Source organism: Brachypodium distachyon, chromosome 1 (genome assembly GCF_000005505.3).
Source record: "Brachypodium distachyon strain Bd21 chromosome 1, Brachypodium_distachyon_v3.0, whole genome shotgun sequence".
NCBI classification, from domain to species: domain Eukaryota; kingdom Viridiplantae; phylum Streptophyta; class Magnoliopsida; order Poales; family Poaceae; genus Brachypodium; species Brachypodium distachyon.
This window is the reverse complement of record NC_016131.3, coordinates 42371585-42441162: the sequence shown is the minus strand read 5'-3', so window position 1 is coordinate 42441162 and position 69578 is coordinate 42371585. Positions and strand designations below refer to the sequence as shown.

General features: G+C 43.5%; 6 protein-coding genes and 1 long non-coding RNA gene across 10 annotated transcripts; 4 read left to right on the top strand and 3 right to left on the bottom strand.

The window, feature by feature from the left end:
• Nucleotides 1-3102: 3102 nt before the first annotated feature.
• On the bottom strand, nt 3103-9220 carry LOC100842426 (1-aminocyclopropane-1-carboxylate oxidase homolog 4). The gene is made up of 2 exons (XM_003563945.4): nt 7968-9220; nt 3103-3662 (listed from the first exon to the last, which is right to left on the bottom strand). The coding sequence occupies exons 1-2, from the start codon at nt 9036-9038 to the stop codon at nt 3408-3410; spliced, it is 1326 nt and encodes a 441-aa protein (XP_003563993.1). The 5' UTR covers nt 9039-9220; the 3' UTR covers nt 3103-3407.
• Nucleotides 9221-12236: 3016 nt separating this feature from the next.
• Nucleotides 12237-31815, top strand: LOC100845251 (chromatin structure-remodeling complex protein SYD). 3 transcript variants are annotated; one of them, XM_024462803.1, is made up of 35 exons: nt 12237-12621; nt 13556-13669; nt 13748-13809; nt 14720-14922; nt 15006-15725; nt 15822-16027; nt 16493-16632; nt 16714-16778; nt 16864-17687; nt 17880-17977; nt 18081-18266; nt 18834-19014; nt 19119-19286; nt 19368-19411; nt 19545-19601; nt 20229-20325; nt 20423-20595; nt 20672-20885; nt 21048-21173; nt 21262-21351; nt 21508-21624; nt 21734-21814; nt 21901-22008; nt 22552-22721; nt 22853-22931; nt 23017-23091; nt 23640-23737; nt 23822-23929; nt 24031-24088; nt 24168-24389; nt 24463-26608; nt 26711-27022; nt 27135-27209; nt 27293-27358; nt 27443-31815. In XM_024462803.1, exons 2-35 carry the CDS (start codon nt 13565-13567, stop codon nt 31585-31587), a joined length of 11619 nt encoding a protein of 3872 aa, XP_024318571.1. In that variant the 5' UTR covers nt 12237-12621; nt 13556-13564; the 3' UTR covers nt 31588-31815. The 3 variants fall into 3 exon arrangements, with proteins under 3 accessions (XP_024318571.1, XP_014751938.1, XP_024318569.1); XM_014896452.2 differs by having other exon boundaries at nt 13552-13669; nt 27494-31815; XM_024462801.1 differs by having other exon boundaries at nt 13552-13669.
• Nucleotides 31816-38580: 6765 nt separating this feature from the next.
• LOC100841819 (nudix hydrolase 18, mitochondrial) lies at nt 38581-39700 on the bottom strand. The gene has a single exon (XM_003563943.4). It carries the CDS (start codon nt 39449-39451, stop codon nt 38906-38908), a length of 546 nt encoding a protein of 181 aa, XP_003563991.1. The 5' UTR covers nt 39452-39700; the 3' UTR covers nt 38581-38905.
• A 2182-nt stretch (nt 39701-41882) lies between these two features.
• On the top strand, nt 41883-44858 carry LOC106865820. Its single transcript, XR_001405136.2, has 2 exons — nt 41883-43807; nt 44535-44858. It is a non-coding gene; the product is annotated as an uncharacterized LOC106865820 (long non-coding RNA).
• Nucleotides 44859-45833: 975 nt separating this feature from the next.
• Nucleotides 45834-52814, top strand: LOC100844635 (condensin complex subunit 3). The gene is made up of 12 exons (XM_003560798.4): nt 45834-46299; nt 46720-46923; nt 47009-47154; nt 47265-47530; nt 48095-48180; nt 49522-49669; nt 50169-50608; nt 50767-51281; nt 51359-51419; nt 51514-51786; nt 51943-52204; nt 52297-52814. Exons 1-12 carry the CDS (start codon nt 45919-45921, stop codon nt 52641-52643), a joined length of 3129 nt encoding a protein of 1042 aa, XP_003560846.2. The 5' UTR covers nt 45834-45918; the 3' UTR covers nt 52644-52814.
• A 3587-nt stretch (nt 52815-56401) lies between these two features.
• LOC100841511 (THO complex subunit 4D) lies at nt 56402-61255 on the bottom strand. Its single transcript, XM_003563942.3, has 7 exons — nt 60973-61255; nt 59980-60279; nt 59312-59455; nt 59145-59213; nt 57855-58051; nt 57694-57750; nt 56402-56907 (listed from the first exon to the last, which is right to left on the bottom strand). The coding sequence occupies exons 2-7, from the start codon at nt 60241-60243 to the stop codon at nt 56703-56705; spliced, it is 936 nt and encodes a 311-aa protein (XP_003563990.1). The 5' UTR covers nt 60244-60279; nt 60973-61255; the 3' UTR covers nt 56402-56702.
• Nucleotides 61256-64370: 3115 nt separating this feature from the next.
• On the top strand, nt 64371-69309 carry LOC100841206. Of its 2 annotated transcripts, none has more exons than XM_024457332.1 (6): nt 64371-64986; nt 65081-65416; nt 66034-66092; nt 66201-66329; nt 67314-67449; nt 68675-68852. In XM_024457332.1, the coding sequence occupies exons 1-6, from the start codon at nt 64618-64620 to the stop codon at nt 68705-68707; spliced, it is 1062 nt and encodes a 353-aa protein (XP_024313100.1). In that variant the 5' UTR covers nt 64371-64617; the 3' UTR covers nt 68708-68852. The 2 variants fall into 2 exon arrangements, with proteins under 2 accessions (XP_024313100.1, XP_003563989.1); XM_003563941.4 differs by having other exon boundaries at nt 64382-64986; nt 68691-69309.
• The last annotated feature ends 269 nt before the right edge of the window (nt 69310-69578 follow it).

The following is a 69578-nucleotide window of genomic DNA, read 5'->3' as shown; positions in this document are numbered from 1 at the left end:
AGAGGCCGGGTGGCGTTCGACGACTAGGTGGAGGCGTAGGACGACACGTTGCCAGTTGCGGAGCGCCCGGGTCTCGTTGACGGCCAGATCCCAGTGGCGAGGATCCGCGTGGGGAAGACAACAGTGCCGCTCCTTCGTCCGGCTTGCGTCGTCAAGATCCTCCGCGGCGCCCGCTCCTCGGCGGGTCGGTCGGGCGCCTCCTTAGCTGGTCGTCGGCGCGCCGCGGCTGTGGATCCGATGCGCGGTGGCGGAGATGGGCATGGCGGTAGCACGGGCGCCCTCCTCCAGCGACGCCGCAGCAGCAGCTGCCCCCGAGCAGGCGTTTTGGTGCTGCTACTACAGACGCTTTTCTCTATTTTTTCTTTATTTTTGCTGAAATCTTGGCCTAATTGAGGGTACATGCATGCTTTGTAAATTTAATTAGGACATGGATCTGCTCTGAAAATTCCATTGATTTAATTCCCCTCCGTGTATGATTTTAGTTTTACCATTTTCCTGGATCTATTTTTTGACCCGATTGGACTTGATCATATGACTAATCAATGATGTGCTGGATCCTTGATTTTTCTTAAAGATCATGGTTGAAACAGGCCCAATATATGTGGCATAGCATCGCAGAGATGCATGATGGAGCGAAGGGAGAGCAGCATCTCATCGGGCTAACATAATTTTCATATGGGCTAAAAATTATAAAATATGAAATTATATCGGAAAAGGCATTTTCGGTAAACTGAATTAACGTTTTTTCGATCAGAAATTTCGGTAACTGCTGGAGTTACTCTCAATACGTAGCTACGTGCAAAAGACACCACTTTTGAAAACTTAAGTTAGCATGTTTTTCAATTTTTTTTCTTCCGTAGCAGTGCACGGGGCTTTTTGCTAGTAGATGATAGTACAACATTCTCTTTAAACAGGTATATGTAGTCCGTACCAAACACGAGTATCGTGCTATATTTCCAGCACATTTGATATTAAAGTTACAACTTAAATACATTTTTTCCGAAATGGAGAAAAAGAAGCCGTGCCTCTCCATCAAAGTGATGCATACAACCATCATTATTAAGTTGATGCAAGGTCACGCAGCGAACATAACATAAACAACTGTGGCAAAACCATTACAAGATATGCGAATCGCCATCTTGATGACGGAACTTCCGATAGTAACGTCAGCTAGTACCCAAGTCAGGCCTAAGTGGCTCTATCGATCGGATGGGTGAGACGTATTCCCAATGGGGGTCCATGGCCAACCAACATGCAACATTCACCATGACCTCGAGGTCGTTGCGCCGACATCCCCGTGCGAACTAGCTTGACGGATAACAATCTCGTGGAATTTGCGCGCCTTGCGTCCTCTCTCGAAATCGCGCACCTCATCTGGTTGGCGGTGACGCACCGTCTGCCTCCTAGACGTCAGCCGCCGCCGTTGGCGCCGGGAAGCTTCCCATGAGCAGGACATACAATAGAACATAAGGGGAAGAAAACAAAGATTTCTCATAGATGCAGAAGGCGGGTGAAGGAGTGCACCAAAGTGGATGAGTGCCTATGATACTTCCAAAAACGAAGAGGTAAAATAAGACTAACACGTGATTTACCATCAGCTGAGTTTTATGATGGTCGATGCCAATTGTTCAACAACTCCGGACTCCCCCGGTTTGTTAATCAACCATTGCTGGTTGTGAAATCAGTAGTTGTTCAAAAGGTTACGCGCTTACTCCAATTATTGGGAACGTGCGGTGAAACTAGATAGACTTAGTATTGCGCCTTTTGCAAAGTAGATTCAGAACTAGAACTAAGGCACAAATGTAACCATCAGATCTTTGTGTCAAAACAAGATTATGTGAAAAATAGAGAATCTCAACCAGAGGTAAGATGGGTGGATGGGTCAAAGCCACGCGTATGAATTATGAAACCCAGTCATTCTTATAACCCAGGTACGGAGTATTACAATAGCATCCCGAAAGAAAAGGACTGCAGTAGCCGGCACAATGCTACTGCACAGGTTATATGGAAAAAGTGATCGTCTTATATTTTATTGGAAAAAGGGAGAATAGCAATGAGGAAATAGGTACCTCTTCAACAATAAAGAAGAAAATCATCCAAATGAGCTAATGAGAGGACTCAAGCCTAGGTGGTGAGCTGTACACACCACCTCCACCGACTAAGCTAATTAGTAGCTCATATCCTCAGAGACCCTAAAGAAAAGCTCATATCCTAACACATGCAATAAGAGATGGATACCATCGATCATCCCAACAATTTACTTATTTCTGCTACTGACCTGCAATTGTTGTACTTCCCTCCTGTTTACAAGATCAACCTGACTAGAGACAATAAGATCAGGAGATCAGCCAATGAGAGAGAATGACACTGTCGAAACCCTTGGGCTGTTGATCCACAAAACAGGCACATGAATATGTGGTTAGTGGGGTTTGCATTTCAGACGGCAAAGCTGTTTTTCTCCCGAAAAGACAGAGGCTAGTCCATGTTGATATCACTGGGAACAACACGAACTGATAACTAGGAAACTGTATCAAGTATAGGCATGAAGTTGTGAATAATTAAATATCCCATGAATTCTGAGATGCGGTATAATACATTGGGCTAATTATTATACCTTTTTACAACTGGTTGACATAGATACAATATTTCGAGATAAGGAACTGACATCAGGAGAAATAGAACTTACAACGGTTAAAGAGTTTCTGAACTTCTCCTAGAGAAGCCTCGCAGTCGAGGTGTGAAGTCTCTGTTAATGTGGCTTGAAGACGAGAACATTGGGAAATCGATTTGCATATCTGCAATATCTTTACTTGACGTAGTTTGCAAAAGATATTTCCATGTGAAGTTAGTTCCAGCCGGAGAAACAAGTATAATGAGTAGAAACATGTGAGTGAAGATGCATAGGTACCTTCTGCTCCTTTGGGGAAATGCATATTAAAAAAAAATGTACTTCCTCCATTCCATAATTCTTGTCTCAAATTTGCCCAAATATGGATGTATCTATTCATAAAATGTGTCTAGATACATTTAATATTTCAACAAGAATTATGGAACGGAGGGAGTACCAAAGTTGCTCACGCAACGATGATATACACATAGATGTACTGTACATATTATTTTAAAGGACATATAATGTACATTTTGGTCCACTTGAGATATACATGCCGTTAAATATGTCAAAATTTACAGGAAGAAACAGCATATCAGCAAGCATTGTGTGCAAGCTGACTAGGAAAGAAATTTTGCAGGCACACTAAGCCAGCACATTGAGACAGTAATAATATGATTAATGCACAGTAATAAAAACCAGAATTAGAAATAAACATGACTTTTGTAAGGTAGTATAATTGCCTCATATTATCACGGCACATCACTGACATGGAGATGGTTACAGCATTTGAATAATCTTACAATTTGAAGTGCTCAACTAGAGCTTTGGTAGCTAGGTCTCGCTTAAAGAAGGTCCCCAAAAATTCAGACATGGTGAAACTCCTGTACTTTGGTGGGTTTTCCGAAGAAAACAACTCTGGCAATGGCCCGTAAAAAATTGACTCCCCACGCTTCCCAGGATTGAAAAAGACAGCAACTGAAACTCTGGCTTCTTCACGTGAATTCATTACCACCCTGTGTTCTATACTCTTGTACTTATCATTGGACATTATCTGATGAAAGTATGGGCAAAAACAAATTAGATGTGTGATGACATTATGAAACTGCTCCACAAATCTCCTGAAAGTTGTGCGCTGTGAAGCAATACTTTTAAGTAGCAATTTATTTGATTAACAGAAAACAAGCTAATGTACAAATAATGAAGCTAAAGAAATATTATCATGGTAAATTTGGAAATCGTGATCGTATGCTCTGATTTAGTTTATGAGTTATTTTCCAGGCAATCCCATCTATCTATTTTATTTTTGTGAATTTGCCAGATAGCAGCATTCAGTTACCTTAACACAATTTTCATCTTCAGACTTAGTATATCTGGTTATTGCACAACAAAATCCAGTGTAATATACTCCCTCCGTCCCATATTAAGTGTCAAAATATTACATGTATCTAGACGCTTTCTAGACATAGATACATCCATACTTGGACAAATTTGAGACACTTAATATGGGAAGGAGGGAGTAGCAAGTATTATGCCCAAGACGAGCAACATTTGGATACAGTACAAATAAATAATTATAACCAAGAGACAAAGGATTCCAGCAAAGAAATAAAGACTGAGAGGAAAAATTAACCCACAAAACAAATAATCTTGAACAACAGCTTCTGTCCAGCATCACATGTTTCGGCCCACACCTATTTAAATTCCAGTTATTTCTAGATCTACTTTCAGTTTCAGGTCTTGCTAATGGAAAACAACTGCATGTCCAACTCAAGTGAAACATTGACTTGAATTTTCTTCATCTGTAGATTAAAAAAAATTAACCATCCGATTACAGTTTTGGAAAGAGACAGGCAGCATATCATGAAGTTTGACTTCGTCAGAAATATGGCACGCACTATTTTACTACAATATGCACTCGTATGTATCTCTGTACTGGGGCTCTGGTGTTTTCTTATTTATGTCATGGGACTTTACAGTTATGCAGCAACTTTGACTTTGCAAGTGCGCAGCTCTTCAAATATGTCTCATAAAGAAAAAGAAATTGTGCAGCAACTTTGACTGTGGCTTCATACTTCGTGCAGCTCTAGGCCTATCTGCTCAATCTCGCATGCTAAACTAAACTGCAACGGGAAGCATGCCTTTGCTAATCATAGTTCCTCAAATGTCTATCAAACCTTTGTTCACCAATCTCCAGCCACTGCCCGCTAGGATGGTAGTGAATCATCTCTTAATCACCAGATGTGACACATGCTCCCTCTCCCTCCATGATGCACCTAATTACCCCCAGATCTCAGTTCATCACCGCCAATTGCCCCTAAACAAATCATGATGCTGTGGTATCTCACAAGCTTCCTACGACATAGGTGGGGCATGAAGTTCTTTAGGGCAGTGCACTGAGCATAAGTAGTGACTCTGGCTCGGTAGCGTTCAAGAATCAAGATCCCAGTGTTAAAGCTCCAATCGTGGACATCATGGTCAGTTTTGGTTGGATATAAACCAAAACATTATATGTGTCGAACATTAATAGTACTAGACTATGGGAAAAATCAAGGGGGAATGAAATGTGAAGATAGTTAAAAAAAAAACAAGTTGACCAGAAGACAACAGGGAAATGTGTAATTTTCGAGAGATCAGAAGGATATTGAGGTTTCCCCAAGAGATCTCTATCTGCATTATATCTAGATGCTTAGGAATTTTTTGATTACTAATCTCCTTATGCTGTGGATATCTATCTAACTCTCAAGAACAAAGTTCACTGATTATCCAGTCATTAACTGCATTTGTGCCTTGAATATCTCTACAAAGATATTGCACTTGGTAGAATTGTTATTCAGTATATCTATTACTAGTTCTCAGTTTTTTGTGTGTGTTTTTGCCTTTTGACCAGCATATTAGCAAATTCATTGTTAGCATACTCCTCCCTCTCTTTGTACTGATTGGTGACTACTGGAGAGAGAAAAAAATTTACTCTGCATTCTTAAAATTTTCATCAGCTGTGCAAGCCCAGACGCTCACCACCGACACCAAAGACCAGTTCATCTGGAATATTTCCCCCTCTGGTCGCTACTCGGAGAAGTCAGTGTATGAGCCTTTCTTTGCTGGCAAGGTCGAGTCGCCGCATTGGCGTGCTATCTGGGACGGCTGGGCCCCAGCTAACTGCAAAATTTTTGCTTGGTTAGCCACGGCCAATCATTGCTCGACGGCTGACCGTCTCGAGAGGAGAGGGTTGGATCACTCTGATGTTTGCCCACTCTGCAACCAAGAGCCTGAGACCATCTCCCCTCCTCACCGAATTTGTCTTTGCTCAGGAGATTTGGCATAGAGTGCTTCTCCACTTCTCTCTTCAGTCACTTTGTCCTCAGCCACTGGATTCCTTCAAATCTTGACCGTGCAGGCAGCTCAAAGATCAAGGGCGCTTGGTCTATCATCATCCTTACCATGTGGCGCATATGGCGATTGCGCAATGACTGCGTCTTCAACGGTGCAGTTCCTGACGTCCCGACCTCCTGACTAGCCTCTTTCTCCTGTAGGCTAGTGTACAGTTTCTGTCTTTCTGGCCTATGCCTTTTCCTCTTTTGCTCTTCCCTTTTCATTTTTTTTTTAGTTTTGGTGTTGGTTTTGGGCCGTTGTAACTTTTGCCGTCTCGCGCCTCTTCTAATGGAAATGACACACACTTAGGTGAGGGCTCGAGAAAAAAAAAATCTTCATCAGCTGTGGATTTTACAAATAATGTCTAAAAAGGGGCAATAGGTTTAGTTGGAACATGTTGCTTAAGGGCATGTTTGATGGCATGCCATTAGCCATCTCTCGTTGTGGCACATAATGTTTTTGCTAACATCAAGGAAAGAGAACATTGCTAGCACTTAGTGAAGGAAGATTGCACTCAAAGTCACAGATACAAAAGACATCGGCATTAGATACAAGAGAACATGAGTTATCTATACTTGTCTTGGTATCTTTTGTGCTATCTCTTGATGAAATTGATGACTATAAGAGATAACAGATAACAAAGATAACCTTGTACATGCTCTAATAAGAGGGAATGGGTCACCTATAGCATAGTTGTTACTCCCTCCGAACCATAATAAGTGTCGGGGATTTAGTACAAAGTTAGTACGAATTTGTACAAAATCTCTGACACTCATTATGGATAGGGGGGAGTAGTATATATGGTGTGTTGGGCATAATGACTAATCCAGCTACAGATTGATTGATTCTGTGATTAAGTGGGATGCTGACATGATTAAGGATTGCTTGCAGTTACCCCTTAACAAAACACTTATGGGTACACGATTCACTAAGCCATCTATATATGTGTCTGACTTATTGCCAAACTTGTATAGGAATCAGATGGTAATATAAGTTGGATTTGAAGGAGATGTTGTTTCATAGACCATATAATTTGCCAAACTATAGTCTGGAAATAAAGTATCTCACTGATTTTACTTTTAGCACATGAAACTTCACTTGACTAATTTCATGAATCAACCAAACAGAAAACCGTACTCCCTCCGTTTTTTAATATAGGGCGTAAAAAGTTTAGCGTGAATATTAACGCAATGAACTGACACGCACCCCGCATAGCAGAGGTCGGGCGCACGCATGTTCTCCTCCCTGGCAACTGCCTTTGACCAGCAGAAGAGAGCCGCATGCAACTTTGAAAGAGAAAAATCGCACCGATTCAATACTAGGAGAAGTGAATTGAACGCATGCATGCAACCATTAGGAAACTGCCTTGTGCGATTTTTCAGCTCGCGCTGGGCGCGTGGAGGGGTAAGACGCTGCGCGCCTTATATTTCGCAAACTGGCTGAAATTTTTACACGCCCTACATAGAAAAACGGAGGGAGTACTACTCCGTCCGACCGGTATTACTTGTCTCAAATCTGCCCAACTACGGATGTATCTATGTGCAAAAAGCGTCTAGATACATGTAATATTTCGACAAGTAATTCCGACCGGAGTATTTCATTTTCCTACACTTCAGGTGGATGCACAGCATAGAAGCAAAATGAGACCAACTCTGTGGAAAACATTTATGGACCGTGCGCTAGGACAGCTCAAGTAGCATATTGTCGAATCAAAATTTCTAGCTTTCCTTTTTTTAGCATAAATTTCTGGCTTTCTTTCTTCCATCATGAGAGTAAACATGTTCTTGAGTTCTATGTTCTGCACACACAAAAGCTCACAGGGTAGAGCTAATCTGTGCAGAAATTAAAGCATTTAGAACACATCCATTATGCCTAATTCACGTGGGTTGAGCAAATTGGGTACCAAACCAGCTTTAGATAATTCAAACATAGCTTGAACCGGATTTTTACAGGCTGTATATATAACTGAATTCTTGGGAGGAGTTACCTGCAATAGGTCCCCGACATTGATCACAAGGGCGCCAGGTACAGGCTTTGCATCCACCCAGTAGCTCTCCCCGGCCTCGTTGGTGTGTTTCACCTGCAGGCCACCGACGCCATCCTGCGCAAGGACGGTGAGCACGCCGGGGTCGGTGTGTGGGACTATGCCCATGGTGCGTTCAGGCTCGGGGCACACCGGGTAGTAGTGGCAGACCATCACCTTCCCTTCTAGGCATGAGGCCTCCTCCAGGGCCGCGTCCCCGAGCCCGAGGCCCTCGGAGAGCAGCGCCATCACGACACGGGCCACCGCGGTGGTGTGCGCTTCCCACTCGACGATCTCCGAGCGGCACACTGGCGGGATGAGTTCCGTGTTGGGCCGCGTCGGGCCGAACCCCACCTGGATGGTGTCGCGCCAGCTCGCGGCCGGGGACCGGAACAGGTCTACATTGGAGGAGTAGGAAACCCCGCCGCCAATGGCGCGGCCATAGTGCGCGGCGCGCTCGGGGCCGGGGAGCTCGTTGAAGGCGCGCACCGCGGCGAGGACCCTCGCCGGGTAGTCGGAGGGGACGAAGGCCTGGTAGTTGACGAGGTGGAAGAAGCCCCAGTCACGGGCCGCCGCCGCCGCTGCGGAGGCAGCGAGGGGCGGGGGGAGGGAGAGGTCGACGATGGGGATGGAGACGCCGGGGGGAGCGAGAGGGACGGATGCGTAGGGATCGGGATGGAGGAAAAGGTCGGGGACGGTGGTGACGCCGGACTCGACGAGGCCGCGGACGCCGGTGCGGGACTCGTCGAAGGCCTTGAGCATGGCGGTGCGGTCGGACCCGGGGGCGGCCGGGGCGGAGGACGCCATGGTCGCCAGGTTGCTTGCGGCCCTTGAATTTGATGAGTAGAGCGGATGGAGTCGAGAAGGGTGGAGGCGGGTATCGTGAAGTCGGCGCAGTTTCTTACTCTTCTTCTTATCCTTTAAGCGTGGTTGGTAGAGTTCTCGCCGTGTATCCAATCTCGCGACCGGGCGGTGTTGCTCGGCAACCGTCGGGTGACGGCATGTGACCAGCGGAGGTGGCGAGAGGCGCATCATCCTGGACGCAGCGGCGACGGCGTTCGGACAAAGGAGCGCGGCTCTGGCGGTCGCGGCACCCGGTTAAGGTGGGTGGCGATGCTCCACCACGGCGGCGATGATGCTTGGCGGGTGCGTCCCGCGGCGGCGAGGAATTCCAATGTGGATCTGATTTTACATGGATCCTTGCGTCGGAAGGGAGGGAAATCAAAATTAAACGAAGAAAACCATTATTTTTCTAATTTTTTGAGGTAGTTGTTGTTCGATTTATATCAACAACACGTATGCCTGCAATATATTTGTGCATTCGCTATTAGGGTATCTCAACAGTAACTGTTACTTCGGCTTTCTATTTCTCTTATTCATTTTTCTCTCTTCTCAATCATCCAGTGATGTTGCACTCTCTGATTCTAAATTCTTGTCGTTATTTTAATCATATTTAAACTAAAACAACGACAAGAATTTATGATCGAATGAATAACTTTTGAAGTTTGGATCCACATGTTAATCTCCACACATCTTTGGTCCTCGTGTCAAAGCTGCCACTAACACAAAATACCATGTTTTCAACTTTTGCTTCCACATCATCTAAAAAGTAAGAGAGGGAATATAAGTACCTGCTAAGTACTTTTGTTAGAGATGTCCTTAATGAGACCGTTGTTTGTCTTCTTTAGTCAGAGACCATGTCCAAGCATTTAGAGTTGTTGGCAATGGAAAAGACAATTACATTGACGATGAAGTAGACCTCGCAAGGCCATATATTTATGATGAAAATTTGAAAAAGCGATGGTTAGACAAACCTATAACAATGAGGTGTATGAGAAGTACTTTCTTTCCTTCTTTTTCCTGAAGCAAGCATTTAACAAGGTAATTTTGACAACAATATGTGCTTTTTTCTCAGTGTGTTTTTTCACTGGATTTTTTCAGTGTTTTGAATCTATGAAATCCACATAATTGTCAGAGAGGGAGTGTTAAGGAATCGATCGAAGGGTTGTGAGGGGAGCACCTGTTCCGGGTAGGATCTTCCTCCTACCCCCGACGAATCGTTCCTCACCCCTTGGCATATATACGGTCCTCGTCCAACCCCCCCCCCCCCCCCAAGGAATCGTTCCTCACGTGAATGTAGTAGACATTTATCTAATTACCCTTTCACCCATTGGTGTATATAAAGAGAGAAGATCTTCGACATGGGTGTGGTGTACCATGTGGTACGAGCTCCCGAGGTAGGGAGCAAGAAACATAAGCAGGTAGCAGAAAAGCAGATCGACACAAGGCATTAGATTGCTTGTGGTACTGCCAGTTATATTCTCGCAAATGGAGAAGACGCATCATATATTCTATGAATCCGGCAACCTTGTGCATCTATAGCTTTTATGGAAGGAGTGCTCGAGATATTTCAACAATGTACGAGAGGTGGCGTGCTGCGTGCATATTTTGTGAAGGCAAATTAATGAGCACGTAGTCTTGTAAACTATGCACCAATCACATCGACATCATAGTGCTAATATAAATTAAATAAGCTGGTAAGTAAGAATTGAACTATCTGGTAATCGATTATATTTGGATAGTGCAAGAGTTCAGCCTATAAGACTTTTCTAGAGTGAGTTTTGAAATGTACAAAATAGGAGGATGAGGGGGGGTGGGTGGGGGTACATATCTTGGAGCGACTAGTAAACAACCTAAGATCACATCAACATCAAGTCCTAATATTCTATTAAATAACTAGGTAAATAGGCATGGATAAATTGACAATACAAGTAGAAAATGGGCTATCTAGTAATTGTATTTGGACAGACGTGAGTTGAGCCTGGAAACATGTTTATCGTTTATCAATTTCACACATTTTTGTAGTCACATCAAACACGACAGTTGGCATCTAATTTAACTAAGAACTGATGTTTTATTGAAAGGTGTGGATTGTTTACTATATATCGTGTGTCTGTGGAAAGAATCATGACATCCTCTAGAGGGAGCTTGAAGATCTGTCAACGTGGCGATGATATATAAGAGGTGTAGTGCATTTTTTAGAGAAGGTGGGGCATATTCCTGAACGCTAGATTGATGGTAGTCTAGTATTGAGCTTTCGTTCTAGATTTTGTAAACCATATGAAATTATTTGTGTTTGTAAGGTTCATGACATATACCTAAATAACATTTTCGTGTATTAGTTTGCTTGCCCAAAAATCTACCACCTTTTTATACTCCCGTGTGTTTCTTAGTTTTGTCAAGTGTTATTCAAATTTGCGAAAGAACCCTTCCGCAGGCATCCACGCCACACGATCTAAAAGTAGCTCGCTGCAATCATATCGTGGTCGAGCTCGCTTTTTGCATGGTCCCACTTCCATCTGTATCTCCCATCTTTATTTCTTTCACGCCTTATCTTCTTTGCATACACAACACGTTTTGAGAGAGAAAGGGACTTCACCGTCCCTTATTTCTTCCATGTCTTATCTTCTTGCCATATACTCCGCGCTTTGTGAAATAAAGGGCGAGAGAGAAAGAGCCCCGACTTCCGCACAAGCCTGCCTCAGCACAGCAGCCAACTCCTTCCCCCTCTCCACATACGCCGTCGCATGGCACCCCCTACATTTTGACAGGATTACTAGTCACGCTGTTGCCGGTGGGGGCGGCCGCATGTCTTATCGTTGCGGTCCATTGCCGGCAAGTGTGCTGTGGGAACAATGGAAAAAGGTAGAATTGGTTTTTTCTCCTACCTCTCTCTCTCTTTGTGCGCTTTCATCTAAATGGAAATCTTGTGAAAGATCTAGATGCGTGTGTGTTTTCGTTTGCTGATTAGGGCTCCAGATCCGTGTTGGAAATTGTTTGCAAAATATGAAAATTCTTCAAACCTACCCAAAAGCTACAGATCCGCCTCCAGTCCCCTCCCCGATTGGGTTCTATCGGTTAGTTTCTCTATCACGACCGCCCACCGCCCACCCGATTGGGATCTGCCGCCGCTGGCTGCTACCTCCAGTGTCCTCTCCATGATCGAGATCTGCTGCCGACGTCTTCTCCGTCACCGCCGATGCGGTGACACCTTCTCTGCCTTTCCTGATCAAGTAATTAATACTCGTTCCGTTCCGTAATATATATCAGTTTGTTCAAGATTGGTGTGTTCTACGATTTCCTAACCAGAGGTGCCATCCGGACCGTCGGATCGCAGGTATCGCTCTTCCCGTCTTCCGTCTTCCGAAGCCCCTCCTCTCTATTCCCCGGCCCCCCCTCACTCGTCTTCTCTCTCGTCTCTCCCCATTTCCTTCCTGCACCGCAGCCTTCCCCATTTCCCACTCCTCTCCCAATCGCCTCCTAGCTACAAATTCCCACCAGTGTCCGGCGGATCTCCGGAGTGCGCACCCGAAGGACGGCTGAGGCCACGGACGGCGTCGCGGGGTAGCAGCGGGGCGGTGCCGGGCTGGGCCATGGATAGCCGCGGGGTGGCGCGGAGGCAGGCGACGGCGGGGTAGTGGGCCATCAGCGTCATCGCTCCCGCGGAGCTCCCCGGAGATCCCAAGCCGCCGCCGGCAACCAGCAGCTCTCGCGCGAGGCGGCTCTGTCTCCACCCCTCTCGTCTTTCCGCTAGGGTTTTACCCCGATCCCTATCACTGTAAGCAGCAAAGACATCTTTCGATAGTTTCCTTCTGCTTTGAGCTTACTGGAGCGTAGGCTTGGTCTTCTACTGACTGGATTTGGGAATCGTGGTCTCGGATTTTGAACGATCAGTGTAGTTCTGTTCTCAACTAGGGGTGTTAGTTCTTTGAAGCATAAGTTGGGAATTGAAGTTCTTAGGTCCATCGAGCTGCTGCTATGGTTAGAACTTAGAAGCTCTGGGTGCGCTATGTCGTGGAAGTGGGAAATGTTCTAAGAAAATAAAATTGTGGTCTTCGATTTGGTTGCAGTGTGCGTTGCGTTGCCGTTATCTTATTGGTTGGCTTCTGGTTGCACTTAAGGCCGGTGAGTTGTGTGCTAGGTCGTACGTCTTGACAGTCTTGTTAGTGATGCTTTAGTTTCTGGTATCATGCAGCTCACTGCTGTTTTCACTGAGTGGTGCAATTCCATTGCATGCATGGAATTTGTATGTTGTAGACAGGTCCCAAGCTATCATGAAGCAAGAAATACCAAATTTCTTAGTGATAACTACAGTTTTATCCATAAATGCTTGAACACATACGATGTGTTACTGCCACTATTATTACCAGCACTAGTAATTTACATAGCATCAGATGTGTGGTGAACATGCTAGTCCTAAAGCAGCTTCTTTTTTGGAAGTTCTGTTGTTTGTATCTATGTAACATTATGTAGCTATGCTTTTCTATGATTTACCAAACCCACTACTCCCAATTAACAGTTTGCATATACTAAAAATAGTCCTGAGAATCATGCTGCTGCATTGTATTTAATATACTGTATTTTCTTCTTGAAGTCTATCTTATTTGTTCACTTAAATGAATGACTGGAATACTTGTTGTCTCTTACAAGTGCTATTTGGACTATGTGTTACCTATTTAGTTTTTGACTAACGTTATTCTGATGACAGATAGAGGTCACAGATGGCTTCATCACAGCATGTTGAAGTGGAGGCTGCGAAGTTACTTCATAAACTTATTCAGGAGTCAAAGGACGAACCTGCTAAATTAGCAACAAAACTTTATGTGGTATGCATTGCGACCAATATGCAGAACATGAAAAACTTCGAACTCAACCATAACCTTGATTTTTTATTTGACCTTCAGATATGTCAGCATATGAAATTAAGTGGAAAGGAGCAGTCTCTGCCATATCAGGTCATATCTAGGTAATTCTTTTTCTTGACTAACTTTTCTTAACAAAATGTTGTCACCAATTTAAATTCAGATACAAGTTAAAGTTCAACTCTATACAGTACAGTTGCTTCAAGTAGTTTAGGAGAGGAAAGTAGGTAAAGGTGGGTCCCTGTGTCAAAACAAGCGTAGTGAGGAAGGCAGGGAGGGAGAGGTGAAGATTGGTGATGCGCGCCTTCCAGGTCTATGTGGCAAACTGTGAATATGCAGTATAAAGTGCACGATCCCCAAATATATGAGCAACTTGGAGTTCAGCATCCTCCCTCTCAGCTGCTTTGTCATGGAGATGGTGGAGGGAGGGAAATAGTAGGAGGATGGCAAGAAGGGAGTGGCAGATAAAGCAAACAAGAATAAGATGGCAGGAGTGATCTGTCATTTGGAGGCTTAACATTGATAATATTTTTCTTTAAGTTGTCATGTTAGCATGTAATGATAGATTCGTACGATCTTCTATGGCTATACCAAGTTTGTGCCCTATTTATCTCGAGTACACCCCCTTGTTTTTGGCACCATGCACCTTAGGCAATTCAAGAACGTAGCAACTTCAGTACACCTTTTGTTGGGATCAATCAACAATGTCGTCTACTGAACTCATTTTGTTTTGCCCAATTTTTGGCGTTGTTTTGCACCAAAAGAACCAAGGATGTAACTGAAATGAAATGCTCAATTGCTCATACTCCCTAATGAATCTATCATTTGCACCATGTAGTACACACACAAATATACAGTTTGGTCTGTCTTGACATGAATAGAACATACAAATAAAATGATTCTTTGTACTTCAGAATGCTCTATCAAAATTTCAGTTTTCACAACCTAGAACTTGGGTTTTCTCTTTTTCCTAATTCGCAAGATGTCTGTACCACATGTAATTTCTGTTTGCAGGGCCATGGAGACTGTTGTAAGCCAACATGGTATTGATATGGATGCGTTGCGATCATCACGGATTCCATTTGCTGGCGGTTCACAAGCAGTAGATTCTGGTAGTGTTATGTCAAAGGACAAGGAGATCATTGGTAGTCAGGCTCTCATGGTTGGAAGTGATGCATCCCAGAATAGCGGGCAAGCTGCATTGAGGCATCCATCAGGTAACTAATTTGGAAGGAAAATTTCAGCCACTGTGTTGGAGATATGAGTATAATTTGCTGGTGATTTTTTTTTGTATTGTTAGGTTCAGCAGACATGGCAAGACATGGGGTACATATTCCTGGAAGGAATCCAGTAGGACAAAACAGGGGTGATGTCGCAGGAGCTGATATTCATCAAGGCTCCATGTCGCAGAAGAGTGGTAGGTCCTCTGGAATCGAAAGCCCTGCAAGTCTGCAAATGGAAGACACTAGATCTATGAATTCACATGATTCTTTGAAGTCCGATGAAAAAACAAGCAAGAAATCATCTTCCAAGAGGAAAAAGATGGATCCAAAGGCACCAGGAGATTTGCAAGCTGAAGACAACTCAAAGTCAGATGCTATCTCTACTGGACAAAATGCTAGAAAAAAGAGACAGGTTGGCAAAGCTGGTTCACAAGGTCAGCCTTCCAGAGGAGTTGAGCCTGAGCAATCACATACACTCCAAGGTGCAAGTGGTCAGGTGCCGCCCTTACCGGGTGGCACATCTTTTTTCAGGGCCCAGCAGGAAGGTCCACCAGCTTCGGCTGGTAGGACTGTCGACGGTACTAAACAATCAAACCCATTCACAATGTCACAAGTTTCAAATTTTGCTGAAGGGGTGGCTTCTGGTAGTATCCCAGTTGAGTTGCAGAAAAGTATACTGGGAGGAGCGAATTTGTTTAATACTGGTTATGGCTGGAATCAAAATCCACAAGGTCCAGTTATGAAAAATACTCAAGGGTCTGTTCCCAGTTTAATGCGGTCAGGAGTTAATGTCGAAGGTACTTTCATGAGAAACGAGACGTAATAGAATTCTCAAAGACATTGAAATGCATAGTTTTACCTAATTACCTTACTGAGCTTTGCTTATACTGCAGGGAAAATGAATGTAGGGTCACAAGGAGCAGCTCTTAAGCCTACTCCGGCATCACAAATGGATTTCCCCACAATCCCTGCCTACATGTCTTCTTCCTTTGGAGGTGGCTCACAATTTCTGGACAAGGGCAAGGACTTGGCTTCTGGCAATGCTGGCACTGAACTTCATTCTGCTGCTAAAGTTGGAGCGCACTTGGGGGTTACGCATGTAAGACATGTGGTTTTGTCCTTAAAGATCATGTGTGACAAAAATGCTACGTATTTTGGATACATTTTGGCCTTTTCAAAAAACCCTTTATTGAAATGCCTAAGTTTTGTCGGTGTATCCCCTAATGTTAGGTAACTTTTCATGTAGTCCTGGTAGCTTCAACGTATATGTTGGAAAGTGCCTGGAAAGAATGCAGGGTATTCATTTCCATAATGTTGTAATCAAACTTTTCACACAATTTATTTTGTGCACCGTTTTCATGAATGTCTATATGCATGCCTTGGTACTTTTTAGCCAGGTTGATCATCTAATGAGCATAACCTGCTTCTGCCAGTCGGCCCATGAATTTTGTTATTTGGTCATCTAGTCGTATGTTCACTGACATCTGTATCTCCAGCAGCTAATATGCTGTTTTCTGGAGGTACTTTATTTGATGAACCCATGTAATGTAATGTAACTCCACAGGGCATTCCAATGCAAGAAAGGCAAAGTATTAGCAGAGCACCACAGAGGACCGAGTCATCTTTCCAAGCTCCAAACACGCCATTCAAAGAACAACAGTTAAAGCAGCTCAGAGCACAGTGCTTAGTATTTCTTGCATTCAGGTACATTCATGCTGAGACGATGTAGGATTATTAGTATCCAAACTTCACCTTGAGCACTCATGTAGCTACTCTTTCTTGTAGAAACAATATGCAGCCCAGAAAGGTGCATCTCGAAATTGCCTTAGGAGGAGGACCCCCTACTGAAGGTAAGAACTAAAACAGTACACATTGGCTGAGTAGACACTAGACAGGGTTTCTGTACTCCTGATGAGCTTATACTTGAAAAAGCAGGTGGTGGTACAGGTCAGAGAGGTAATGAGAGCAGAGTGCCTGATGGTTCTACAAGGGAAAACTGTAGCAGCCAGGAAAACTCTGCAATCTTTGGTAGGCAAAGTGATATGTCTAGACTTCCATCCACATCTACAGGCAGTGTTGCAGATGTTGATTCCTCGTTGAAAGATCCAGAAATTGTTAAAAAGAAGACCATGATAGCTGAGCATGAGAAATTGTCGATGGAAGTAGAAAATATCCAGCAAGCTGTTGTTTTACAGGGAACTGGTTCTGGTTCCCAAGAAATAGTAGCTCCCGTGCCATCTGGTCCACAGCAGTCATACTTTCTGGGAGATACAAGAAGGATTGTCCCTGAGACCTACAGGACTGATGCTGAAAATTTGGATAGAAATTTAAGTTGGGGAGGCCAGGGACCATCTTCTTTGGGTGGTAATAGACAGCATCCAAACTTGGAAGCTGGCCTTTTGGCCAAAGATCGATCACAGGATGAAGCGTCTAAAGAATCACTTCCACCTCCGAGGCTTCATCGTATCCCTGTTGATGGTCAGAACTATAATTTACCAGGAAAGGAACAAACTCCAGAGACAGCTGGAACTGAGGTTGAAAATTGCAGCTACATGGGAGAGATGTCAGATCGATCTGCCGATGAAGGAGATGGTGATCTCTCCGAGCATGATGATTTCACATCATCTCCTCCAAAATACACAATGACTGAAAAATGGATCTTGGATTATCAAAAGAGAAAACATGAAGAAAATGGAAAGAAGGTGTTAGAGCAGCAGAAGGCACATAAAAGGATGTCAGAATCCTATCAGAAGCTAAAGGTCTTTCCTTATCTTCCTGACGTTGATAACCTGGAAATTGGGAAATATTATATACATATTTATGAGTTCTTCACAAGATTCTTTATCATAGATACATGATTTCCATTGTTTAAAAGATTCTGTTTTTCCTCGTTGTAGTTGTAGAGCTGTAAATGTTGGTTGCAAAATTCTAAGTTCTTGTCCATCCTTCAGGAAAATGTTAGTTCATCTGAAGATCTTTCTGCAAAGACGAAGACTGTAATTGAATTGAAAAAGCTTCAGCTTCTCCCACTTCAACGCCGTGTGCGCAGGTTTGCTCTTCATTGGATATCCCCAGCCTTTACTCCTTGTGCTTACTTTATGTATCTATGGTTATTTCCGTCCTTTTTCTGATTTCTTCCTTACATTGGGCAGTGACTTCATGTCAGAATTTTTTAAGCCTAGTACAGCTGATTTGGAGCGTGTAAAAGCAGTAAAGAAACATCGGCATGGACGCCGTGTGAAACAGCTAGAAAAGATTGAACAGAAAATGAAGGAGGAAAGGCAAAAGAGAATTCGCGAGAGACAAAAAGAGTTCTTTGCTGATATAGAGGCCCACAGGTTGATTAACTATCTTGGGTTCTTCATTCTGAATCCTTTTCTGTGCAGTTGTTATTCGTAGCTTTTTCATCCAGTGTTCCTCAACTCTTTGTGGCATATGTGTTATGTTTTATTTGGTCATCGGGTAAGTCATTATTGAATGATTTATAGTCGTACAATATTAATGATTTAGGGGTCTATTTAGCAATTAAGCGGCTTTGTAACATTTCTATTTTGTGTAGAGGCTAGCTAAAATAGTATCATCTGTGCTGGAGACATAGCAAAATCAATGTATACTACTTTTGTAGTTTGCAGCTAAATAAATTCTATTTCTGAGCATAGTAATGCCTAGCTGGTCCTTGGACAATCAAACTTAAGTAAGCTAAGTTGAAAGAAGTAGTTGGTGGTTTCCTCAAATGAACATGTTGCAAGTTTGAAATGGATCAGAATAATTGATCCATCCCAGTTACCTTTTTTTTTACAATAGTTATCCTACGTACTATTTCGTAAACACTGTATTTTTGTGGTTACACTCATTAAATATTTTGCCAATGTCATATGATAATGTCTTGCCTTTGGAACTTGCAGAGAGAAATTAGAAGATATCTTCAAGGCTAAAAGAGAACGCCTGAAGGGATTTAATAGATATATAAAAGAATTCCACAAGAGGAAAGAGCGAATTCATAGGGAGAAACTGGATAGAATCCAACGGGAGAAGATCAACCTCCTTAAGAACAATGACGTTGAAGGGTATCTTAGGATGGTCCAGGTGAGTCTTGTTTGCTTTTTTAATTTTTTTGTATGTTCTCAGCATAGCTCTATTCTCAATATTTGTTGGACTTGGTCACAACTGATAAGTATTGCTATTTGTAGGATGCAAAATCTGACCGTGTTAAGCAACTGCTGCGAGAAACTGAGAAATATCTTCAGAAACTTGGGGCCAAATTACGAGGTGACAGTTCCATGGATGGCCGTGCATCTTATCTTTCTGATAAGAGCGTCAGTGCAAATGATGTTGAAGATGAGAGCTACCAGCCTCAGGTTTTTCATCGCTTGTTGCTTTTAGTCTTGATTAGATGCATTTATGTTGAAATTTACTTAATTGTGTCTTCTTCTTTCCAGAATTATCTAGAGAGCAACGAAAAGTACTATCAATTGGCCCACAGGTACTACATGGATTGAATGTACCTACATGCTTCACTTATTAAAAATCCTTATCAGTATTTGCCTAATTTAACCTATTTGCTACTTAACTTTCTAATATTTTTTCTAATTCATGCATTATTGCTTCTTTTCTAGTGTAAAGGAGGTTGTTAACGACCAGCCTTCTTATCTTCAGGGCGGGACATTGAGGGAGTAAGTCGCGTGGCTCATTTTCCTGCTTTTATTTATCTCATCATCTGAAGTACATTTAAGATATCATTGTCATTGATTTTTTTTCCGGTTAACACATGTTTAATCATCCGGTAAGCATTTTCTTGAGCATTGTTACAGTTGTATATCTTTTCCATATATTTGTTGTGTATTTTCCTTTTGTATAAGGGGTTTCCTGCATACTAACTACGCCTGTAGAACCCCATGGCCTGCAGGAAATATAAGTTGCATATTTCCTCGTATGGTATCAGAGCCTAGTGTTTCCTTTTCTTTCACACGCGCAACTCGTGCCCCGCCACTCCTGATCGATTCGATCGGTCTGGTCCTTGTCGATCAATACCCAGTTTCCACCCACCTGCTTGCGCACTTCCTGTTGCTGGCAGCCACAGCTGATTCTGGAATCTGCAGCCAAACAAACACAACCTTAACTTGTTAGGGTTGTTTATGTTTTCCATATATTTGTTGTGTACCCGCGCCCCCCCCCCTAATGTATAAGGGGTTTTCTGCATATTTACCACACCTGTACCTATATATCTATAATACTAACCCTTGACCTCTAGGAAATAGATGTTGCATATTTCCTCACAAGGATCACTTGCTATGTTACAGGTACCAGATGAATGGTTTACGATGGCTGGTTTCACTGTACAATAATAATTTGAATGGAATATTAGCTGATGAGATGGGTCTCGGTAAAACAGTACAAGTAAGATTGAGTACAGTGCCACTCAGTATTTCTTGCCAGATCGTATGCTTATTTAAACAAGTGTCAGAGTGCTTATGTTGCTCTGCTACTTTGGCAGGTAATATCTTTGTTATGCTACCTTATGGAAACAAAAAATGACCGGGGACCATTTCTTGTGGTTGTACCATCGTCTGTTCTTTCTGGATGGGTATCTGAACTCAACTTCTGGGCACCTAGTATAAATAAAATTGCTTATTTTGGTCCTCCAGAAGAAAGGCGCAGACTGTTCAAGTAAGTTTTAGAATTTCCAGTTCTATCCTTGCCCTAGTTCATGTGGACATCTTATTAATTAGAGCTACTTTTTCAGAGAGATGATTGTTCAACAGAAGTTCAATGTTCTTTTGACAACATATGAGTACTTGATGAACAAACATGATAGGCCAAAACTAAGCAAAATACAGTGGCACTATATAATAATTGATGAAGGACACCGTATAAAGAATGCGTCTTGTAAGCTCAATGCTGATCTGAAGCTTTATCGGAGTTCTCATCGGATATTGTTGACAGGAACACCTCTGCAGGTTCTAAAGCTTGCACTTTTACTTTAACATTTGGTTATGTCTTTGCATGGACTGCATCAAGTGCCTTTTTCTCTATATATACAATGGTCTGAGGTCTCTGTACATGCTACTGAACTATGCATATATGACATGTTGCTAATATGTTGTGCTTTTTTGGTGAAGAATAACCTTGAGGAACTTTGGGCACTTTTGAACTTTCTGTTGCCCAATATATTTAACTCATCAGAAGACTTCTCTCAGTGGTTTAACAAACCATTTGAAAGTAATGGTGATAACTCAGCCGATGAGGTAAGGCTTCAATATATGTTTTCCGAGGTGCAGCATTGTTTTATTGGAAGGAAGCTGTGTTTGACTCCACTTATCTCTTTCTTAAAAGGCCTTGCTCTCAGAGGAGGAAAACTTACTGATCATAAATCGCCTTCACCAAGTTCTTCGGCCCTTTGTACTCCGAAGACTTAAGCATAAGGTCTTTGATTTCATTCGCTTTGTTTATGTTCATTTTGAGATTTGGGGTTGGGTGGGGGGAGAGATGCTCCCTCCCTCCCGCCTGTTTACTTCTGTGTTTTGTGTATCCAGGCCATCTATTTGCTGCAATAATTTAGTTGTGTTTTAATTTCTTCAGGTTGAAAGTGAATTACCTGGGAAGATCGAAAGACTTGTAAGATGTGAGGCATCAGCTTATCAGAAACTTCTCATGACAAGGGTGGAGAAAAACCTTGGTGGAATTGGAGCAGTTAAGGTGCGCACTGTGTGACTGTTCAATGTTGTTTCTGTTGTTTACTTCAGTGTTTCACTTGTTAGATATTTTGGAGCTCTTGATCTGTAATATGTTGTCTTGCATTCTTTAGGTCCGCTCAGTGCACAACACTGTCATGGAATTGAGAAATATATGCAACCATCCATACCTTAGCCAGCTTCATGTTGAGGAGGTAGGAAGCGGTTCTGCCATGTGCTGCTCTCTGGTTATTTTTTATATCCTTGTGAGCATCATCAGCCATCTGGATTCTCTATGCAGATTGAGGGTCATCTACCTAGGCACTATCTGCCATCTATTGTGAGGCTCTGTGGAAAACTAGAGATGTTGGACAGATTGCTACCCAAACTTAAAGCCACTGGCCATAGGGTAAGTCAACTTTAATGGTATTTTGGTAGATTTGTACAAATCTCATAATTTCTGTGTACTAGCTAAATACCTGTGCGTTGCTTCGGATTAAACAAATTAAATTACTGGTTATGAAAAAATTAGACTAAAGAACTACTCCCTCCGTCCCATATTAAGTGACTTTGTATTACATGTATCTAGACGCTTTTTAGGCATAGATACATCCATATTTGAGTTAATTTGAGTCACTTAATATGGGACGGAGGGAGTATTATTATATATTAGTGGCATATGCTAATAATTTTATCCTAACTTTGATAACAAATATCATTACCATCTCAGTCTTTTGCAATACAAGCATTATTTGCATTAGAAGGGGGTGAAAAGTTTATTTTATGGTAGAAGAAGATGAGAAGGTGATGGACCACTGCCATCAATTGGCTCTTCTATAAGAGTAAAGATGACCTATATTAGTCACACTTGAATTGGTTCTTTTTAGTTTGAAGTCGTTGTCCCCTTCTGGCAAGAACTTTTGCTTGACCGACTTTAGTTACAATCATGCAGGTTCTGCTCTTTTCTACAATGACTAGATTGCTTGATGTAATGGAGGATTATCTAGTATGGAAAAAGTATAAGTACCTTCGATTGGATGGGCACACTTCTGGGCATGAGAGAGGGGCCCTTATTGATAACTTTAATGATCCTGATTCTCCCGCTTTCATTTTCCTGCTCAGGTAAATTACTAGATTCCGTAGACTAGCATATGTAAACAAAACATCGTGAGTCCAGGAATTTTTCGTGGCTAATCTGATCGATTACTTAATATTTTATATCTACGGTCTACCCCACCCCTTTCTTTATGTAGTATCCGAGCAGGGGGTGTTGGTGTCAATCTCCAAGCAGCTGATACCGTCATTATTTTTGATACTGATTGGAATCCTCAGGTAGCTAAAGTTCCTTTGATTGTGTCACTAGGGGATATATTGTAAGATGTTTCCTACATATCTGTCTTTTCCTTGATTATTTCAGGTTGACCTCCAAGCACAGGCTAGAGCCCACAGAATTGGTCAAAAGAAGGAGGTTCTTGTTTTACGTTTAGAAACGGTATGTATTATTACTGTACGTGCCGTGTTGATAGTCTTGTTTTACGTGTCGAAACAGTTACGTACTTATTACTGTAACTGCCGTGTTGATAGTCTGCTCTTCTGGATGTATAGAGTTGTAAACAAACGATGTTGCTGGTTGAGTTGTTCGTAGTTGCATAGTATGGCACTCATAAATTGGGAAGCCAGTCATTGTTTTGTTTGTGCGCGTCATTCGTTACTGTTAGGAATGAGTTTATGATGTGTTATCAGTACATATTTTAATTACAAGGAATGGAGTAATAAGTGTGTGCATGCTTCATTTCTGTTTCAGCACTACTGTGTTATAGGATTCTTTACCATTTTCAGTAAGATTTTGGTGATATGACTCCACAAGAAGTTGGTTTCAACTTATGTGGAAGCAACTGCTTTTGAAAACCACAACAATACCCATCGGAATGTTTGCTTAGCGGTTATTTTCTAGAGCTTGGAAAGAATCAAGGCATTCATTTACTTCAGCTGAAAATCTTAATACTATTCCTGACTTGGATGTACTTTGTCGATTATAAGGTCCGTACTGTGGAAGAGCAAGTCAGGGCTGCAGCAGAACATAAATTAGGTGTTGCTAATCAGAGCATAACTGCTGGATTTTTTGACAACAACACAAGGTCATTTCTACTACTCACTTAAACTCTTAGCTGTCCTAGATATCTTTTTTTCCTTTCCTTCATACCAGTTAATAACAATTGCAGTGCTGAAGATCGGAGGGAGTATCTTGAATCGCTCCTACGTGAGTGTAAGAAGGAAGAATCAGCTCCGGTGTTAGATGATGATGCTCTAAATAATATTCTTGCCCGGAGGTACGACTGGGTTGGTCATTAGTATTATATAAGCATTGGCTAACAGTCTTTGTGACTTACAACATTTTATGTAAATTTGCATAACATATCACTTCTTGCAGCGAAAATGAGATTGACATATTTGAATCTATTGATAAGCAAAGAAGAGAAGAAGAAACGGTATGCTCAATTTTTACTGTTATTGTTTATTTCTTGCTAACGTTTTGTACATGTCAATTTGATTCTTGTGTCCTCTCAGGCGGTATGGCTAAAGGTTGTTCAGGATGGTTCAGTTAGTGGGCTAGATCCCTCAATAATGCCCTCCCGTCTTGTGTCCGATGATGATCTGAAACCCTTTTGCCATGTTATGAAGATTTATGAATCACCGAACATAAAAAGTGTAAAGGTAAATGTGAGGAGGAAGGGTGAACTTGGGGGCCTCGATACAAAGCATTATGGAAGGGGAAAACGTGCTCGTGAGGTCAGTTGCATGATTATCCATCCCTCTATTATTGGTTGATATATTTGTTTGCTAATTCAAATTTCCTTCATAGGTCCGATCTTATGAGGACCAATGGACGGAAGAAGAATTTGAGAAACTTTGTCAGGCTGAATCTCCTGACTCACCTCAACCTGGTGGTGTATTAAAGGATTTAGAGGTCTCTAAAGTAAGTATGTTGGAAGTACCTGCAGAAAGTTCAAAAGACCCAGTCCAAGCCAAAATGGAGCCAGTCCCGGCTGTTGCAGATTCAGTTGCAGACTCTTCACCAGCTAAGCGACGGAGAGGTAGACCTAGAAGGTCAGATGTTTCAATATCTCCTGTTACGTCCCCTACAAAGGCTGGCAGACAAGAGACGGGAACTATGCCTCATGGCAGTTCTGCACCAGCAAGTATCATCCACTCTGCAGCACCAGCTACTACCATCCATTCTACTGGTCCAGATGTTATCATCAATTCTGCTTCACCAGTTGCTGCCTTCAAACCAGAGATTGGCACTGAAATGAAGGGTACTGCTTTTGCTGCTGCTCTACCAGCAGCTACCATCAAACCAGATATTGGTACTGAACTTAAGGATGTTTCTGTTGTTTTGGAACAGTCTTTAGCAAAGGAAGTTGGTGCACCAGTGCAGAGTGGTCACGATCTAGTAGCTGCTAGCGCAGCACCTTATCCACCAGCTCCTGCTACATCTAGAGGCAGAAAAACCCAGGCAGGTGAAATCCCTCGCAGAAGAGGCCGAAAACCGAAATCTCTTATGTCATCTAATGCAGGTGATGTTAGTTTAATCCCCGTGGTTTCAGTTGGTAGTGGAGAAACATGTTCTAGTTCTGTGGTTTCTCCACACTCTCAAGTGGATATGCCCTTATCATGTGCAAGTGATGTGTCAGGATTGCAGAAGGATTTGGTCACAGACAGACCTGTTCCATCGTTGCCAGAGGGAGTTAAGGGTATCTCCCCCCCTGCACGGGAAGTTACGACACCTGTGACAGAAGATAGATATGCTGGAGCTTCAGTGAGCTCAGACAATGCCAGCTCACTGCTGCCGAAGATTGCCTGCAACGAAATTGTTGGATTTGTTCAAGCGAGCTCTGAGCAAGTTTCTTCAGCATCTGTACCTACTATACCTGTGGTTTCAGACGGGTTATTGAAAACACCTCATGTTCCGGTGGCTGAGAAGCAAGGTGCTTCACGTCGTCGCAGAAAGAAAGTAGCGGATAGCGATGATACTGGAGTAAGCACTAGGCAAAGATCAGCTATGAAGAAATCTTATGGTACTCCTGTGACCATGGACAATGTTGTTACTGCCATGAGCACAGGTGAGGAGCTAAGAATAGTGAAAGGAGGAGATGACAATGCACTTCAAGATACTTCCAAGGAATTACCAAATATTAACTCTCCACCGCGTGACAAGTCTGGATATGACTCTCAGCCAAGCACACCTATAGCAGTTCCGATTAATGAGGCTACACTTCCTAGTGGTTTCAATGATGTCCATGTTACTTATTCTGAAACAACTCCTAGGATATCCACTGATCATGATGTCCAAGATAAACCAGTAAAATCACACCTGGGAGCACAAGCTCAATTGCCATGTAAGACAGGGAAGGACCATGTTGCAGTATATTCTGACGTCACCACTACTCATTCTGAAACGATTACTGGCAAATCATTGCTAAATCCTGTTAGTGATGATAAACCCGCAAATGTCCAGTTTGAACCACCTGCTTCTTCACTTCATAATTCAGGTAAGGACATTAATACATTGCCTTCTGAGGTCGTCAGTGTCACTCCAGTTGGTAGAAGGAGGAAAGGCTCAGCCCGCGAACCTCGCACCAAAAGTAAATCTGCAACAGCTGCATGTGAACGTCGTGCTCGCCTAGCTGGATCGAAGCAGACAGATGATGTGAAAAAGGTAGAAGTATCAGCAAGCCCGAGCACGACAGTTTGTGTTTCTTCAATGGAACAACAAGAAGCTGGCACATCAGAGCTTATTACCGCTTCTGTTCGTGGAGAGCAGAAGAATGCTGATACTCGTGTAAGTGGGGAAGTGTCTATTCCAGTGGGGATATCAGAGGCAAAGTTAGAATCTCCAAAGAAAACTGCTTCCCATTCAAGTACAACTTGTACTGAAGAAACAGATAGCACTGTGAAAAGGCAGACTCCTGCATTAGCTCTATCCAGAGAAAGTAGTGACAAGCAAGGTACTCTTTCAGACTCCTGCTGTCCTGCATTAGCCTGTTGTTTTTCGTTGTTTGATAGTAACAATGGCTCATATTGCTCATGCACGTCAATGCCTTTTTCAGGTCTTGAAGGTCATCATATAGATCAGCAAACACTGGTTTTGGCTGCAGAACCAGCCTCTGCAAATGATGATTGCACTACGGTTGTCCTACCAGACAGCCAAACCCCTTTTGTTGCCTCAGATAAGGATATTCTTGCCCCGACAAAAGCTGATGATGATGGTCTGCAAAGTGAGGGAGCTGCCATTGATGTGACTTGTCCTAAACAAAATAATCGGGTAGTTGAAACCTTGCAAACTGATGCCAGTTTCAGCATTCAGACTACTTCATTAGTAGAATCAGCAGAAAACAAATCACCTGGAGGTGATTCTCATGGTAATGCCCATCTCCTTCCCTCCCTCCCTCACCAACCCTGAGTCCTGGCCCCACAAAATATGCAGATTGTTATGTTCGATCCACCTAAAGTGTACCTTTTATGTTTTGCTAGAGTTGAAAGAAGGGATAGAGTTGGCTGGGTCCATGATGCAGTGCAAAATACCAGTGTCAAGTCCTGATGAGAAGAGTATGTCCTGTTATTACTTATTGTTATTATTATAGTAGTGATACTGGGGTCAGTTTACTCAATGCACATCTGTGTGTTTTCAGGTACTGGAATTCATATTGCACAACTAGTGGAGATGGTTTCAGCTGCTGGACAAGCATCTACAAAAGGTGTGTGCTGGATTAAAAATTCTGAACTAATTAATATACATGGTCAACAGTTATTCATTAGTAGCTCATCTAATATATGTACAGATGATAAGGAACACAAGATGGTTGATATTACTAAATTTTTGTCTGGTGCAGAACGGGAAACACCGCGAGATAACTCAGATACTAGCACTGTTGTAGACTCACACACTTCTCCAAGATATGCAGGTTGTGAGGGTCAAAAGGACCATTCCGCTGAGACTAATTTGCCAGGCAATCAGAATATTTGTAAAGCCTCAGATAAGGAACGTGCCACAACTGAAGATGATATGGAAGGCGCTAACCAAGACTCAGCCGAAACAAAAGCTGTACAGATTGATGACATCTCTAAAGGTTCTTCTAGGGACTTGCCTGCTGCTTTACAATCAACTGACTCAAACCAGCCAGCAGAACAAGAGGTATTAGAGGGTAGTGCCCCTATCTGTAAAGAAGATTGTACTGATCTGCAAAGTGAAGTTGATGTTGTTGGTATGAAAGGTGCTAGCCAAGACTCAGCCGAAACCGAAGGTATGCAGATTGATGATATCTCGAAAGGCTCTTCTAGTGACTTGCCTTCTGCTTTACAATCAACTGACTCAAACCAGCCAGCAGAACAAGAGGTATTAGAGGCTAGTGCCTCTATCTTAACAGATGATCATACTGATGTGCAAAGGGAAGTTATTGTTGTTGGTATGAAAGGTGCTAGCCAAGACACTGCCGAAACCGAAGCTATGCAGATTGATGATATCTCTAAAGGCTCTTCTAGTGACTTCCCCCCTGCTTTACAATCAACTGGCTCAAATCAGCCAGCAAAACAAGATGGATTAGAGAATAGTTCCTCTATATTTGCTTCTCCAAAAGAACAGGAGAAAGTGGAAGAAACTTTCAATGAAACTGATGGTGGCAATCCAAACCGTAGTCATACTGACGATGCTTCTCATATTATGAATTTAGTTGGCTATTCTCCTTCAGAAGACTCAGATGAGGATGATTCTGTCCAGGTAGCTGATGTTGGTGATTTAGTGGGAAGCAAAGAAACTCCTCTTGATGTCCTGTCCGCTACAATTACTGATGCGAATAAGGAATCAGTGCAGACTGATGGTTCTGGGGAACGTCAGCACGTCTTCCCAGCTCACCGAGAGCAGCCATCATTTGCACTGGAGCCCCAAACCACTACCATAGCCAGTGTTGTTGAAGTTAGTGCTGCTGGCATGGCCATCATTGTTCGTCCTGTTGACACTGAACAGCAGCCAATTAAAGAAATCACTTCTGCTCCTTCAGAGGATGCTGATTTGGATCAAGGAAGCTGTGCCTTGCAACATGCAAATCCTCCTCCTGCAACCACCCCGCTCGTGACAGTTGAATGTGATAAAGATACTGATGATGGTGCTGGCAGGTTAGAAGCTTCTGGTAGTGTTGATAGTGAAGCAGTGGGTGTTCAAGAAACAGCCATTACTGATCAGGAAGGAACAAGAGAAGAAAGCAATCTGAAATATAGAAGTGGCAGTCAGCAACTTGATGACGATCTTGATGACGCTCTTGGTTCATCATGTCATACATTGAGTACTGTGTGTGATAAGATACCAAGTGATGAGAAGGTTACTGCTACCAGTCATTCTGAAGCTCCCAAGTCAGTTGAGCTTGTTGTAGAACCAATGCCAACTCGAGAAATTGCTGCTCCTATCCAACAGGAAAGATATCATGAACCGGTTCCTATGCATGAACCTTGCACAAAACCTAGTGGTGATTCTGGTATTGCTAGAGGAGCAGAACCAATTGAAGAAAGGGTCCATCCTGCTGAACAGCAACCTGCTACATCTGAACTTGTTGAGACACGACCAAAGCCAACTGAGGTTGGTGGTACCATCCAAGATGAATCTGTTAATGCAGCAGGTTTGGCTAATGACTACTGCAGGTCAGAACAGCTTGCAAGACCTGAGCCAATTCATGAAACTCATGTTTTGCAAGGCAAACTGGAGGCAGCAAGTTCAGGAGATGGACACTGCACGGTAGAGCATGGCGGTGCTTCCTCGCAAACTGTAATTGTTGTCGAGCCTATGTTTGGAGCTTCTGTTCATGTGCAAGAGGATCGTGCAGAAGCTAATAGTCCTGTGGAGGTTGGTGACACGATGGACCTTGACAGCAAAGATGCTACATTTAAGGTTACCGCCACTGAAGTGCAAGAAGTTTCAGTAATTCCTGACCCTGTGGAGCATGATGGCACAGAAACCCTTGCGGCTCCTCAGGAGGAAATTACTGTCGCTACAGAACCAGAAGAACCTGCTCAAAAGGAAAATGCTGAATCTGTTGTCATAGCGCCAGAGTCTATGCAGCATGCTGGTACAGAAGTTGACCTAAGTAAAGAAACATCTATACCTCCCCAAGAGGAAACTACTGTAGTCTTGGTTACTGAAGTAGATGCACCTACACAAGACGAAAATAGTGGCACAGCTCCATCCAACTTTGTCACCATGGAAATGACGGAAGCCACTGCTGTTGTTGCGTCTGTTCTTGTTCCTGCCGAACCATATCCTGTCCAAGCATGTACTGTGGAGCAAACGGGTTTGGAGGGTGCAAGTAGTCCAGAACTTGGAATGGGTACTTTATCTGCTTCCATAGTTCATCATCAAAGTCCTGTTGCTATTTCAGCAATTCCTGACCCTGTGGAGCATGATGGCACAGAAACACTTGCGGCTCCTCAGGAGGAAATTACTGTCGCTACAGAACCAGAACCTGCTCAAAAGGAAAATGCTGAATCTGTTGTCATAGCGCCAGAGTCTATGCAGCATGCTGGCACAGAAGTTGATCTAAGTAAAGAAACATCTATACCTCCCCAAGAGGAAACTACTGTAGTCTTGGTTACTGAAGTAGATGCACCTACTCAAGACGAAAATAGTGGCACAGCTCCATCCAACTTTGTCACCATGGAAATGACGGAAGCCACTGCTGTTGTTGCGTCTGTTCTTGTTCCTGCCGAACCATATCCTGTCCAAGCATGTACTGTGGAGCAAACGGGTTTGGAGGGTGCAAGTAGTCCAGAACTTGGAATGGGTACTTTATGTGCTTCCATAGTTCATCATCAAAGTCCTGTTGCTATTTCAGTAATTCCTGATCCTCTGGAGCATGATGGCACAGAAACACTTGCGGCTCCCCAGGAGGAAACTACTGTCGCTACAGAACCAGAAGCAGAGAAAGTGGTAGATGCGCCTGCTCAAAAGGAAAATGCTGAATCTGTTGTCATAGCGCCAGAGTCTATGCAGCATGCTGGTACAGAAGTCGATCCAAGTAAAGAAACATCTCTACCTCCCCAAGAGGAAACTACTGTAGCCTTGGTTACTGAAGTAGAAGCACCTACTCAAGACGAAAATATTATTGAACCAGTTGCCATAGAGCCAGATTCTGTGGAGCATGCCAGTGAAGTTGATCAAAGCATTGAAACATCTGTGCCTCAGAAGGAAATTTTGCTAGTGTGTGATACAGAACCAGCAGACAAAAGGATAGAGGCATCTGCTCCAGAGGATAATGTTCAAGCAGTTGCCGAAGAGCCAGTACCTGCAGGAACAGATGACTCCATACCTACTACAGCGGAAATGCAGCCAGCTGAGGAAAATACAGAATCTACTGATTCTACTCAACCTAGTTCTATGGAGATGGAAATTGTAGAAGCATCATGCTCTGTTGATCAAGAATTGGTAAATTCTGAGTCTGATCAGCCTAATCAGGTGGAGATGGAGCCATTTAAGGAGATTTCGGTGCCTACTTTTGTGGAATCTCCCAAGAAACAACCTTCACCCGATGAAGTTGTGCTAGTCACAGCTGGTGAGCTCCGCAACCAGGAGGTAGTGGAAGCTCCACGATCTGAGCCTGTATCTAATGATGAATGTGTGGAGCCAAAGGAAGCTGAGGCTGCAGCTTCTGAGCTTCCTGTTATGGGGGTAGTAGAGGTGCTAAACACTGAGCTTTCACCTGATTGTGAAAATGCAAAGCTGAAAGAACCTGAAACTGAACAACAATTGTCTGGTGACAATGCGGTAGTCACAACTAGTGAGCTTCCTAGCAAGGATGGAATGGAAGCTGGTGAAACTGTACAACCAGAAGAAGCTGATGCCACAGCTGATGTGCCTCCGGTTGTGGAGGAAGCAGAGGTGCTAAATGAGCCTTCACCTGCTTCAAATCAGCCATTGCCATCTCCCAGAGGAGAAGATGACTAGATGAGGCTAATGGGGTTGATGAATGTGAGAAGTAGATTATGCAAATGTTGTATCTAGAATATAGTAAGATCCTGTTGTATTCCAGAACCGCTATGTATGCTTAAGTTAATTTGTGACTTGGGAACTTTTGTACCTTACAAATGATTTAGGGTCTGTTTGGCACTGCATCAGCTTTTGTGCATGAGGTAATAAAATAATGTCATCTGCATCAGGCCCATAACAAAGCAATTGATGTGCTTTTCATTTCTCCAATAATCATTTGTACAGAAGGCCAATGTTTTTCTCTTACTGTTTCTGTAAATTTAACCCTGGCTGTAGTGTGCCCCTGGGGAAGCTCCAGCAACCATGGTTCTGAAGCAGTCTAGAACCTTGCCTCATTGCTGTGTGTAACCTGAATCTGAGACCTAAGTGCTGTAATCTTTCCTCTGCTAGTGAAATTGTGCTGAGATCTGAGATGAATGCTCCTCAAATTTAAGTTCTTGTTGTTAAATTCCAGTCAAGTGTCCGGTTTCTGTTAATTGTGATGTCTAGTTTAAGAATTCAGTTTGTTTCCCCCCTGATCTTTGCTCTTCCCTGTCTAAACATCTTGCTTCTTGCCCATCCTTGTTAACTTGCTTGTTGTAGTCCATCTTGTTGCCTTTAGTTAGAGTTGCTACTGCGGTTTATAAACCCAAAAATAACCAAAAACTTATTTTCTAGTGGTTGTTCCCTTTGTTTCGGTTCTGAATTTGCAATACAAATCAAGGCTGTGACTCTCTGAGCTTTTTAGATCTTTGCAAATACTGATTAGTTCATAAATATGATAAATCTCTAGGAAAAATATGTCATATTCTCTTCATATTGTTGTCGTACTAATATGGTACTCTAATTTTACAACCCAAAGGACACTCTTAATCCTTCAAAGTTATGTTTGATTATTTGAGTTTTGGTAAATGGTATACTGTACATAGACAGATATTTTGTCTCACCTTTGCTGGATCCAATGCAGCCCTTTCGTCACATTTTTTTAGGGGCATTATTTTTTCTAAATTTATTGGCTTCTTGCAAACTTTTGTGTTTATTTAGCATAGTTCAGCTCTACTGTAGCAAAATTTTCATTGTTTCTTGGCATTCTATCACAAGATGAAACTGAATATTATTAGGCGGTTTCGTGGCTTCTGTTTCAGAATTCCATACGTGTCTTGAATGACAGACATTGCAGCAATTAGTGTCACAATAGTGCAAGCAAAGTCAGTTCTGCCTTGCAGTCCTTATAACACACACGTTCTGTTTTGTTTGACTGCACACGAGTGGAATATGAAATAATGGAGTTCACCTAACTTCCGTTGGGATGAGAAAGATCATAAGTTGTCATAACCTATGTGACTACGTGCAAATGTTTTGTAATTGTCATGTATTGAGTTAGTGAGAAAAAGTGAAAAATTAACCTGCGTGGCAGCGTGCAAGTGTTTTCAGACTGTCATATACTGAGTTAATAGAAAAAGTAAAAAAATGTTATATATACCCAAGACAAGCTGAAGGACCAACAAGGAGGCAAACACTTTTTTGCTCTAGACCTTTGCTGGGAAATGTATGTAAACTACATCTCTAAATAAGAATCATTATGTCTTGAGCCGTGCCATGCAGTTCCGTTTTCAGATTGTGTGGTTGCTTGTGAGCTTCTATTTGATGAATAAGAGGTATTGCTATTTCATTTCCTGCTCTTTGATGCTTTACTCGTACTTCTTAGATTGGAAAGTGCTTTAGTTTTTGGCCATCCTGCTCAATACAAAATACAAGTTTTGTAATGGTTGGCAATTTTAAAAACCGTCCAACCTACTTGATCCAACGGTGAAGAAATAAGAAGTACAGAAAAATACTAAAACAAAAATACTAGAAAATACTCCCTCCGTCTTGGTATCTCCTTTAATGAAGGCAATAATTCCCTTTAATTTCTCCGGTAAATCTCTCCTCTGTAACTTGTCCCTTCCACCTTGCCATCTCTGTTGTGGGGCCAAATTAGAATTGGGATCTTAAACAACGCATGTTCTGTTGGCTTTGAGAGATCGGAGAGCACTCAAGGAAGAGAGATCCCAAAATTGATAGCGCACGATGTTTGGCGAGATAATTAAGACGAGTTTGTCGGTTCCCATCGTTACATCTCTCGTTGTCTGAGTGTTTGGCATGGGAGTCACCCCTTGCTGCCTGGGTCTGGCCAGCTCCGCCATGCGCAAGTTTTGCCATCGATGGCGGGGGCTGATGGCAAGCTCAGCCGGCTGGCCGGCTTCCTAGATATCGGAGGCAAAACTCGCCACTTATAACGGCCGTCGTAATTAACTATGTTACATCAGCCGATCGAGCCTTTTGTTACCACTTTACACAAGTAGCCCATAATTACATATCAACGGACATACGACGGGAGTACTGAAAAGTATCAGAAAACGACGGGAGTACTGAAAAGTATCAGAAAAGTTCTGGCCGCAAGTTCTGACGTGGCCACTACTGCCGCTGAGTCTGAAGATGCTTATTTTATGTACGATGTTGGGAAGCTGGTATCAAAGTGATTATCTTCATTCGCGTGCACATACAAGAGATCAATGTTCAGTTATTAATTGATGTTCCCACTTGGCAATTACATGACAGAGGAGGGGTCTTCTTTGGATTATTTCTTTGTTTTGGAGGTTGTGAATTGAAGTTTTGTGGACTCTGCTAGCCGTGTTCCATTTGTTATATTGGATCATTTAATATATCATACATAGATCTACACAAACTTCATTGGTGGATGGCGTGGATTATCGCAACAATTGTCCGGCGCAGTGAAGCACGCTAATTCATCTAGTTCTGTCAAATAGTACGAAAGTATGGTTTGAGAGAAAGCAGGCCAGGGCGAAGCTGGTGTTGATAGCAGCAGCTCCAAGATCAGATAGTAAGACTATGGCCTGCAAGTCCGCAACAAGCGGCGCTAGCGACCCCTATCTGATCAAACAAGCCACACCGGTTTCAGCCTTCTCCGCCCAAGCTAAGCCCCAGATGTGAGTTTGTTTATCTAGAAAATGCATGCGCTTCCCACGTGGTAGTAGCCTCATACATGAAAGACTGATTTTTTTATAACAACGATTTCGCTTTATTTATTCAACAAAACGTATTACAGCCGATGAAAAAACTAAAACGACAACAAAGATTTCGGATAAACTGAAGGTTACATCAAAAAAATTTGAAGTCAACTTCTCTAACTGTGCAAATCGCATCTTGATATTTTTCTAAATCTCTGATGACAAAACAGTAGAAGACCAAACTTGCATAAGCTGGACTAACCTTGTAGGTTTTACTGAGCCGCATGAGCCGCGCACCACAGCGGGTGAGAACTTAATATCGTTGAACGCGTGGTGGCCGGGGACACACCTCTCGCAAGACAGGTTGTCGAACCATTGAATCATCGCCGAACCGATGAGGAAAATGATCAAAATCACGAAATTACGAGCCGTGAGATCCCAAAACTCTATGGAGTTGACCACGATAGCCACGCCAGAACGGGAATGGAGCTGGGAGACCATTAATCCGCACGTCGTCGCCTCCGCCGTTAGGACGTCGCCGCCAAGGACACAGAAAACCTTACAAAGAAGGTACTAAGACGATGCCAGATGTTGATCTGTGGTTCCCCTCACCTCCTAATGGCCAATAGGCTATCGAAGGCGAGGGGAACCGAAGAAGATGGAAACGGGATTTTCTCGGGCGGCTAGGGTTTCTTCGTCTCGTTCCTGCTCACGAGAGTACATGAAATACTGATGATATATACTCATAGGGAGTGTTTGTTTCCTCGCATGGGCCTTGGCCCGCAGCCGAGCTGCAAAAGCAGTCAGTTTGGTTCCCTGCATGGGCCTCAGCCTACACCCGCGCGTGCGACTGCAAAAAATGGACTCTAGCCTGCACGCCAGAAACGCCCGGTTGGGGCATTTTTCTGCTGAAGCATCTCTTTCTCGCCTCTCTCTCTCTCTCTCTCTCTCTCTCTCTCTCTCTCTCTCTCTCTCTCTCTCTTCTCCTTCTCTCGCGAGCTCTGCGGCCAGTGTTGCCGTCCACGAGCCATTCCTCCACGCTCGAGATCCTGCTGCAGTTCAGGCGCCGTTTCTCCTCCGCCGAGATACCGCCGCCTCCGTCAAGATCTTGCCGCCGTCCCTATGAAGATCTCGCCGGAGTTCAGCCGGCGTTCCTGCCCCGTCGCCGCTGACCCTCCTTCACCGCTCCCGTTTCTCCTCCTCCGTTCCCTTTTCTCCTCCCGACGTCTTTCCTCCTCCACTGCTCCCCTTTCTTCTTTGCCGCTGGTGTTCCTGAAGGGGCGCGTAGAGATAAACAAAAAAATTCCTATGCGAACTCCCAAGATCTAGCCGAGGTAGAAGCCCACGAGGATTACCACTAGACGCGCAGTTGCGGATTATCGATGCAGCGCCTTGATGCAGTGCAGTCCCTCGATCCGATCCAGCCGATCCAATCCCGCGATCGTCGAAGTGCTGAACGTACAGCACCTCTGCCGGTATCCACACGTGCGAGGAGGAGCTCCGGCGGCGGACTGCTAGGTCCGGTGCGACGGTTGGACTGAATGGGGCTAGGGTTCTCAACGCATGAGAGTGGCGAACCGTGCCCCTTAGGCATCCCACGCCCCTGCTTATATACCGAGTGGAAGTGGGCTCCAGCACTTGTGGCCCATCCACTCTGCGAGTCCAACTCGCATTGTCAGTCCATTTCCGGTTCGGGTCCAACCTGACCAAATACTTGCTCTCGCTCTTAAGTGTGTGACCCCGCAGGCTCATGGCGACTTGGACACGATTGGAGTCCGACTTTCAATCGATCAATCGGTAGCGGCTCCTAGCAGAACGTGCCGACTCCCAAGTACCATCGAGTCATGACGACGTACCTTCCAATGTGACAGACGTCTTAGTCCCTTTTGCCTCACGATATACCTTGTCGAACTATAGGCGATTAATAGTCATCCCTTTAATAGTTCAACTCTCTTCTCGATCTGTGATATACGATTCATCCGACTAACTCTTAGTCGATCGACCCGGTTAACAGTTAACCGAGTCGCGCATGGCCATGCTTCCCGAATCATATCACTCGAGAGGGCCCAGAGAATATCTCTCCAGTCGGAGGGGCAAAATCCCATCTTGGTTATCCACATCACACAGCTTGATTCTCAGTCAATCCGAACTCTGCCTTTATAACTGCCCTGTTACGGAACAACGTTTGACAGAACCTAAGTTGGTGATCCACAACTCGGATTGTGCGATAACCTCAGGTCTAAGGATTACATTGATTGAGACATGCAAATGACGGCCTACTCATTACATCTCAATATGGGTCAGTCCGACTCGCTAAACTCTTTACCAAGTCCGTGTAAGCTGGAATGACATCACAATGCCCATGACAAGTGGAACCGAGTCATCAGCCAACTTTCACATTAGTCTAGGTTATGTGTCCAGCACAACCTCAATGACTAAGGACAATTTAGTATGAACAACATGAATACATAGTTCCACAATCAAATCACATATTCAATGATACATATCAGATGTTCAAACAAGGACAACTTAATAATCTTTATGAATACATTGGGAATTACATCATACATGATTGCCTCTAGGGCATATTCCCAACAGTTCCTCCTCCAGATGCAATCCCCAACCAAACAGCCAGGTACGGGGACAAGATTGCATCCCAGCTGCTGCAGCGGGGCTGCTACATCGCCAGAGCATTGCATGCCGTCGCCATCAGCCCAACCAAACACACCCATAGGTCAGCCTGGGCATTCGGTCTAACCGAACCGAACGTTCGGTTCTTCGGGTTTTTAGAAAGTTCGGTTCCTCAAAAATCTGGACCGATCGGTTCCTAGTAATATTGAGGACCGAAATATTTTGGAACCGAAAATTCGGTTCGGTTCTCGGTTATACCCGAACAGAACTGAATTAATGACTGACAACGCAAGAGAAACATAATTGTGAAGAAAAATCACCATATCTCTTGCGTCCTGATCCTGGCGAGGCTGGCGCCCTGGATCGATAGCTGTATAGGTAGATCGATCACGATTTGGTAGGAGGCGTTTCCTTTATGGGCTTATGGCCTATTGGGCTTTGGCTAGTGGGCTGGATGGCTGGTACTGGGAAGGAGGAAGAGGACGTATTTTTTCCGGGAGTCATGAATCGGGAGTCTCACCGTTGAGGTGTAGGTAGGGATAATCGGTTCTTCGGTTTTTATCGGTTAACCGAGGGTTGTGACCGAATTAACCGAACAAAGTTCGGTTCTTTAAATTTGCTGACCGAAATTTTAAATGGTTCTTCGGTTTCGGTCCAATCGGCTCCGGTTTTTGGTTTTTCGGTCATCAGCTTCGGTTCCTCGGTTTTTATGCCCACCCTGACCCATAGGTACTCTTGTACCTCCTAGATTGTCATTTTTCGATATGTTTATGCCCAAGCGTGGACAATGTCCTTTCAGCCTTGTTTCACCCGTGATGATCGAATTGTGCCTTGGAAGTGATTTGCTTGTGTTTTTTTTCTTGCCACCTAACCACGATTGTAGATAAACATGACTTTTGAATTCAAATTCAACCAAATGAAATCCCATCAAACATTTGATTTCAACTCTATCAGATGAAATGAAATGAAAATGAGGGTTACCAAACGAATTGTTAATGTTACTTTTCAAGCTTGGTCAGCTGCTTGATAAGGGTGCAGTTTTGTTATTCATTTTTTCTCATCTCAAATAAATAAATAAATAGGCATGACAGTTGACAGAAAAAACCAGCTGGCAAGATAAAACAAGCGGGAAAGTGTGTTCGTTCGCCTGGGTTTAATCATAATTATCTGGATAATTCTAGAGCATGATGTCTCTTGTAACAAAGGAAAAAGAATCCATGGAACACGTTACATTTGCAGGCATTTAAGCAAGATCATCCGCATTTTCCAACAGTGTCACTCCAACCTACTACACTTGCAAGCATCTAAGCAAGTTAAGCGGCAGACTTGATTAAAAGACGTAGCGAATCAAGTTAAAATCATCAATCATTGGCTCCTCCAATTAATTCGGAATCATGACTACAATTTCTTGTATCCCGTACAAATGGATCTCAAAAAATTGGTGAACTATGTGAGATTTACATGCCCGGCGGGAAATCCTCAAACGAGCAGTGCACAAGCTGCGTCACGCTACAATGCACCGCCGATTCGTGTCTTTTACTCGTCCTGCCGCCGCCGCCGCGTGCCGATCCCGACCGGCACGCCCGGGCGGGGCTAAACACGGCGAGAAAACCGGAGACGGAGAGAGAGAAGCAAGGCACGGCAGCGCCGGCGCCCTACAAGGCGGCGTCGAGGAGCCTCATCGGATTGGCCGCGCCGCCGTCGCTGGCGCCGTTGTCGAGGCGGTCGGCGAACCGCTGGAGCGCCTCACGCATCCACCAGTGCGGGCACCGGTCCATGGCCTCGGCCACGGTGACCCAGGCCCTGCCGCGGCCGGACATCTCGGGCCAGCGCTCCAGCTCGTCCGTGACCCGCAGCGGGAACATGAACCCTTCGTAGGTGGCGTCGTACCGGCGGCTGCGGTAGCACCAGCGTCCCAGCGGGGCGCCCGTGATCTCGCCGCGCACGCCGGCCTCCTCCAGGGCCTCGCGCCGGGCCGCCTCGTCCATGGACTCGTCCAGCTCCCACCCGCCCTTGGGGAACATCACCCCCGCCCCGGCCCCCTTCTTCCGCGAGCAGATCACCAGCACCTCCACCTCGCCGTCGCCGTCGCCGTCGCCGCGCACGCGGTACGGCACGCAGCCCACCACGATGCGCCCGCCCGTGCTCGCGCTGTACCTCTGCAGATCGCGCCCCTGCCTCGCCACCATCGCCACCGCCATGGATCAATCAATCAATAAGCTGTCACGCCAGAGATTGGATTGCTCAACAGCGATCGGTCGAGCTCCTCGAGGAATTAACTGAAAGGGATTCTTCTTTAAATAGTGAGATCGGTCGCGCTATGTTTGGATTTGAGAAGGAGGAGGAGCTGGATGGATTTGAATTAACTGAAAGGGATTCTTCTTTAACTGCCAGTAGAAGGAGGAGGAGCTGGATGGATTTGAGGCAGACGAGCAGGGGATTGTTGGGTATTAATAGGATGTGGGTGCAGTTTGGTTGTTGTTGTGGTTGGCAGCGACGTCGTTGCCGAGTGAGGGAACGTGACAAAAGGTGGGCAGGACCGCAGCAGCTGGAGCACGCCTGGACAGGGTGCATAAGCCATGTTGCGTATCGATCTGCTTAATTCGATGCCTGTTTTGGGCAGTGTGGCTTGGAGATTCTGGCGCGTGTGTACATGTGCATGCTGTTTTTGATGCTCGGAGGATCTAGAGCTATTTGACTTTCGCAGGTCGGCTAAAGTGGTTTCCATGTTCTAGTTACCGGGACTGACAGATCCTCTTTCTAGAAGCATGGAAATGTTTGGTTGCCGGATTTTCTGCTCTGTTTTAAATAAACCTTTTGTGTTGCTGATTCAACGATGAACAGAAACTGCTTATAAGAAGAGAAAGACCTTGAATAGGTGCACATACTGTACTACTTTCCATTCTTTTGTTTCTTGTTCTTCTTTCAACGAAAAGGTTTCTAGAATATGATTGATATTCAATTATTTTAAATCAAGTCTAATAGAATATGATTGATATTCACAATTACTATTGTTACATTTTGCTCTCCCTACTTGAAATTCTTGGAAATTTTAACACTAGTAAGTCTAAACTTGCAATCTTTAAGGGTCCATAAGTTTTGGCGTAGTTTTAGGTCAGCAATCTATGCATAATGATGGACAAAAAGATTCTGTTGTTTTCTGTCCATACGATTGATCCGATCCCCTCATCGTGGTCCATGGACCGCGCGCACGCAAGCTGGCGAAAAGTCAGGACAAGGCGGGGATCAAGCGCGTAGGCGAGAGCATATCCGGCTTCGCAGCTGCTTCTCCACCCATCTCCCCTATCTCTTTTCTCTCTCTGCAGTCAGTCTCCCGGACGGCGCTCGCGTCGGACTCCTCCTCTTCACGCGCCAAGCCTCCGCGCACGCGCTCCCCACTCTTTTCGTCCACTCCTCCCCGCCTCTCGCTCGTGCACCACCTAAAACACACTTTGTTAATTCATATATCCGGCCCCTAAAAAACTTCCAAAAGTCCATCCTTTTTCCACTGCCCTCCCTTCCATTTCATGTGTGCATCGCTTAGCTTAGTTAGCTCGTAGTAGTTGGCTCTCGCTGGGTGCCACCAACACCAAGGTCGTATTCTATCGTCCGAAATTCCGAATCTATTTTTATCATCTCCATCGTGGTACACCATGCATCATGCATGCGCCAATAGCTGCACAGATTCTTTTTTCTGAGAAAAGCTTGTGAACGGCTAAAAGATTTATAGGGGAGTGACAACTGACACGTCACCTCTATTTCAGTCAACACAGTGGAGGACTGGAGGTTGCGGTCAGCCCGTGGGTGTGTACACGTGAAAAGTAACTTTGCCCCTATGGCGCTGGTGATTGGGGGCTGGCTCTTGTTTGGACTTTGACGTGGCAGAGGGCACTCCACTACCACGCTTGGCGGCGCCGCTGGTTTGCTAAGGTCGGCGGTGGATTATTGGGAAAATTTGTGATCGAGTCTGCTGACTGGCGTCGGTGCTGAATCTGTCGCAGGCGCTGACCTCGAGTTACGAATGCCTCGTGACACACAGGTGGATGGTCGATCCGGAGAGTCCAGTCAATGCATGTGCTTGCGTGGCCGAGTAAAGTCTCCGCCTTGGCTTCTTCTTCTGACGCAAACGCATGGAATGGCATGGCACGGCAGCATGGGGCGGCCGGCCGACCTCTGACATGGCCGGCGGCAGCCATTATTATCGTCATGCATGGCATGGATCCCAATGGATCGATGTCACCAACCACGAGAAGGTTTGACATTAGCGGCAGTTGATTAGAGTATTTGTTCATTTACCAGCAGAGAACTAGACCCGGGAGTAGCTGCAGCGCACCGAAGTGTAGTTGCTGACGCGCGGGTTAATTTAGTCGCGTGTGTCATTCATGTTTGATGATAAGAAAAAGAGGTGGTGTCGTGCACGGACGTAGCCCGTTTTATTCATTTTCACGGCTAAATCAAAGTAAGCCGACACGCTAAGTACACGTTTGTTTGCATGCAGATTCACAGCTCATCCTACGCGCTGTACAACGCAACGTGCTCAGGTACGTACGTACTTGACCACGGGAAGAGCCGTAGGCAAACAGCTAGCTGCTAATTAATATTTATGGCCCCAGCACTTCCAGAAGATCAGGAAGTCGCGGATCAAAACGCCACGCCCACTCGCTCTCGCTCTGGGACCAGGATTTCCGCCACTGAGACTTACGAGTCACTGTACCGCGAGAGGCAGCCAGCGCCGACGTCTCGTTGGCCCCCGCCGCCAAACCAGGAATTGGTCTTCTGAGAGCATTTCTACTGGTAGAAATCAGGAATTGGAATTCAAATATCTCTCACCGTGGACCGATCCGCCCGCGTCCGCCTGGTTGCGGAGCCTGGGCTTGGCCGCCGGTCACGGGGGCTATCTCCCCGGATCCGCCGCCCCATCCTCCCGGCGTCCCTGCCGCCCTCGACTCCCTCCCCCGCGCGCAGCCCATGACTCCCTCCATCACCGCCGCCCGCAACTCCCTGCACCGTCGCCCCGATTGCCTCCCCCGATCTCGGAGTCCGGCCCATAAGGTGATTTTTTTTTTCAAATGATGTTGCTTGTGATGTCAATTTTGCAAATGGTAGTTATTGATGTTGTTGAATTTTGGAAGTGGAATGCAAATGGTAGATGAATGGGAGATGAATATATGCTCATTGTTGCTATTGTATTATGGATTTGGTATGTTTGATTTGTAATATGTTGACATGTGGAGTTTAATTGAGGTGATTTGGGCAATAGGATGCGAGTTAGAAAATTTTAGGGGGCAGTTTTTCTCATGTTGGTGGAGAGAAAAACTGTGAAGGACAAAAAACTAGGTTTTCTCACTCCTAAAAACCCGTTTTCCTCCTCCAGTTTTTTTTTATGCTGGTAGAGATGCTGTAAGCCTGTCGCCAAGCGCTGGTTCACGTCGCGCAATCTGAAAACAGTTCAACTTGGAATTTGAGATACGTTCGGGCGCCGGCAGATCAAATTTGAGGTTCAACTATGAATCCAGACTTCTGGTGAGACCAATAGTTAACTCAAAGAGTTCAGGCTAAACTCTGAGTTCTAGCGAGCAAAACTAAATACTACTACATCTATCACCAGCGGTGGTGTAACCAGGATTTTAAGTCAGGATGATCCAATCGGTAGAAATTTATAAATATAACATGCTAAAATATTTTTCCGGCCACACAATATCAGGTACCCCCAGTGCATGTCGCATGCCCTGGTCGCCTACGTGCCATGTCGCTGAGCTCTCCGCTCGCTAGAGTTCTGAAATTGGAAATGATGATACACTATGTTTAAGTATTTGAGTTGAAAATGGTGCAATCAGGATCAGTGAGAACATATGGCTCGTATAAGAAAAAAAACGCAGCATTAGATAAAAAAGGTTGTAGGCTCAAAAGTTAGCAACCTAGACACTGGACGGCTGTTTTTTTTAGAATGACAGTCTGTCTAGCTTTAGAGTTTACGGAATAGTAGTTTGTCTAAAGCAACATATAAGTTCCTAAACTTCTTTTTTTCCTTGTTCTATTTAGAAATATGTGCGAAACAATTGCCATGTCATACGTGGCTGCAGTGAGTTTCGTGAGCAACCCAACCTCTATGGTTGAAAGTTGAGTATCAAGTTTGTTGGTTTAGAGTTATGGACCAAAAGTGTAGTTGGCTTAAATAGCTTCTTCTTTTCTCCTTTTTAACACTTAGTTTTAATTTATTTTTGCTGAAGTCACCACGTGCATAGTTGCAAAGTTTGCCTATGTGTGCTAATAACAGATATTTGAATGGGCGAAAGTTCTCGGGGAAGCCTTGTTTTTTTCAATATGGGCCGCGGAATCTATGCAATAAACCAGAAAAAAGATACTCCCTCCATACCGAATTAACTAACGTGGATTTGTATAAAAGTCCATGTCAGTTAATTCAGGACGGAAGGAGTATTTTCCTTCTTCTTGGGAGCAGGGCCTTGCAAGGACAACGACCTAGGTGGAAATTTGAGGAAGATCGGACGACCAAGAATGTCTAGAACGACGATCGAGAGCGCAGATGGCATGAGAAGGTTGGAAATGGTGCTCTTTTGTTGTCCTTAATACTCCCCCCGTCTCAAATTAAGTGTTGCACCTTTAATGTACTTACGCATTAAAACGTATCTAAATACATGCATATCTAGACAAAATTGTGACATTAAGGGCACTCCCAATTCATCGTATCTTAAAACTGTATCATATGCATTAACACATGTTTAGATACAACTCCTCCAATGGTTTGTATATTCTTAGTGGTGTATCTAAATAAGCTCTTATTTATTATGTTTTGTGAGAGAGAAGTTATGATTTTTCTTGGGTTTAGCGCTAAGAGTAGTATCAAGATTAAGATATCATGACTCTCTCTTTCTTTATTAAATAGAATGCCACATCAGATTTTGACCTAGATGGCATATTAAGATACGGTACATGGTGGAGCATTGGGACTGACCTAATATGAGACAGAGAAAGCATATCTTATGTTAATTCTACCTTCAAATGCACACGAAAAGATTGTGCGATTGAGATTGGTAGCCTAGAAAACATGTGTGATATCATGACCATAGATGCATCCAAGATACTATTACTTTTAAACAAGATGCATCCAGGATATGTGCTGCTAGTATATATTAATCTGATGCGTCATTTGGCATCTAGTTACCTAACGATTTGTTGTTTTTCATGTTAATCGTGGTTTTACCCACACACAAAATGTTAATTGTGCTTGCTAGCTTGAAAATGACTCATTTCTCACTTTTTTAGGACCTAATCCACTAAATAATAATATCTCTTGAGTGGACACGTGTGACTGTTCGTGATGAAGTCCCTCGCGAGAATACTTTTGCAAAGATCTGGATCAAATACTACAAAAATGAAAAAAAAAGGCATAGCAGTCCAGTGAATGTGATGCAAGGCCTGCAGCGGTGATTTTAGAGCAATCAAAGCGCTGCGAGTCAGCATGTAAGCTCTTTTATGATTAGGTGAAAATTATTTGTAGCTGTAAACGTACTATTGCTTCTCTATCATTGTAACGTGTTTCTGGAAGAAATGATAAGAAGTATGCGCTCTAGATTGTTTGATGCACTACCAGACTGATCTGGTGAAATGTTTGTTGATACCACGAAATTGGTGATGCCTTCACTCATTCGCTGTTAAACACGCAATTATTATCATCTCCCTTTGTGGCCCTGTCTCTGTCAAGAGTTCATCATCAGATGTTTATTAAGCACACGCCCTTATCCAGCTGACGATGAAAACCCCAGAATCCAAAGAGTACTTCACGACTAACGCGACACGGTTCTAGTAGTAATGAAGTAATGATGAAGGAGTAGCTATCAGGAATCAACACGCTGGATGGAATGGATGATCGACGAGATCGATGGTGATGTTTACCAGCGTTACATCTTGTTACTGTTTGTTACTGTGATCCTAAATTCTTAATTCAAATTTGCCTAAATATTGATGTATCTATTCTTAAAAATCGTTTAGATAATGTAATATTTCGACAACAATTTAAAATCTCATGGAGTACGTACTCACTGGCACTGGCACTGCCGTCCAGGCCGGTCAACGGTCAGCCCTCGAGGATTGACCGGTTCAACTGCGAGGTACAGCTTCTTTTGGAGCTGGAATTAACTGTAACCAACCAGTTGTTCCTGTGGTCGAAATGCGTGTCAACTACTGGAGTTGATATCGACGCCACTGCGTAGATTCAACAGTCAGCACAGCGAGCAAGGACATACATGACCTGGCGTTGCAATTCTTTTGACACTTGCTGACTCACACAAGGCCCGGTGAGAGCGACGGGATCCTTGGATCAAAGCAAGGTCGATGTCCGCCTGCTGGCCCGGTAGCCCATAGAGCAATGCAGGTTGGAACAGCTCATAATTAGGCCGTTTCTGGGCCTACTGGTGACCCCATACTTGTACATTCTAGCCCACAACGATCTTCCACAAGAAAAAACCCAAAACCCAAAAGGAACTTCTAGTTCTCTCTCTCGGTCTCTCCACGCCCACGGGCCACGGCCACGGCGTCTCGCTCTCGCGTCGGGCGGATCCGCTCCAAAATCCATTCCCCTCTCCGCAATTCAAATTACCCCTACCAAACCCCAGAATCCCCATCTCCAATCCCAGCTTCTCCCAGCACCATGTCGCCCGCCGCGGCCGTCGCCGGCGGCGCCGACGAGACCAGGCGCCTCGCAGGCGAGGTGGCGCGCGTGCTCAACGATTGCCGCCCCTCCCTCGCCGCGCACCCGCGCAAGCTCCGGGAGCTCTCGGCACTCCGCTCCTCCTCCTCCTCCGGCGGCCTCTTCCTCCCCGCCTTCTGCACTGCCCTCACCCCGCTCTTCGATATCCTCCGCCGCTCCCCAGCCTCCGACCGCGTTGCTCGCTTCGCGGCGGCGTTCGCCTCCACCACCGCCGCCGGGGCCGGTGACGGATTCCTCGAGGGGTTCCTCCGCTTCCTCCTCGCCGGCTCCGCCGCTGCTCACCGGCCCGCTCGCTTCCGCTCCTGCCAAATCATCTCCGAGGTGCGTGGGGAAAAGTTGTGAGGAGTTTTCTCTTCATTTAAGAGCTACTCCGTACTTCAATTCCTATGGATGCGTGCAATTTTCGGCGAACTTCGGTTTACATTACTATTCGAGGAACTTATATAATCGCTGTTGCAGGCAAAGATTAATGTCGTGTTTGATTCTGCACTTCTTAGCTCGAATCTAAGTTTGAACTGATTGTAGGCATTCAATCAATAAAATGTTACTTAGTGAGCTAAAACCCTTTGGTACCTGCAGACTCCATGCAGTTTTCTTGCAGTGAATTGGTCGTTTATTTTAGTGTTTTCATTTGGTTGCAAAGAAGATTCTAATTTGATCAGTTCTTAACTCAAGTAGTCTGTGAAGAGTACCATGCCACCTAAAATACTTAATCCCTGACATTTGCAATTCTTCTCGTAGATTATAATGCAGTTGCCGGATGATGCTGAGGTGAGCGATGAGATTTGGGATGAAGTGATTGATGGCATGAAGATTAGGGTTCGAGATAAAATCCCTGCAATTCGTTCTTTTGCTGTTCGCGCATTGTCTCGTTTCGCGGTTGACGAAGAGGATGGTGGTATTATTGATACCTTTCTTGACACCCTCAAAAAAGAACAAAACGCGGTATGTCAGATCAATTCGGTATCCCTAATATGAATTTTGGACTCTTTGTTCTTGCATCTGATGGAGGCCTTATTCATATGTGAAGGAGGTTCGGAAAACAATTATTTTGTCTCTTCCTCCATCAAATGCTACATTGGAGTTAATCATTGAATCAACGCTTGACACTAGTGAACCAGTTAGAAGAGCAGCATATTCTGTGCTTTCAACTAGATTTCCTCTGCAAAGTCTTAGGTGAGCAGTTCTGTTCATTGGAAGTAGAGAAGATCAATTGACCATTTCCTATGTATAAAATGCACAACCTTTACCATGTGAGTGCATTGATTTCTTTTATTTTGGTTCAGCATCAAGCAGAGAACAGCTCTCCTGCACAGAGGTCTCTCTGATAGGTCTACATCTGTGAACAATGAATGCTTGAAGATGTTGAAGGATGAGTGGCTTGTAAAGTATTGTGGTGGAGATGTCATCTCCCTTCTCAGGTTTCTTGATGTCGAGACTTATGAGTCAGTTGGAGAATCTGTGATGGGGGTGCTTCTGAAGGATGGTGCTGTGCGAGTGCAAGATGGGCAGACTATTAGGGAGTACTGTACGTCAAATACTGAGGACGAAGGTAAGTTTGTACTGAATTGCATGCGCCTAATGAGTTCACCCAAAAGCCTATGCTGATGGGGAAATGAAGACAATATATTTCAACACTCTTAGGCCTTAGGCGTGGGATCGATGTAGGCCACGGACATTATTGTAAATACCGCATTGGCCTGGTCTTGAACTGACCTCTTGGATTTTGTACCCTATTGAATTGGATGCACTGAACAAGTTCATCCAAAAGCCTAGCTGATGGGGAAGGGCAATATATTTCAACAGTCTGAATAAAACCACAGTCCTTTTTCTGATATATGTAGTATTTGCAGATTTTTGTTTGATTATGCTCTTGGTAATATCTGAACTGTGAGATGGGCATGTGGTTGCACTTCAATGAAATAAGTAAACCTGCACCAATAATGTAAGCACAGCTAGACCAAAATTATGTTATTTTCTCAAAATAAATAAATCTTATTACAGTGTATGCCAGAAGTTTCAATTTATCTGGTTCATAAATTATTTTTGTTTCTCATCGTAATTCTTCTACTTCTGTACGCTAGCTGATATCATCATCTCTCTATATTTCAATCAGAACAAGTTTCCAATATTAAGCTCATGGATGCTGAGGTTGCTCTTTACTGGAAAGTCATGTGCAAGCATTTGCAAGCTGAAGCTCAGGTAAGCAACCACATTTATTAAATTATTGTTTCTGGTACTCCTGCAAGAATATAGTGATGCATGTACACATCTTTGTTCTCGGTTGTTCAACCTTACAAGCACACCTAGAAATCACTTAATCATGGTGTTCTGAGACGGGATCCGTGAGAACGAGAAAAGTAGCTTACCCTCCAATGGCACCGTGGATACTATAAATGAGCAATATTGTCCTTTGAAATATCATAATTTTGCCAGATAATATAAATATACTATATACTACAGTATGGTCAAAGTTGTGATTTGGAGACCGTGTTGATAACTTGATACACACGACTATTTTGTGATTGGATAGAGTAACATTTACTCCCTCCATTCCTCAAAATAAGGCGTGAAGTTGTCTTTCAAAATTCCTTTGAATAGGGCGTGATTCCCTTCTTCCGTGAGTGCTAGAAGTTGCATTAAGTGCTGCACTTGCATGCAGTCAATGAGCATACACGTTGCCAGATTAATTAGGAAATTTACAATGTGGGTAGCCAACCAGCGGAATGGAATGCACGAGCAGTGAGGAGATTAATTAGGGGTCTCCTCCTCCTTGGTCTTAGCAAAAAGAAATACACGCCTTGTTTAAAGGAATACAGGGAGTAGTATTTAATATGAAATTATGAATTGGTTACAGAATGGTCCCGAGCAAACATCATTTGTCATATGTCAAGGATTTCCTACATGTTGTGATGTCTCATAACCAAATGTTCGGAAATTTGGGTGATGAAAGGACTAATAGTGATCGCGATTACCACCTTGCCATATTGTTGCTGGATGTTTTTTTAGATCAAAGGCTCACACCCTGTTCCATCACATAGAAATGAAACCATATTCAGTTAAGCTCCTTGCAGCCTTAACAGGCAACCCAAAACCCAAGTCTGAAGAGCTCCAAAACAGAGACTGGGTCTTAACAGGGAGAACAGCTCCAACAGAAACAACAATTACAGAACAAGGCCACATCTCTCGACAGTCTTGTCCTTGAAGATCTTCGGAGTACCCGGCATCAGAGTAACAGACACTTTGCGTTTCTTCAGAGGGGCCCTAGCCAGGGAGCCTCCAGGGTTTTCCTCTCCATGAGCTGCAGGCACTTGTCCATTGTTGCTGGTGTAGTTTTTAACGAGTTTGAAGTAACATATTTTCTGTTATTAATACTTATACTCAAAGAAAATAACTTGGATTCAGCACAGAGTCAAGGTTATGCTACTGATACTATCTTGTTGTAGATGAAAGTCAAACGAGAAAGTTAAATTTAGTATCAATGGTTTGTTTGGTTGATGAAACACTGAACCAGACTGTAAAGGGTCTGTGATTATTCTTCAGGTCAAAGGCTCGGAGGCTGCAACAACTACAGGCACAGAGGCAGCAGTATATGCTTCTGAGGCTTCAGATAAAAATGATCTTCTTGATGCTGTCCTTCCTAGCACAGTTGCTGAGTATGTTGGTTTGGTCAAAGCACACCTTTCAGCTGGTAAGCATGAATTATGTCCTACTTTTTAAACTGTCCATTGAGTGAATGTTCAAGAGACAGGCTCGCCAGTTCAGTGGTGCAACTGCTGGCTGAACCGGACAAACTGCGGTTCAGTTATATCACATTGAATTGATATTCATATTATTATATGTCAATTTCAGTTTGTATTCTCTGGAGACAATATATTATTTTACTTGCAATACTATAAGAAAAATTAAGTAGCCCAGGTAGCAACCTTCTGGGTATGCATTTCTTGGTGGGTCCAAGTACTGAGCTCGATTCCTGGTCATGTCACTGGATTTTCTTGATATTTTGTCATCATTTAGCCAAACCGGACAGGGCCCTGTGCCAGTTCCGGTTTTTTCCATTCGAGCTTCTGGTCTGTTCTGATTTCTACAACTATGATTATGATGTGCTGCCTTTTTTTCCTTGCAGACAACAGAAATTGAGTGCTCACTCATATGCACAAATTGATTTCCACCTACTTGTTCCATTTCAGGACCAAGCTATCACTTTGCGTCACGGCAACTATTATTGCTTGGTGGAATGCTTGACTTTTCTGATACCATGAACAGGAAAGTTGCAAGTTCATTTCTGTATGAGCTTCTGATCAGACCTCTTGAACACGAAGTTGATGAAGATGGAAACCAGATTGCCATAGGAGATGGCGTGAGCCTTGGAGGGGACAGGGAGTGGGCCAAAGCAGTCTCGGAATTGGCGAAAAAAGTTCATGCTTCTATTGGTGAATTTGAAACGGTGATTGCCACAATTGTTGAAGAATTGGCCAGACCATGCAGGGAGAGAACTGCTGATTTCATGCAATGGATGCACTGTCTCGCGGTGACAGGTCTTCTTCTGGAGAATACTTCAACTCTACGTTCCCTGAAAGGCAAGGCGATTGCGCCACCTGAACTGCTTCAAGCTTTGTTACTTCCTGCAGTAAGTCTGATCATTTTGCAGTCCCTAGGTGTATAGTACTTCAGAATTTTAGATCCTAATATTATATGGATATTCTAGGTACCAAGTACATATGATCTTAATGTTCATCAATTCAGCACTGGTTCTGAATTTGTTCCCCTGGATCTTATATCATGCAGGCAAAGCAGAATCATGTTGATGTTCAAAGGGCTGCTTTAAGATGCCTTTGTCTTTTTGGCTTGTTAGAGAATAAACCAAGTCCAGAGTTGGTGAAACAGTTGCGTGTATCATTCATCAATGGACCTGACCTGGTTAGTGCCATGGCATGCAAAGCCATGATTGATCTTGTGACTTGGCATGGTCCACAAGAAGTAGATCAAGCCATTGGAATTGAACCATCTGATCCTCAGTATGAGAAGACTCAGTTCACTAATGTGGACATCTCAGATTTGAATGATGATGATCTAAGCATTGGAGCCCTTGATATTCTATTTTCTGGATTTCATAAAGATGACTGGGAGTTTAGCCTAGAAGGTGATAATCATGATAATGTCCCGACCATTCTTGGAGAAGGTTTTGCAAAAATTCTTCTTCTGAGTGAGAACTATGCAAGCATATCGGCAGACTTGCATCCTGTTATCCTAGCTCAACTTGTAAGATTATATTTCTTGGAGGAAACAAAAGAACTCGGAAGGTCCATTACTCATTTTGCACCCTATTTTTCCTTTCAGTTCTTTCTTGCAGCTCCTTGACATGCATTTCTTTTTCCAGATTGAAACAGTGTCTGTCTGTCTTCTTTCTGCATTATCCATCCCTTTCAGAGAAACACAAGGTAAGTTAAAAAGACATACTGTACCATGATTTCCAGATATTATTTTGAAAAGCTTTCAAACTAAAGCTACTGACTGTAATTATTCTTTTTATAGAGGTGTGTCTCTAGTGCATTTGTACCTCTCATGAGAGCCATGTGGCCAGGTATATACGGTAATGTTGGTGGTAGTGGACCTATTATTTCCAAAAAGCGCAAATATGCAGCCCAAGCTGCTCGCTTTATGGTTCAAATGGTACAAGCTCCTATGTTTTCGTCGGAGACTACAGAGCAAGCTACTACGAGCTCTGAAAGCCTTTCGAGTTCACCAGATTCGTCTAGCAATTTTGACATCAGTGAGGAAGGGCTTGCCATCCGTATTGCAGTAGAGGTACTGCAAAATGCAAATACCTCTCAGAACCTACACATGCTTCTATAATTCTGTTGTGACTTTGCGAGAGACTGAACAAAACATCCATTTCATCTGTTATCTCATGCCATTAAGTCGTGTGCAAAAAGCTGATATCAAACTCTTTAAATGTTCTAGGCGGCAAATTTCCAAGATAAGAAGAGCGCACCTGGGAAAGCATATGCGTTCGCTTTGTGCAAGGTTGCTGTACTTCTAAGATTCCGCCAATCAGAACAGAAGGCCATCAAGTGCATGAGAGGATTGGTAAATACGTTGGCTGCTTCGGCAGTTTCTGATAAGGACCTTTTGAAGGAGCTCGGTCAAATGGCATCAAGGCTTAAATCACTTGATGAGTGCCCAGAGGAGGAACTGCCACAAGATCAAGCTGACGCCATATTCAGTATGCCCATCAATTCGCATCATACACGTATTAACAGATAGTCTATTCGGTAACCTCTCATTCCTAAGGATATGCATGTCTTATTGTCTCAGAGAAACTCGGATTGGATGGTATCAAGTTGGACACTAATCCGGTGGTGCCACCAACGCCAGCACCGCGGTCAGTCCGGGCTGCTCCTGCCCGGAGAAGAGCTAGACGCGTGGCATCGTCCAGCGATGACAGCTGCACAGGTGGTGAAGGAGAGAGCTTGGATGCAACATCCGTGAGGAGGGTTCTGGCCACTCCTAGTGTGACCGCTGCACGTTCTCAGAGAGCAAGCAAGACTGCTGCGCTGAGCAAGATATCGGCAAAGCCTACCGTGGCTTCTTCTGACAGTGAACTAGACGACCAGTCCAGCGTGACAACTGATGACGATCCCTCCCACGAGCAGTCATCTTAGTCACTTGTAAACTGGGTTTCTTTTTGCTGGGGTTCTTGGCCGTAAGAATCCAGTAATTGTTATTTAATATGATGATGACATAATGCCGTCCTACACTACCACTATGTATTGTTTATTGGAACCAGTAGCTGCTATGAAATTCATTTGCTTGCCCTCTAGCAAAGTTTAAAAGTCTGCTGTGCAATTTTCATAGATTCTGTTAATGGATCAATGAAAATAAGCAAAGAGCTCTATTAGACAAAAGATTTGCACATTCACGCTAGTGTTTATCATTTGTCAAAATCAGGTATATGATATTCGGTGTGAACACATGGAAAATACCAATTTTGACAAGGAAACAAGAAAAACTCAATCTTAATGCATGATTAGCATTCAAGCAACAGAGCAGAACAAGCATCTGTAGCTTAGTAATCATCCAACTCTATGAAAAGCCAATTTCTAAAAGGAGAAATGCATCTGCAGTCACTGAACACATCCATGATTCAATTTAGTCAATGTATTCGGAAAACCAAAATTTACGTTCACTATCTCCATAATTATACGTATTTTTCTGAGGTTGCAGATTCTGATTGGCATGTCCTTGTACACGATAGCGTGCCTCTCTAGGCAGCTTGTCACCAATCCTTGAGAAGATATCTCAGCTACCGATGTGCAGTAGCACCGCTAGGAAGTTTTTAAAGAGTTCATAAGATATGTTTCTATAATCCCACAAAAAACTGAAACCTAAATTCATTATACACATAGAGAAACAAAAAGAAAAATCCATATCTCAATAGTGTCACAAAAAGAAATTCCCGACATGGAATTTTATAGATTCTTATATAAATTAACGTCACTTATTTTGGAATGGAGGGAGTACAAAATTGGATTTGTCCTTTTTGTTTCTCTACGTGTGTTACGAATTTGTATTTGAAATTTTATGGGATTATATATCTTATGAAGTTAACTATTTAAAAAAAAACTTTCTAGGAATGATACTGTGGCATTGGTAGCATGGTAACGCATAAAGAGACGATAGCATGAGTGTCCTTTTGAGGTTGGAAGACACATGAATAGGATGGCACGGATTAGGAACACCAAAATCATCAATAGAGTTGTTTGGCTGCCCAACAAGAAAACACATGGATTTTGTAGAGAGACTGAAAACACATGGATTTTGTACAGAAATTTTCCAAGAGGTTAAACCTCTTCCCATAAATCCTACTCCCTCCGTTCCATAAAGATTGGCACGGCTTTGTACTAGAACTAGTTCGAAGCCGCTTCAATCTTTATGGAACGGAGGGAGTATATAATTGAAGTGCAGAGAAACAATCCCCCGAACTTGCACTGTTCAGATTCAGATCATACTTGCTTTGTAATCGAGCATTTCACATGTTGAAGCAAATAAAATCCATCTCTTATTTAGAAACTTACAATCCTGCATGGACGCATCAGTCAGCGACATCGAGAAACTGGGCATCATCCATCTCAACGATGTCCACCATCCACAAAGGATGTAGTTGTCAGTATTACACCGACACGGTGCTGAGGCATGAATACATGATCCTGATCCTACCAAATTTCCTCTCGTTGTTCAGACAAAATGAAATGCCTTCACAGGTAGCGGGTGAAAATCGAGACGCCAGAAACATGTAAATGTAATGATGTACTGACTGATTCCCAAGAGATGCATAAAAAGACCAGTCGCTTTCTTGTTAGGATCGACAGAGATAGATAATACCGACAGACGAGCGTTTCCAGTTCATCAGTCATCAGACGGCTATGGTTGAAGCGAAGCTGCTGTCAAAGCAGTAACTATGAGCTCACTATTCATCGTAAGGTTATTTTCGCGCACTAGCCATTAAACTCTGCACCGGAGTATATAAAGCCATCGAAGCTAATGACATCGTAACAGAGGGTTCTCTTTCAATTTATCCCGAATTCTGCTCGAATTTGATCTGATGTGCTTAGCAAATTCATCAATCGACGACTCGCCCCCATACATTCTATTAATATTGAGAACAACGTTCTGCCTTTTTTTATTCAAAAATAAAGTATAGAAGATCGTTACAATCAAAACGTTCTCAATAAAACTAAAAGCTCCATCATGGACCATGATTCTTTGAACTCGTGCCTCTATATCCACCCTTGGCATCACTAGTATTTGATGATTTTTTATGCAGAATATCATGCTTGCATAAATTAGAGTAACCCTCATAGATTTCGAAAAACCACATGACCTATCCACCTAAAAAGTATAAACCTAATATTGTTAGACACACCATGGCCGTCAGACACACCACTGCGAAAGACAAGTTTTGAAATAGTTGTTGTGAATCGACAATAAAAAAGACAAAAAACACACAAAACGACAAAGTCTCCAGATTCATGAACTCTCGTAATTTTCATTTCTAGCAAATGCATTAGAAAACAATTTACGCAATTTTGAGCGGGGGACTGCTAAGATCTTTGTCACAGTTAAACATATCTTCTTTTGGGTTCTAGCTAGTGATGAAAAAGCCATAGCGCGTCAAATTCAGCCCCCCCCCCCCCTCCCCCTCACACACCACCCGTTTCAAAAGCATCTATGCTCATTTTTTTTCCTGAAAAAGAATCCCACCTGGGGTTCCACCTGCACCATTAGATCCTCGGCCTTCTCCTCCTCCACCGCTATGCTGATGGGATGTGTAAGAGGCCTAGATCTATTGGTGGAAGGTATAGTTTTCCTTGTCTAGTAGCATTTGGTAGGTCTTTGTTCAAGGATCGGTGATGGTGAAATGATGGCGGCGTGATCGGCATGAAATAAGGTTTCCTGCCTCGGCCTCGTTCAAGTGGTGCTTCATATCGTCGGGAGGCATGCGGTCCTCATGGAGGCAGGGCTTCATCGTCGATGGTCTTTCGAGCTCCGACTTCCCTCCAGTTTCTCCGTCAGGGTGAAATCGACGGAGCGTCAACGTAGATTCCTGTTGTTTCTGGTGTTAGGTTTTTCAGATTGATTCAACGGTTTGACGGCGACGATTGCGGTCTAGATGCTAGTCCTTAAAGGCACGCGCATGAGGACTTCTCGTTCCATGTAATTTTTATAACGTTTGAGTTGCTCTATACCGGCGAACCTTTATGACACATCCATGCCATTTTTTCAACAAAAAGCATATTTCTTTTTTTTCTCAAACTAAAAGTTGCACGATACTTACTCTAACCTGCTAGCCGTGTCTAAAGTACACGCTCCGAAGACGGCATCACGCTTTTGACCGTCAAGTCTAACTTGGAACGCTTTGAACCCTCGATTTGATTTGGTGGTTTGTACTGGTACTCTGAGTTGCGCTCCTCTTTTTGCGAAGGTTCTATCAGATTCTGGGACCAAAACACGGTTTTTTTTTTAAAGGAAAACGTCCAAGGCCCTGGATCAATTGATGCATACAGCCACGGCCCATAGCAGTGACTGCACATGCTTTTCAAACGGTCAAAAAATGAACAGCACATACCCAAAACGCTGTTTCCTCTCTCCCTGACAGAACCTGACCATGGAACCAGCAACCCTAGGTCATGTCGTAGGAATTCATGACTTTGTCAAGCTTGCCACTAAACGAGAACATTTGCACCTACTTTTGTAGTAAAACTGAGATGCATAAATATGAATTTAACTAAATTCATTTAATAAAACCATCATATTTTTAATTCAAAATGCTGCATATATCTGACACAAATTTTGCTTCACACTAAAATTTGCTCACCATGGATGGAGAATGTGATTTCTCTCCTTTGGAAATACAACAAAATTTTGCAGAGTGGATCCAATAAAATTTTCTAACAAAAAACGAATCCAATAAAATTATGAATAGATTATAGGTAGAAATGATACCAAAGGGAACGGCCACCGCTGAGAACATTGTTGATCAAGCAGTTACCGCCACTTATTATGTCACTGCTAAATTAGAACTACGACTGTATCTACAATCATTAAGTTGACCACAGCTGGGAGAAGACCAATGGTACACACGGCAGCAAAACCAAACACAAACCAAGCTCCAATTCCAAGCCTCAGCCGAGTAGAAACTTCAACGGATTAGATGCAGCATCTTAGTCAACATTCATTGCTCCTGAATGATAGGTGTCCAGCTCCTTGTCCAATTGTTCAGCTGATTTCTCCGAAGGCCCCTTCCGCACATAGACGCCACGTCCGTGACCCCGCCCGATGCCACGCCCAAGCCCACGCCCACGCCCACGCCCACGCCCACGACCACGGGCTTGTCCTCCTCTCTGAGCAAAACTGTTGCGCTTCCACCTGAGTGAGAAAACAAAGTGTTAGTCAAGGCAATCAAATCCTATCTTATGGGTTTCTAGACAGTACATAGATGAAATCTTTCATGAAACTACGATACATAAATTATGCCTCCCACTGGCAAAAGAAAAAGCCTAGAGAACCTCAAACATGCATGCACAAGCAACAGTCAAATATATACGGAGTTAGTACTCCGTTCAAAATATCTTCCCACACACCTAGGAGGCATACAATTGAAGCAATATTTGATGGAATCATACCATACTAATATGTATATATAACAGAAGCAGAATAATCATCCAATTTCATCAAATATCAGTGAATACTTTTGCCATCTAGCTATGTGTGCAGGAGAGATATACTGTGAAACAGAATGAGTAATAATTGTAGGTATACTGCTCACAACCGGCTTTTTAGTCTTGACCTGCACTGCATAGGATTTGTTACCAGCTCCTCCCATACAACAAGCACAAAGCTTGCTGATGCACTCCAACTCCAAGACAGTTAATCAAACCCATTATGCAAGAAACAGACTAGCAATATCAACTGCTACCACAAACAGTTTAGATAGGTGTCCACATACATAACAAAGTTACAAGTTACCACCATAGCTTCCCCATTGCACTAAAGATTTGGCACACAAGCTTCAGTGCCACCACCAGTCGCGAGACTATTCCTTAAATGGCCATTTGAGGGAAGTTTGTGTACTGGTCATAAGATGATAGCTGCACTATTTGTACTTTTATTCAGTGGAAGAGACTACAAAGATATTGAATCCCAAGAACCTACCCAGGAAGGAAATTAGATGAGTCAGCTGCACCTCGACCAAATGCACTTGTACGAGGCCTGAAAAATAAATAAACATCATGTAGTCAGGAACAAAAGGCAAAAAGTTCAAACAACTACAGTGTGATTGCTAAATGCAATTGCAAAACACATTCGAGCCATACATCATTACAACTTCTCTCTGTCCTCTGCCCTTCACACCAGGAATAACATTAACACGGGGTGCCGAAACAGCAGCCAAACCCAAATTTGCTCCTATCACTTCGATCTTCATTTCCTTTCCATCAAGGCGCACGTTATTATATCGCTTCAGTGCTTGAACAGCTTCACTCCTCCTAGTGAATATCACCTCAGCTGAACCCTGTTCAGGAATATCCATGACAATATGGCCATACAATATTCTGACATGTAGGATGACTTTTTCTGAAGCAAAACTATAGAGTAACAATATAAAACCAAAATATACGCTATCATAATATCTGTCATTATTTAACAGAGGCGCCTGCATATTTTATATTGTTGGCAGGTACATTGATTGATTAATAAAAGTATAAATATTTAAAATTTATAACTGAATTAAGCAAACGAGCAACCTAAATATTATCCTGGGGAATTAGGTTAAAAGGTTGTCAAATGGCTCTCCAAACATAAGATTTAACGGAAACTTAAGATTACCCACACAAATCTTCTGTGCATGAGGCATGAGTGCACCCACCCCTTTAGGTGAAATCAGGCCAGATGTAAAGTTCTCAAGAGTTAGAAAAGATTTTGATCGCATTGACACAAAATGCATCTACTATCTCATAAAAATTTCATATTTAAATTTGGTTTATATACCAGAAGAAACAAAAGACAAGTTCAGCTGTGACTAGCTAATTCAACTAACAGCTGGTTTTGTCTTTTATGTTTTTCATGTGTAAATTGAATTTGAACTTTTAGGACATAGCAGATGTTTCTTGTAATTGCCTGTGTCTTTTTCATGAGTTTTTGGACTTCCATCTTCCCCAATTTCACCTACTGCACCTAAAAGTGAGTGCATAGAAGTCATTATTGTGCTATACAGCAATAGATAAAAGCAATTCAGCTTTGCCAAAACGATATTAAAGTTGATATACGTTATAATAAGTGCTGCAGGAGCTAAGGATAAATACCCTGTTAGTTTAATACACTTCCAAAGATGTACTCTATAAGAGTTGTGTAGCATCGGTGTGGTGCGCTGGACTCTATTCTAGCTTATAATTAGGCGACCCATCAAACTTCATTACCGAAAAACACTGCAGAACACCGAACAAGCACCAATAGATGTGCAACATGCATGAGCCAGTATGTGTTTACGCAGAAGGCACTTGTTCATAACATAAGAATAGATTTGCAGTCGTGGATAGATATGCCAGTAGTGCTTAATTATAAAATGTGCATGTTGTAGATAAACCATTCCTTCATTTGAGACTTACAGTTGGGCGTCTATTGTTGTCATAATGAACAGCACAGTGCTTCAAATGACCCATTTCAGAAAAAAGTTCCTGAACACAATTGTGGACACAGAAGGTCAGCTTAAAAAGTCAAACATGAGCTGATCTGTCAGATATTTTGAGCATACATAATATAACAATCAAGCTACCTGTAAATCTTCTTTTGTCACTCCATAGTGCAAGTTTGAAATATATAGCTTTGTACCAGATTCTATTCCGGAAAGGCCAGCAGCCACCATGCTATCCTCGAACCGATCATGTGTCCATGCAAAATCCTTGGTTTTGTTGAATGACTGATGATATGCCACAGCATGCATAGCCAGATTGCGACGAGAATTTGTTAGCATAATACCACAAAACTCATCAATCCATGGTAGTTGATGAGTCAACAACCATCAGCAAAACAATTAAACCACTACACCATTGCATAAAATGGGTGCAAGCTGATAGCCCTCTATGAACCAAAGCCTTATCCACATAAATAAGTATCCAATAGGTAAATACATAGTCCATCAGCATGCTGACCCTGAGAACTGAGGAGACAAGTTTTTTCACTTTCAAGCATTTAACCAGAACAAACTGACACATATCTCGCCACAAGATGCTCTGCAGAGAAGGGCCAATTCCGAGGGTATTATCAAAACGAGAAACCCCTTGGATCCTCTTTCAAGCTCCACAGTTAAAAAGTACAACATATTGTCTGAATTGAGCTGTCATCTGTCCCATTTTATTAAGTTCGTAGACACTTCTTGTCAGTATCTATTGTATTTTGGGTTCTTGAAGTTATACAGAAAAACAGCGATAGTTTCGTGCTTGCCTTGGCAATAGCATATGAAGACGACCGAGTGTTAACACCAAGTGGCCTTTGTGCAGGTACCCGTAGTCCCCTTCCACGAAAGGTGCCAGCACCACGTCCACGCCCAAAACCACGGCCTAGCCTTTGGCCATCACCTCTGCCTAAATTTTGGCCATCGCCTCTGCCTCGGCCACCTCTCTGGCCCCTTACCCCTGTTCTTCCTCTTCCCCTCCCACTTCTGTTCTTAATCATATCATCCAGTGACATATCCAAAGATGTCTCCATTCTAAAGAAAACTTGAGATTCAATAGGGAGAAAGCCCTGCGATCAGGAGAAACAACTTTAATATTATCAACTGTTCAATTATGCTGCAGTGGTGCAGGCAGGTGGGGAAATAATGTGCACAAGCAGATAGAGAAAATCTACTTCTTTAAGGCCACTGGTCTGTATTAGTTTAAAAAGATAAACATTCGAAAAGCCGTAGGACAAATATGCATTCCATAATTTAAAAGATATTCAAGATCTAAACTTCTGTACTTTTAAACATTTAGTTGCTGTTCAGGACGCAGACATTCAGGTATGCCAGGCATAAAATGCAAGTGAGACTTCTCGCAAGCCAGCTGCAAACACCAGTGAAAACATAAAAAAGGTGAAGTACAAGAAAAGCTCATTTACAGAGCACATCATGATCATAGTGACAATCTAGCCAGATCTCGACAGGCACTCTTCTTACTCTTCTACTAACAAACAGATGACAAGCGACCAATCTGAAAACACCAAAAGAGAATTCTTGTACCAAGTGAGTCATAGCGCCTAGACTATGCAGCCTCACAATCGGAAATCAAGCACTAGAACCTACATCGCATCACAAACTTCGGATCAGCAACCCGCAGTTCCACAAACGGGGCAGACCTTAAATCATGCTAGGGCTTTTCGCACCCAAAAGATTGTCCCAAGAAGTACCCATGGACTGACCTAAAGTATAAGGGAGTGCGGAAACGGTCGAGAGATTACCTCCGAGGGAATCTTCTCGTGTTCTCCGGCGGCGGGGAGATCCACGATCTGTGGGGAGTTGATCTTTCTTCTGGGGTACGGAGGGCGAGGCGAGACCTTTGGGGCTCGGGGTGCCTGCGCGGACGCGGGTATGGGTTGCAGATTTCTGGCTGTTGCGTTGTGCCGGCGTCGGGAGCGGGAGCGGGAGCGTCGAGGCTTCGAGTTCGAGGGCGGCGGAGGACCGGAGAAGAAGACTTTCAGTGCGGCGGGCCCCAGGGGATTAAGTTCTACTGTATTTGCGGCGTGATGATTCGCCAGGTAACAGCGGAACAAGAGATGCAAGTCGGTGGTGGCGCGGCCCACCTTCTACCGGCCCACGCAGCAAAATCACCCCGATAAGCGATTACCAACTGACCAGTTTGTGGATAAGGTGTGTCCGGCCTGTATGGCCCGTTTAGTGACCACACAAGTCCAAAATACTTCTCGGAGTTTTTTTTTTTGAATAATTAGCAACCATCCAAACGAATACCAATTTTGTTTTCATGAGTCATGACCAAAAAATTGGCATGGTGCCATGGTATTTTCTGCGGAAAAACAAAAGCAGATTTCAAATGTTTTCTGTACTTATAGATTTATAATTATTTTAATATATTCTATTTCCTCTGATCCTAAATTCTTGACTCAATTTTTCCCAAATATAGACATATCTATTCTTAAAAAGCGTCTAGATACATGTAATATTTTGACAACAATTTAGGATCACATGGAGTACTTCTTTTTATTTATAGAAAAACTACTTCAATGATGTTGCTGAGCGGCTACCTTTTCCAACGGATGACTCCTGCGTGCATAAAGGATAACTTAAGACTATTTTGCTATATCAAAAACTTAAATTGTTAACTTTTGAAGTAATCATCGAAATTGCAATCAATTTTCACCATTGCATTCCTGGCGACAAGTAGTTTTCGATGTTATGTCGATACATTTCATATCGTCGCCTATCATAGTTGGCATGCTTGTGTTTTATATCATCGCCTCTCGGAGTTGTTTTACATTCTCTCATGTAATTGACTCACGGTAATCTTCTCTGTATTTTGTAACTGCCATGCTCTATATCTCACAATTGTCACTCTCCAACTTTTATGCCTCGCATATAGCAGTTGCCATGTCTTATCTTAGTCCTGATCCATTCATAAGTACTTCCGCATAGCCTAAGAGAGTAAAACTACCAGGACAAAAACGATGAAAACATTTACCAAAAAATATCAACACATGATCTAGTTTGTAAACATCTCACTGAGGACAAATTCAGCGGTGCAAACTGTACACAATTTAAAAATTCAATTAAAAAAATTATTATGTCTCGGACTAAAAACAAAGAGAGCAAAATGCCAAACTTCGCAGCTCCTAAGTGTGGTGGGCGAGGCGTTGGGGAGCTTGAGGACATAGTCCTTCTAGTCGTTAACTTTTATTTATATAAATTTTATAAGATTTGATATAATATTTGTTTTGACAAATAAAATTGACTAGTTGTTGGTAATCTATAGTACAAATTCACCTTATTAGATTATGCAACTTTATTTGAAAAATTGTGCATCCGGTATTAATCTTGTATTCATCACCTATTTTAAATTTAGTTTTGTTTAAGTTATCTACTTTGATTTTAGTATTTATTATCTATCTTGCGTTTGCATTTGTCTTAGAAGGATCTAGTCCGTCCTAATCCACGCAATATAGGACCCCTAGAGGTCCCTATATACATAAAAATATACGAAGCTGCATAAAAAAAAGTTAGACATCTTAACACCATATCTTAAGCATCTACATGTCGAATTGATGTGAAAACATAGTTATTGAGGAGAGAAAGGATGGAAGCTATCTTTTTCAAACAAATCAACAAAACGATTGATAAATCTCTTGATCACGGGCCACACTCCGGGCACCTCGGTTGAAATCTTTTGATGTTAAAGTAAGTATGATGATTAACTTAGCATTTTTATGGATAAACTCTAATTTATTAGCATGAGTTTAAGAGGAAATGCATACCACAGTCCACTAATTGGCTGGCTCCATCAATCCATCATTGCTTTCGCTCCTCGTTGAAATAAGATCTACTATGTCAAATACACTTGTCTATACTATTAGTATCCATTCAAACGTTAAGTAACTAAGTAACATGTGGAGGCAGTGGTGAGGCTTAGATATGGCTAACAAGACAGAATACACCGGAAGTGACCTTAAACATGCGTGTCTTGCATTCCGTTTTCTGCAGCGTGGAAAGTTTCATGTTCTGCGGGGAAATATACCTTGGCTTGGAAGGAAACGATGAGGTTTCCGCATCGCAACGACACCACCTTGCTTGATGCTTTTGTCCTTGGTATTTTAATCTCCTGGTACTTTCTACGTTTACACAAACATTCCTCGCTCCAGTCGAAAGCTCCTGACGACCAAACACCACCAAAAGACGTATCAAGCAGTCGTAAGATCTCTACCCGCCCCATGGTTTCCGTTTTGGCCGGTGAAGAGTTCAATCCATCGGGTGGAGTCGTTGAAGCCATGCGCGCGATTGGAGATAGCACAGTCCTGTCATCAGTAAACCCCTGCACAGAGCTCGGGTAATTTCTTTTCTTCAGCTTAGAATCTTCTTAGATCTGTGTGGTTGTCTCCACGTGCGAGTGCGACCAAGTGGCAGCCAGGCACCACTCAGCAGCCGTTTGAAGCGTCCAGAGGGAGTCGATCGCCAACTGGCCGGGTTCGGCGATGGAGCGAACTGGTGCCAGGCCGGGCGGCATATTCTCACATTCCGGTTACCGGACATATCATGAAAGTACCGATACCTGCTCCAAATGTGGGTCAAAGCAACCGGGGAAGGACAAGTCATACTACTGAACTCCTAAAGTTGTCTTGGCTTAAAAAAAATCTGTTGAAGTTGTCTTTGAATCGTTATAACCTAGGTTGAGATAGTTGACAGATGACTGCCCACCTTTCGTCAGCGATCACAGGTCACAGCTTTGCCAGCGGTTTGTCGCCTCGGCGACGCCGACCACCCCCAACTAAATCCACAGCCAACAACATAATGCAAGGCCATCTGATCACGACTAACACACACCATCTGACCATCCCTTTCTCCTAAATAATCGTGGATAACACTTGTGCAGGCATAACGCGATGCACGAGGCCTGGAATTTTCCCGGCTTTCACCGCCTTATTCCTAAAAGTGAATGAACCCGAGCAACTGAATTGGGACGCTTCCTGGAAAGATCAACATCTGTCATCCTCTTCTGCAGATTAGACCGTCCTCGAGCCAACGGTCCAATCCCTCGTCCGCACAGCGCAGCCGCGTTGGAAAAGCGCGTGGCACCTGCGCGGAGAAAGGCAAGTGCGCACAAGCAGCGAACAGCGCAGCTCAATCACATCACTCTTCCCCCACCGCTGCAGCGCGTGGTTTCTGGACCGAACAAGGTAGATCGAGAGAAAACGACAGCAGCAGCCAGCAGCCGAAGGCAGCAGTGGGAGACGACCACAACAAAGACCATCCGCGCCGTGCAGCCAAGCCACCCCACCAGACCAAACCAATCCAAACCCCGAAGCCAAGTCCGCCAACTCCGCCCCCGAGCTCCCCGAGGCGAAAGCGGCCCGCGGGCGCGCCGCGGCGAGGCGGCGGCCATGTCGGTGTCGTGCGGGCTGGAGTGCGTGCTGTGCGTGGGGTGCGTGCGGTGGGCGTGGAAGCGGCTCACTTACATCGGCGCCTACGACAGCGAGACCTGGCCGCCCGCCGCTCCCGACGACTTCGAGCCCGTCCCGCGCATCTGCCGCATCATCATCGCCATCTCCGATCCGGACCTCTCCAACCCCAAGCTCGCGCCGCCCGGCCGCGGGTACGCCGACATCGACCCCGACGGCTTCGTCAGGCGCACCACCTACGCCGACGTCGGCAACACCTGCCCGCCCTACGTCGTCTATGCCGACAAGCGCCGCAAGGAGGTCGTCCTCGCCGTCCGCGGCCTCAACCTCGTCCGCAACGCCGACTACAAGGTCCTGTTCTGCAATCCAGCCCCATCCCTCAATCCAACAGCCGAGAATTTCCGCAGGATTGTCAAGGGGATGACGAGTCGATTAATTCCTGCAGGTCTTGATGGACGACAAGCTCGGGAAGCAGATGTTCGACGGCGGGTATGTGCATCACGGGCTGCTGAAGGCGGCCCAGTTCATACTGGAGAGGGAGACGGAGACGCTGCGGGAGCTGCTGCGGCAGCAAGGGCCCGACTGCAAGCTCCTGTTCGCGGGGCACTCGCTGGGCTCCGGCATCGCGGCGCTCATGACGGTGCTGGTGGTCAACAACCGGAGGGAGTTTGGCAACATACCCAGGAGCCACATACGGTGCTACGCCCTCGCGCCCGCCCGGTGCATGTCGCTCAACCTCGCTGTCAAGTACGCCGATGTGATCTACTCCGTCGTGCTGCAGGTACGAGCTGCTCTTGTTGGATTTTTCTGCCTTCGAATATTTTAACTATCGGAAAAGTTGGGGCGGGGAGCAATTTGGTCAAATGTGCGTTGCTTGTGGCATGATTGGAATGTTTGTGAAAGGTAAACCAGTTTGATTGTGCAGAACGTTTGGAATTAGGTAGCTGGAGTTGTGCCACCAAGGAAGGTAGCTTACATGATAATAAGGTTATAGACTTCCTACTGCTATTCTTTAACAAGGTTGCTTCTCTGAGGTTTACTGACATCGGCTTATGATGGATCTGAGAAGCAACTAACTGGGGTAAATGTTTGCCATGTTGTGGGAATTCAATTTATTCAACACAAGTCGTAATTCCAAAGAAACATGGATAATTCGCCTGACCATGTAATATGATATTTACGGCGCTTGAAGTTGTGCTACTGCTATATGTTCAAGTTCATTTATAGACTTGCCTTATGTTATCTGTCCTCTTGTTTTATTCTGAATATGTAAATAGCTCCTGAACTCAACAGATCCTATCATTTCATTGTAATATAAAAAATGTACTTTCTGCTCCATTAATTATCTAGTGACATCTTCTGAAATTCATTCTCTCACCGTGCAATGTCTCTTGACAGGATGATTTTTTGCCAAGAACGCCAACACCATTGCAATACATTTTTGGGTCTATATTCTGGTAACATATCTCCTGTTCACTTTCTCTGGGCCTATGCAATTCTATTTTCTTTCAGTCAAAAACTGTACAATGGTTGAATTTTTCACCAGGCCTTTATGCTTTGGACAGCTTGCCCTGCTTGATATTCCTCGTTTGCTTGAGAGATACATTTAAACAAGACAAGAAAAAGTTTAAAGATCCTAGAAGATTGTATGCTCCGGGTCGAATGTATCATATTGTCGAGAGGAAATTTTGCAGGTAACTGTGCATTTCGATATTCACTGCTAGTAGTATAACTTAAGTCATTTGGTATGCTATAAACAGCAAACCTGTTATTCATGGTTGCACAAGGAAGTTTCAGGCTGTGTACTGGCTGTTCTTACTTAAGCCTTCTCATGTTTTAAGAAAGGACTCGGCCATCATGTGTTTTTTTAAGTAGGCAACAAGGCTTCAGTGTTTTTGTCCTTCCATAGCAAGAAAGCTATAGCTATCAGTAGTCATGTTGAGTGCTGTTTTAAGGCATGTTCTTCCACAGACAATCAAGGGTATGTTCAAATTGATTCATGCTTTGACATTGTTTGTTTAGACTAGAAAAGCAAGATGTTCTTCAACTTCCTATTGTGTAGCTTTCCAGGTCGGTGAAAAATATTTAGCAAACTAGTTATCTAAGGAAAGAAAAGGTATAGCATACTGAAGCAAATGTACTGAGAGCATTTCAAAACTGATTGTGAAAGGACATGATCTTTCCCATCACGGTAGCTAGAGACAGTTTATGGTGGAAAATTATTCATATATGGCCTCTTTGATTCAGAGCCTCAGAGGTTTTCTCAAGGATTGTAGTCCTTATGAACTTTCCATATGTGTTTTTATTTTTAAAACATTGTACTCCATAGTGTTTTTCCTAAGAATTTCTTTGCACTATTTCATACGAAACGTTCTATCGACTCCTAACTTCTAGGAATTTATATTTTTCTTAGTGTAATCAAACACCAATCTATGTGCAAATTACTGTGGTATTCGATCTTGTACCATTCAATTAGGCATGACATTGTATATTTCTGTGTTTTGGGGAAGGAGGCCTGTAATGTACGATCCACTAACACAGTCTCCATAATACACATATGACTGACAAAATTCAGGTCTTTACTCCTTATATATGATGATTGTGAATGGATATAGCGCGGAAAGATAGTTCTAAGAACTTTGCCACATGAGAATATAACAACTAATACTCATTTGTAGATGTGGAAGATTCCCGCCTGAAGTGAGAACTGCTATTCCAGTGGAAGGACGATTTGAGCATATTGTGTTATCGTGTAGTACCACTTCTGATCATGCCATTTTTTGGATTGAGCGAGAATCAGCTAAGGCTTTAGAGGTACGTGCATACTGTACTATTTCGTGTGGATGGAAATGTTCATCAGGGATTACCAACTGTAAGCATCTTTTTGACGACATAATTATTTGATTGCTAAACCTAGTCCTTGCTCTGTACTTTTTGGTGTTTAATACTGTGCACAATACAACCATATTATGTATGTGGCTTTGGATACTCCAAACGCGGGCCTACTTATTAATAGTACAGATTACCGGTGTGTGCATCCGGCCTAAGTTGTTCCCTTGAATGCTTAGTCCCCGCGTGGGACGAGCCAACACATGCTTACCATCTCTATTAGGCTTCCGCCCTTGTTTAGCACAAAAGTGTTGACCACAAAGTGCTATGTTTTGGACCAACATGCTCTATATGCTTTGCAATCTAGTTAAAACTGCCAATGTTGGACTATCAGTCGAGGTTATTAAACTTCTTAAAACTGCCATGGCAGGTTCTTTTCAAAGCAACACAGTTTGATAGTAACGATCCATAGATTAAAACAAATCACAGTGATCTTGTGATACTTCCTTGTTTTTCAAGTGGTACTACAAATATAATTAAAACAAGAATTTATGGATTTCTGAGGTTTTCTCTTAAGCTTGGATGATTAAACTTGAAGTTGGGTGTACATGTTGGAGAGCCTTCCACATGTCGTGTTTAAATTAGTAAACTGGAAGTTGAGTGCACATGTTTGGGAGGCTTCCACATTTAGGGTGTGTTCCAACCTCTCCAAAAAAATTCTGCCAAATGTTTTAGCAAAGGTTTTGGTTCCCCTGTTTTGGCCAAGTTTTAGCGACTGCATTAGAAGTGGCGAAAGGGGCATGTGAATTGCAAAAGATAAGCCAAGTAAAGGCCAATGTTTGGCTTGGCCAAAAACTTGGTAGAGTAGGATGGCGTGTTTGGATAACCAAATAATACCCTTATTTATTTTACCAGTGCTGAATTATATTATTTTGAGAGAAAAGCTAGTGCTGAATTGAGTCAACAAACATTGTTCGGACACACCTATTTACTAACAGCAAACATGGCAAAGCTCATATAAGCAACATTATTGATGCACATCGGCATGCCAAGTTGCCTAAGCATTACAGTATTTCCTTGGTTCTTGTTGCTGTTTCCATTGGCTGAAATTAAAGCGATTAAAGAAAAAAAAACTGGCTGGAACTTACAGTCGTAGCTCTGATTTACTAAATTCGAGAGTCAATGCTTATTTATTCATTTATGATCACAGCCATGTTTTTGTGCAGTTAATGAAGGAAAATGAGAAGGCAACAACTCCACCGGCGCAACAAAAGATGGAGAGATTGCAAAGTTTTGAGGAAGAACATAAGAGTGCACTCCAGAGAGCGAAGACCTTGGATGTTCCTCACGCAGTTGACATTTCTGAAGAGGAAACCCATGAGGGTGCACTACCATCCGATACTCACAGCGAGACGACATCAGAACCAAAATCTGCAGGAGGAACCAGTTGGGATGAGCTGATGGATAAGCTTTTCAGCAGGGATGAAGATGGTAAGCTTATTGTGAACAGGGACATGGTAGCGAGAGACGTTGTTATCGAGTAATGCAAGATCACGACTCTTTATACTTTTCACGCTGTAATCCATCCGTATCACTTGCTGTATAAAAGAGTGGTGGTAAATCATGTTTTTTTACCTTCGTAAATTTTCATTTTGAGAGCAAGCAATTTTGTGACAGAGAAAAAGCGGTTGTAAATTTCCTGGTGCCGAGGGCTATCTTGGTGTATATATGGACTTTATCTGTGCATTCTTGAGTCTGGAAGGTTTGTAATTCGTTTAATACAGGTTTTGTATATCGTTGTTGGCTGGCAAATTCAGATTGATTGTATTATATTTGTTACCGTTACCTCGGGCCTTAGCAATTCACTCCAACTGTTCATTTGGTGATGAAGGTTGCATGGTTATTAGTTTGCCGCTTAGACATCAGATTGAGATTCCTGATCAAGTGATGTGGGAATCGCTGTTCGCTGGACGAACTGCTCCATTTGCACAACGGTATGACTCGGGAGTCTGGCTAGTCGTTTAAAACATCCTTTTTTTTCCATTTGATCTTAACCAAAAAAGGCAAGAACGGCAAGAAAGGTATATGCCTGGTACTTTAATACTTAGCTAGGA

Bases quoted from the DNA above. Each gene is read 5' to 3' on its own strand.
- LOC100841511 (XM_003563942.3), bottom strand. From the start codon at position 60,243: ATGGAGACATCTTTGGATATGTCACTGGATGATATGATTAAGAACAGA. The intron at 59,456-59,979 runs GCAAGCACGAAA...GCATATCATCAG, and splicing joins CTTCATATGCTATTGCCAAG to TCATTCAACAAAACCAAGGA. The intron at 56,908-57,693 runs GTAGGTTCTTGG...TTTCTCACTCAG, and splicing joins TCATCTAATTTCCTTCCTGG to GTGGAAGCGCAACAGTTTTG.
- LOC100845251 (XM_024462803.1), top strand. From the start codon at position 13,565: ATGGCTTCATCACAGCATGTTGAAGTGGAGGCTGCGAAGTTACTTCAT. The intron at 15,726-15,821 runs GTACTTTCATGA...CTTATACTGCAG, and splicing joins GTCAGGAGTTAATGTCGAAG to GGAAAATGAATGTAGGGTCA. The intron at 27,210-27,292 runs GTATGTCCTGTT...GTGTGTTTTCAG, and splicing joins GTCAAGTCCTGATGAGAAGA to GTACTGGAATTCATATTGCA.
- LOC100844635 (XM_003560798.4), top strand. From the start codon at position 45,919: ATGTCGCCCGCCGCGGCCGTCGCCGGCGGCGCCGACGAGACCAGGCGC. The intron at 46,300-46,719 runs GTGCGTGGGGAA...TTCTTCTCGTAG, and splicing joins CCTGCCAAATCATCTCCGAG to ATTATAATGCAGTTGCCGGA. The intron at 51,420-51,513 runs GTAAGTTAAAAA...TTCTTTTTATAG, and splicing joins CCCTTTCAGAGAAACACAAG to AGGTGTGTCTCTAGTGCATT.
- LOC100841819 (XM_003563943.4), bottom strand. From the start codon at position 39,451: ATGGCGGTGGCGATGGTGGCGAGGCAGGGGCGCGATCTGCAGAGGTAC.
- LOC100841206 (XM_003563941.4), top strand. From the start codon at position 64,618: ATGTCGGTGTCGTGCGGGCTGGAGTGCGTGCTGTGCGTGGGGTGCGTG. The intron at 64,987-65,080 runs GTCCTGTTCTGC...TAATTCCTGCAG, and splicing joins TCCGCAACGCCGACTACAAG to GTCTTGATGGACGACAAGCT. The intron at 66,330-67,313 runs GTAACTGTGCAT...ACTCATTTGTAG, and splicing joins GTCGAGAGGAAATTTTGCAG to ATGTGGAAGATTCCCGCCTG.
- LOC100842426 (XM_003563945.4), bottom strand. From the start codon at position 9,038: ATGATGCGCCTCTCGCCACCTCCGCTGGTCACATGCCGTCACCCGACG. The intron at 3,663-7,967 runs GTAACTCCTCCC...TACTTTCATCAG, and splicing joins ATGTCGGGGACCTATTGCAG to ATAATGTCCAATGATAAGTA.